Below are 72,089 nucleotides of genomic sequence, written 5' to 3'. Positions count from 1 at the left end.
GGATGGAAATCACAATTTTATCAGCGTTGGTCTTCATTAAATTTGCCGTGTTCATGAATACTCCGGGAAACGTATTAAGAGCTATATGGGTATAGAGGTGTGTGTAGTGAAGGTTTATTGCAATGTATGTAGTTAAAGAATTAGATTTGGTTGGTTGGTTTGTTGTTTTACCAGCGGTGGTCTTCATTGAATTCGCTGTGTTGTATTAGGCTTCATGAATGATCGGAGAAACATATGCTGCACTGAAGACATCCATATTCTGCTTCTTGTTTAAATACGTCTAACAAAGGTTTGTTTGTTGTTTAACGCCGCCCTCAGCAATATTCCAGCTATATGACGGCGGTCTTTAAATAATCGAGTCTGGAACAGACAATCCAGTGATTGACATCATGATCATCGATCCACGTAATTGGGATATGATGACATGCATCAACTAAGTCAGCGAGTCTTACCACCCGATCCCGTTCTTCGCCTCTAACGACAAGCATAGTCGCCTCTTACGGCAAGCATAGTCGCCTCTTACGGCAAGCATAGTCGCCTCTTACGGCAAGCATAGTCGCCTCTTACGGCAAGCATAGTCGCCTCTTACGGCAAGCATGGATTGCTGAAGACCTATTCTACCCCGGATCTTCACGGATCTGTGTGTGTTGATTGGTTTAAGGCCCCATTGAACAGTAATTGAACAGTTCAATATTACAATGACATAAGGAAGAGAATTTTTTTCATGGATATCAACTTCTTTATTATGACGAGAGACGACGTTTCGGTGTACATACTTACTCCTTCATCAGGTGAATGAATGCTATGACTGATATAGAAGATTTAACGTGCGCTTTCCGACTACAGCGTATTTCGCACACGGGCCTGGCCGGACCATTTAGTGTATTCCGAGAAGGGTGAAAGTGGTGTGTGCAACCCAAGAGGGGGCTTTTAGGGGTTGCTTATATTGATTTTTTGAAATTTTTAAATTTGGAATAAATGCCGAGGTGGGTGGAGGAGGGAACTAAGGGAGCCGGGTAAGATGGGTGTTTGTATGTTTATTGGATTTTGGATTGGTAGATTAATTAATTTTTAGATGCGCTTAATTAGGTCTGTTTTGATTAGGAATACGCCTAGGGCCTTGAAGTTTTCTAGTTTATTTTGAGGGTTTAGTATTTCATCTAGAGTAGGAATCTTATTTAGATTGAGGGTGGTTTGTAGTGTGGTTCTGTGTGTTTGATAGTGGGTGCAGTGAATGAGTGCGTGTTCTGTGGTTTCGGGTTGTTTGCAGTGGGGGCAGTTGCCTGTGGTGTGTCTTTTAAGTTGTTTTAGGTGGTTATTTAGGTTAGTGTGTCCTGTTTGGAGTTTTGTAATTAATCTGTCAATTTTTTTAGAGGGGTGTAGGATTTTAGGTTTGGCTAGTGGTTTTCTGAGCACTTTTTTGATTTGGCTATTTGAGTTTTGATATTGATTATGCCATTTTTTGGTTATTTTTTGTTTGTTTACACTTTTAATTTCTGATTTTGAGATGGGTAGGTTTAGGCTTATTTCTGGTATTTTGAGAGATAATTTAGCTGCTTTATCGGCGCTTTCGTTGCCGTAAATTCCTACGTGGGCGGGGATCCACAAGAAGGTTATTTGTTTGCCTGCTTTTGTTAGGTCGTTGGAGCTTTTAAGTATTTGGTTTATTAATTTAGGTCGTTTTTTGGTATTTTTGTTTTGGAGGGCTTGTAGTCCACTAAGGGAGTCAGTGAGAATTAGGATTTTTTTGTTGTTTTTAGATTGTTGGTTATGCAGGGCTGAGGCCATGCCCATAAGTTCGGCCGTGAATATAGATTGGTTGTTAGGGAGTCGGTAAGATTGTGTGGATATAACTGGTTGTGTGGTATGGACTCCGAAGCCTGTGTGGTTGGAGATCGGGTCTGAAGATCCGTCAGTGTATATGTGACACCAATTTGGCCAATTTTCGTGTATGTATGAAAGTGTGGTGGTTTTAGCTATGTTTGGGTCGGTTTGTTTATTTATTTGATTAGCTAGCGTTGTGTCTGTTTGGGGTATTTTGAGTTTAGGGGTGAAGATATTTGATTTTTTGCAGTTTTGTTTAAGATTTTGAGTTTGGTGTTCATTGAGGTAGTTAGTTATTCTTTGGGATATTTGGGTGAGTAAGGGGTGTTTGCGAGCTAGAGCTTGGTTTCTTGGGCTAATGTTTTGGTTAATTAGGTTTTGGATGAGAGGGTTTGTTTGGGACAAATGCTATGAGGCAGAGAGCATATATATGTACATGTAAGGACAACAAAAGTAATAAGATAACAAAAGGTGGAAACTTAACAAGAGAAGCCAACAGTAATTGTCGCTGATTGGCGATTAGAAACAGACAATAGAAGTAACACTTTACAGTAATTAGCACTGATGGTTATGGACAACTGGAAGCTGGTAAATACTTCCGGCCTCCCGTTTGCCCATTGTCAATTGCCCATTACTATTCAATGATAATTAAAGGTCTGAATTCCAGTTGTCCATAACCATCAGCGCTGATTACTGTAAAGTGTTGGCATCTATTGTCTTTAGCTAAGCACCCATCAGTGGCAATTATCTGTTGGCTTCCCTTGTTGTGTCCACATTTTGTTTTCTGTATATCACTTCTAAATGTCATTCAAAGACTTAATACAATGACGTGTCAACATGATGTGGGAGTCAAGCCCAAAGTGATGCAGTAATAAGTCGTTGACCACTTTGGTGAAAACCTAACACATCGAACCGCATTACAAACCACCCTCAATCTAAACAAGGCTCTCACTCTAGAAGCAATACTAAACCCACAAAATAAACTAGAAAACTTCAAGGCCTTAGGCGTATTCTTAATAAAAAAGGAACTAATAAAACGCATCTAAAAACACAATAACCTACCAAATCAAAATCAAATAAACAAACAAACACCCACCATACCCAGCTCCCTTAGTTCTCCTCCCCAACCCCATCGGCATCTATTCCTAATCTCAAAACTCCAAAATTCTATGTAAGCAGCCCCTAAACCCCCTCTTGGGTAGGGGGACACCAGAAATGGGCTTCACACATTGTACCCAAGTGGGGAATAGAACCTGGGTCTTCGGCGAACGCTTTAACAACTGGGCTACCCCACCGCCCCCATGGGTTAGTGAGTTAAGTGGGAGATAAACATGCTGTTTGTCATTTGTTGAATAATGCAATTGTATATTGCATGAAGGTGGCATTGCCCCATATGCAAATGAGTTACGTTACTCGCAGACTTGACGACGCTGAATTTTTTCTGGAACCGACAACTACTGGTAGTCTTGCTTGGCATCTTTATTCTTTGTTGTTTAACGCCGCACTCAGCAATATTCCAGCTATATGACGGCGGTCTTTAAATAATGGGACCAAACAATCCAGTGATCAATATCATGAGCATCGATCTGCACAATTGCCAGCGAGCCTGACCGCCAGATCCCGTTGGTCTCCTCTGACGACAAGCATAGGTTGCTAAATACCAAATTTAATCTGGATCTTCGCGGGGAAGCGCTTCATTGCAAACATTTGTATAAAACGGTTATTTCCGAATGCAGGTGGAGTGTAGAAAACGAGTGAAACAGCATTTATAGAATCCAGTGTTTTGAGAAGGTATCAAATGTGCACAGTGGAAACACTGACAATACCCTTCAAACGAAGTATTAATTTATATATATTCACATGTCGTTTTCTTCACACCAACATCCTCTCCTCTCATAAAAGAGGCTTTAAATGTTGAATTAAGCGAAACTCTGCACAGCTAATTGCGGCGCCTCCATGACTGAGCCACGTGTGCCTCCTGGTGCATCTTGGTCATTGCGTGTTTGTACTGATCCTGGAGTCGGCTTCCGTGGCCTAGTGGACAGAGCGTCAGCACGGAGAGCGGAAGGTCGGTGGTTCGATCCCCAGCCTCGGCATGCTAAACTAGGTTAAGAGATTGTGCAGTAACTTGTTTTTACCCTGCCTGGCGGAAGGGGGTTAATAAGAACTGGTCGGCTCGGAGTCTATACTGTGTCCGAGTGGAATATTCACGTGAAACTGCGGCATGGTGTCTCAAAAGGCGAGCACTATAAAACCGGCATTAGTCCGCACCAGTACAAGCAATCACACACACACGCGTGCACTTGACGTTTAAACGTTCCTAACCCCCTGGATGCCAGAGGGACATATATGTCCCTCCTCTACAACCCTCACTTTGAAGTCTAATAAAATTCAAAATACATCACCAACACAAATACACTTCACAGTTTTGAATAAGGCGGGAAATTCCCTGTTCTGTGATATCATCATCCACTGGCATTTTAGACCAAGCATAAGTACTCAAAATGACCTCTGAAAATAAATTAGGTAAATTTACTTTTATCGGTGTACGATAAAAAGCGGAGAAATTTACTCTTTTTTTCAACGCAGAATAAATTGTCGGACAACACTTAGAAGTGTATTTTTTTAAAACCGGTTTAATATTTGCAGTTACCTTTACACCTTCAAACAGGGAATTTAATATTCTCCACCTCTACTTAATTTTATAGCCAGAGGTAGATGCAGTGCCGCGTGAGCGCAATTCTCTCACGACCTTCACTTTTCCGATCTTAGCAAAATGTGCGTCAGAAAAAAACAACTCGGCATCCAGAAGGTTAAGGAATTCCACAGGACAGAATTCGTACACTTTTCCAGTCAACTTATTCAGAGACCATATGGCATTTTCCATCGTCATAGCAACACGAGAATACAATCTGAAGCAATAAAACGCCTGCATTGCATGCAATGAAGCTACCCGATTTACAAATGGGGGCCACTTGTTGCGGTCACCGTGTATATGACGCAAGCGCCTTGAACGAATGGGTCACTCATGCGCTCTGGATATTGTATTTAGGAAATACGTCAATACGATAAAGCGATTTTTTACTACAATACCCGGACTAGGTAGTCATGTAATTAAACATTACGTGAGTCAACACGCGCCGCGTTCACATGGGTTCATATTTACATATCTATATTTATAATCGGTTCGTGTATATTCCTGGCCGGGCCTGGGTCAATGACTGTTTTTTTCTGTCACTGATATCTTGTTATTAACGTGATCTTTAACATGAGTGACTCACCGGCATGCGCACGCGCTAAATACGTAGTTAACACGTGTGATGGACAATGAGAACTTGATTTTATGTCATTTTTTTTTTTGCAGCTTTAAATTACTAAAAAATATATTCGGTTTGCTTGCTGATAATAAACTGAATAAAATGTGATTTATTCCAACTTAGAAGCCGCTGTACTGATCCGGGAGACGTGAAGATCCGGGGTAGATTAGGTCTTCAGTAAAACATGTTTGTCGTAAGGGGCGATGAGTACTGTTGTGGCCAAATATATCCATCTTTGTTTAATACGACCATTGCTTCTTCAGGCGATGGTGTCAGGAGAGTTCATGGTCCTGGAAAATGTTATTGGCACTGAAATGCTTTTATTGTGATTGGACATTATAACCGTCTGTGGTACGACTTTATGAGTTCTGGCGGAGCATTGTTTTCACTGGAACCTAAATACTTTATGAAGGTTGGGTCTCTTTGTCTCAGCTCAATAGCCGTGACGTGAAAGAGCAGCATTTAATTAATGAGAGTAGGTTATATCATGGATGATAGACTTGAGGGAGAGGGTTCTACTAATTAAAGTATCACAGGAAGAGAGACCTATAGACGTGGGGTTGTGTATAAGATGCATGGCCGTTGCATAATGGCCGCCAGGAGAGGTAAACATAGAGCTTTGACTGCGTCATTTAAAATAGTGAGTGAGTGAGTATGGTTTTACGCCGCTTTTAGCAATATTCAAGCAATGTCACGGCGGGGGACACCAGAAATGGGCTTCACACACGGTACCCATGTCGGGAATCGAACCCGGGTCTTCGGCGTGTCGAGCGAACGCTTTAACCACTAGGCTACCCGATCGTCCCACTTCTGCCAAGAGCATCCCAGACGTGTTCGATGGGATTGAGTTCGGGAGACCACTAGGCTACCCGACCGCCCGTCATTTAAAATAAATAATAAGATAAAGCAGTGTTATTTTCACGGGTCCGTTGAATACACTGCTGGCGGTACTGTCAATATGTTTTTGTTGTTGACATTTTTTATTCCTTTCGAAGAGTTGTACATCAGGTTCAGAGGTTACACAGTAGGTTTAGTCAATTGTAGTGACAATACGTTACATAGATGTACATTTTTTGTGATATAAATATAGCATGCATAATTGAAACACGCACACGCACACGCACGCACACACACACACACACACACACACACATGATATGCCTCAAGAAGAGCATGAAAAGTTGTATCGATAGTCAGATATAACTAAAACAATTATGGTAGTATTGCTATTTGAGGCATAGCTTATCTATAGCCTTATTGTACAGGGCATGATTATTATATTAATTTGTGTAGGATTTTTCCCCATTTTCGTTCAAATTGTAATAGACCATTGTTTTTGGTGGCAATGAATTTTTCAATCATCGCTGTCTCTGTTAGTATTTTCCTAAAATTATCAAAAATTGGTTTCTCACCCTTAATACTTGATATATATATATATATCTTTTACTGGATATTATAATATGATTAAGTAAAAGTTTATTTTTGTCGAATCCAAAAATAACTGAGTATTTGGTAAGTGAGATCCTAGTATTTGTGTCAAGGTTTAAAAAGGTTTCCAGTTTGCTCCAAAAGTGTTTAACATATTCACATTCCCAATATACATGTACAATGTATAAGGTTTTCGCCATTTAAGTCACAAAAGGAGCAAATATCATTATCAACTAGTTTCATTCTTAATAATTCCTTTTTGGTGTAAATTATTCTGTGGATAAACTTAAACTGAAAGTCAATCAATTTAGTATCTTTAGTACATTTTCTGAAATTTGAATAAACTTCTTTCCATTGAATATCATTATCAAAAAGAGATTGCCATTTTCCATTTACTAAGGGTGGTTTTGTTATTGTAATTAGTCTATCATAAAAGTACCTAGATCCTTGAACGGGTATAAATATATCCCTCAATTGTGGACTAAAATTTAAGTCATATATTGGTATTTTGATATAATGGTTGACAGTGTCTCTCCATTCTTTAGGTATACTAAGTTTAACCTTATTATAATCTAATATTGTACCCTGTATATCATAACGTACTTTTAATATTTCGAATGGCAAAAATCCATTCTCATTACATAAGTCCTTAATTGTCACTATACCCTTTTTAAACCAATTTTTAATTATGTAGTTTTCATGTTTAAATTGGTGATTTAGCCATAGGGGCTGTGATAGAATTTCGGAGATCCTTTCTGAATTTGTTGTAAATTTTCTGCCGTAATTTCCCCAAACATTTAAAACATCTCTCCAAAAAGGGTTTTTCACACATAAATATTTATCAGCGTTGACTCCTAAATTTATCATATCAGTGAAAGAAAAAACTGAGGGATTATCACATGTACTCTTTTTTAAATACTTTCTTAAAGTAGATAATTTTAGTGATTCTATAAATATTTTAATGTCCACCATTCTAAGCCCACCATCAGCATATTTTTTTTTTCAGATTTTGCCTTTTAATTTTATCTGGTTTATTATTCCATAAAAAAACTAAACAAAATTTTATTTAAATTTGTAATAAAATCTTCTGGGGGGTTTGGCAGTGCCATAAAAATATGGACAAGAGTTGAGAGAGCCAATGACTTGATAACAGTAATTTTACCTATAAGAGTCAAGTTTCTTCTTCTACAGTTTGCCAATAACTTATTTATTGTTTCAAGTCTTTTTCGGGTATTGATAACCCATAGATCTTGCAAATGGGGGTTGAGAATAATTCCCAACACTTCAAAATTGCCTACATGCCAGTCTAACTTTAAGTCTTCACAAATATTTGTTGAGCTCCCTGCTTTCGACCCCATCCATATGGCTTTTGTTTTATCAATATTTATTTTAAGTCCAGACATTTTAAAGAAACAATCAAGTATATTTATTGCTGCATACAGGCAGTCAGCCTCTCCGGTTAAGAATAATTGTGTGTCGTCTGCATACTGACCTAATTTGTACTCTTTCTCATTCAATACAATTCCTATAATGTTTTTATTGTCTCTTATCATACATCCTAAGATTTCCACAGCAAAAAGAAAAAGATATGGTGATATTGGGTCTCCTTGTCTGCAACCTCTTTCATTAATAAAGAAAGAAGACATATGACCGTTTTGTATTACACAAGAGGATGCATTATTAGTTAGGTGTAGTAGGTGTATCCATTTTATCATATAAGGCCCAAAACCATACTTTTCTAATGCCCTGGCAATAAACTGTCTTGATATTGTGTCAAACGCTTTCTCAAAATCAATCAGCAGCAACATTCCTGGTCTATTTAGTCTTTTACATTCAAACATAATGTCATACAAAAGTCTTGTGTTTTCGCTAATACATCTTCCAGGAATAAAGCCAGTTTGATTATCATGAATTAGGTGATCTAAAGTTGTTTTCATTCTATTTGCAATACATGTACTAATTATTTTATAAAGTGCATTCAGCAATGATATTGGACGCCAGTTTTTTAGAAATCTTCTGTCTTTGTTTCCCTTGGGTATACACGTAATGACTCCCCTTTTCATTGTATATGTCATTTCCTTATTTTCAAAAGTTTCGTTTATGTATCTAAATAATGCTATTATCTAAATTATGCTACTGTCAATATTAATCAATACTGTTCTACTTGATCCTTGATACATAATTTTGGCATTTACAAAATATATTATACAGAATAGTTTACAATCACGTGTTTTAGAGTATTTGTCAATTGAGTTGACTTTACAAGCAATAATTGTAATTTATGGTGTCAGGTAAATATAAAACGTCTCATGTAAAACATGTCGTAAGTAAGATAGTTAATAATAATATTCAAATCGCATTATAATACACTCTTAAAAAAGCAACGCACAGGTGGTATGTTATTCACTGAACCTGACTACACAAAAAATCCGGTATATAAATTGGATGTATGTTATTGGAAAACGTTGATTGCCTGATATTCGACAAAGCGCGTCAGAACGCAACCATTGTCGATTTGCAATGTCTTAAACGGCATTGTTTTCACACTTGTTCAAACATGTCATGGAGGAAAACAGTTAAGCAAATGCGCAAGCCAGTTATGGCATTCGTAACTCATTGTAGTGGCTATAAAAAGGCAAGCACAAGCCAATAATTTGTCATTCAATTGCCAACATTTTTCAAGCTCGAAAATGACGAGACATCGCCATTCAATTCAACCTAGTCAGCGATCCTTACCACCCGATCCCGTTATTCGCCTCTTACGACAAGCTTTTCCGGTGTGTAAATAATCGAGTCTGGACCAGACAATGCAGTGATTGATATCATGAGCATCGATCCACGCAACTGGGATACGATGACATGTATCAACCAAGTCAGCGAGCCTGACCACCCGATCCCGTCATTCGGCTCTTACGACAAGCATAGTCACCTTTTATGCATGGGTTCTCTTGTTGGCTCAGATGACGTTAATTTTGCGTCGCCATGTGAAACCAACAACTAAGGATCAGCTGATCTCTGGGATTCAAGAGTACTGGTCATCACTTGATGCACCCGGATGTAACAGGCTCATTGATGGACTAAGTCGAGTCCTAAGTCAACGGTGCAGCTTCTGGGTTTTTCACATTTGGACAATGACACATTGGAGTGAGAGAACATGAAATGAGATCATAAATGAATATGATAATGTTAACAAGTTATTGTCCACATCATCGTACAATACTAGTTACTGTCGTGCTCCGTGAAGATTCCGGGGTAGAATAGGTCTTCAGCAACCCATGCTTGCGTAAAAGGTGACTATGCTTGTCGTAAAAGTTGACTAACGGGATCGGGTGGTCAGGCTCGCTGACTTGGTTGATACATGTCATCGATCCCAATTGAGTGGATCGATGCTAAGGATATCAATCACTGGATTGTTTGGTCCAGACTCGATTATTTACAGACCGCCGTCATATAGCTGGAATATTGCTGAGTGCGGCGTAAAAAAACCAAACCAAACCAAAACAAAAAAGTTACTGTCGCATGCATTTCATGTAAGCATGTTGGAATCATATGGAATCAATGTTAGTTGTCTATGTTGTCTGTTATAAATGATTTTGTTGCAGTAGTAGATGACCGCATTTCCGATAATACACCAAAATGTTGCAGGATTAATCTAGTTAGGATTAGATTTTAGTCAACAATTGAAATGTTCATTTATGCTCATTTCCAATTCATAAAGGACTTTAATATTCACTGATGGTTTTACTGTTGTCTGTTTTATTGATTTTGATAAAGTATGGATCCTCAGAAAGCATAACGTAAAACATTGAAATTAAAATTGCCTTGTTTTTATATTTTTCCATGCATGACACCACACAAAATATGATCACATTCAGTTAAGAACAATAGAAACATATACAGATCAACAGGCAATGTAACATATAAACAATCTCATATTTCATTCTTCACAGCCCTTTGAAGGACACCTTTTCATTGCAGAGTTTACAGTTCTAGGAACTGGATTAGCTTCAATGCCCTGCACCATAGCTGTCTATTGTAATCGCTATATTTTCCCACAAGGATCCACAAGGAGCCCTTCCACGGGTTACATGCCCTTCCACAGGTTACATGCCCTTCCACAGGTTACAGGCCCTTCCACAGGTTCCATGCCCTTCCACAGGTTACATGCCCTTCCAGAGGTTACATGCCCTTCCACAGGTTACAGGCCCTTCCATGGGTTACATGCCCTTCCATGGGTTACATGCCCTTCCACAGGTTACAGGCCCTTCCACAGGTTACATGCCCTTCCACAGGTTACATGCCCTTCCAGAGGTTACATGCCCTTCCACAGGTTACAGGCCCTTCCATGGGTTACATGCCCTTCCATGGGTTACATGCCCTTCCAGAGGTTACATGCCCCTCCCACAGGTTACATGCCCTTCCACAGGTTACATGCCCTTCCAGAGGTTACATGCACTCCCACAGGTTACATGCCCTTCCACAGGTTATATGCGATTCCACAGGTTATATGCCCTTCCACAGGTTACATGCCCTTCCACAGGTTACATGCCCTCCAACAGGTTACGTGCCTTCTGACGTTTCTTTGATACACTTAACACAGTGTGAAAATCCTTGTTAATACCCCGAGAAAGGCATTCAACTTCCACGTCCGCATATCGTCGATTCATAATGACCTCAGTTATGGTGTCATGGATAATGTTCAGAGGGATATCTACTGGCCTCAAATAACAGAACTGGCTGTTGGTATATTAAATTATTTTCTTTTGTTCTTGTTCATCATCACAGTGGGATGGAAACGAAAGTTTTTTTGGATTTCGTCTGTAAGGGACTCTGAGGTGTTAGCATTGGACAATATGCTCAGCTGATTAACAGCCCCCTCAAGTTTCTTCAACGGACGATTCTTCGGTGATGTATGGAGATGTATGACTCATATGTGATATACTTTCCCCAAGGGCTTGCAGTCTACCAAAGACGGACCTGAAAGACGACGGTGTTGTGGCGGGAGTTTCACGGGTTGATGATGTCATTGGGGGGTTGAAGCCACGAGGTGATGAAGGCAGCGGCACAGACATATCCAGTGGCGGTGGTGGCGAGGGGAAGGAATGACGTTTATAAATGGCTGTTTGTGTAACTCGATATGGAGTTTGAAATTGTGGTAACACCTCGCAGGAGGTATTACAACGATTGTAACACCTCGCAGGAGGGCTTACAATCATTGTAAACCCTTGATAGAACAAAAACTACGAACAGCCTACGAGACGCACGTGCAGATTTCGTGCCATTGCGAGACGCACGTGCAGATTTCGCACCGTTCCGAAACCCACGTGCTGAGGTCACCGGTTTCATTGAACCGAGATCACGACTGCAGGCGATATTTCATCTCCGATATAGGTTATACATTTGATTGTTTTAATTGAAAACGTTGTCTATGCGATGAGTCGGTTTATAAGTTGGAAAAATCATGTCTCCTCGAGATTACTTGAGATTGTAAACCCTCACATGAGGGAACGTCCCGAAGGGGTCTAATTTTCGGGACGTTCCCTCATGTGAGGGTTTACAATGTCGAGTAATCCCTCGGAGACATTGTTTCTCCTACACTTCGCATTCCACGGCGGATAGGAAGAGTCCATGTTCATATGCTGCAGATGGTGGTGGGAGGTCCACTGGGGAGGTGGCGGCTGATAAAAGATGTGGAGGGGACGGATGTGCAGGTAGCGATGACGACATCATTTGACGATGAGGCATGTTTCTATGATTGTTCCAAGTGTGGTGGTGACGGCTGTTGGAGCGACGACTGTGCAGGTGACGGCTGTAGGAGCGACAACGACTGTGCAGGTGACGGCTGTAGAAGCGACGGTTGCGAAACCCATATTTGCCGTTTCGCAAGCATCATGTTACTGTTAAAAACACCAGATTTAGTCATAGTATACTGGTCCGGGTATCAACGCCCTTTTGAATAACTTTCACAAATTGATTTTCGACGGGATTTTTCATTCAAAACTTGATTTGACAAATTTACAAAGCGTGCAGAACAGCGATGACATACTGATCATAACGATACAAAAAAAAAATCATGTCAAAGTATTTATTCAATATTTATCATTCAAACCAGGTATATATTTTTCACGGTTCTCCGACATCATTCCCTGTTGTGTGAAGGGAACATTGATAATTACCCATGTCTATGGTGAGGTGAGGTGAAATAGGGTTCAACGTCGCGTCCAAGATTATTGCACTTATATAGCGACGTGCATGCACGTGTATATGTGTGTGTGTGTGTGTGTGGCTGCTTGTACTATTCCGGACTGATGCCGATTTATAGTGGTAGCTCACGGAGATACCATGCCGCAGTTTAACATGAATACCCCACTCAGACACAGTATACTGACTCCGAGCCGACCAGTCCTTGTTTTAGCCCCATAATGCCGAGCGCCAGACAGGGTAACAACAAGTACCATCTTTTACCGTCTTTTGGTATGACGCGGTCGGGGATCGAACCCCGGACCTTCCGCTCTCCGGTCCAGAACTAGCTTCGCCAATGTGCCTGCTCTCCGGGCGGACGCTCTACCACTAGACCACGGAGGAGGTCCTTCTTTCGACAGAGTGTTAGTCCGAGATGTCGTTGTTGCCTAAGCAATTTCGGCGGACCTGTTCCTCTTTCGGACTCCCGTGTGTGAGAAGGTGTACACATATCTAATGTGAGTTTGGTGTTCACATAATTTCTGTTTTTGTATTGATATGATTTCTATTTTCGTATATTGATATAATTTCATTCTTATCTTTGGCTGCTCTGTTTATATACGTTAGAGAAGCTGTCCATCTCTCAGAAATAGAGTTAGTTTGACCTTCGCTATTGCATCACTTGGCTTTAGCAGATCTACGACAGATAGCGGATCTAACTGCAATTCTTGTTTTAACCGAGCTCGGGCTGGGGCGTGGTCTTGACATTACAGAAACAAGTGAGCAATGGATTCAGGTTGATTGCAAGATGGACCAACCTTGTCATAGTGTTTTTGTCATCGTCTGAGGCGTGAGATGGCAATTTCAACTTTCCTCTCATTTCAGTATGAGTTTGGCTTTTAGTGGATCTTGGGTTGAATTTTGTACAGCCATCTGCCGATATTACTTGCTTCCGACCGACTGGGCTTGCCATCTTTGGGCTATGGAGGCTTTGATTTTGCTTTTCATCTCTAGTTTACTAAACGGAATAGGCTGTATCTCTGCTTTGTCTAGAGCTAGCTTCGCCAGTGTGCCTGCTTTATCATTTCTATGAATATCTGTTGGAGAGGGGATCAAACACAGCTCCACCTGTTGCCCTTGGTCCGATAGTTTTGTATATTCGTATAGAATATTATTAACTGTGTTTGGCCTGGAGTTTGAGTTTCGGCCACCGCGTGTAAGCGGAATGAATTTTAAGGCAGTCGTTTATAAGTTTGACGTTTAGAATTTGAAACAACATACAAACAAATAAACAAGTATCACGAGACGTTCATTAAATTTCTAACAGAACTCAACCAATTTTTAGCGTTGTTAAGCCAAACTTGTGCAGCGTTTAACGCAGTGTTTTTGTGTAATAATCATTCAGTCAGTCAGGGATGACTCCGTTAATGTTGTGTTGCTTTCAGAACCACGCTTGTACACCAAGCCCGTGCCGATATGGTGATGTTTGTATCCCCGTCACGGCAACAAAAGGTTTCGTATGCTTGCGTCCTGACATTGCAACAAATACAAGTACAGCATCTCCGACAACGGACTCAACAGGGGCTGCCGCACCTACTCCTGCTGCCGCCACGACAACCACAACGACTACACCCACGTCGACCTCCACTACAACATCAACGAACGGTGCTACTACTGTTACTACCACGAACACTCCACCTACAACCACGATATCAGCTACAGCTACAGCTACAGCTACAGCTACTACTACTACTACTACTACTACTACTACCACGTCCAAGCCGACCTCGATTATAACTACGACGACCCCTACAACTACCACTCCTGCAACAACGCAAGGTAGGCAACACCATGTCATATCAATACATATCGTGTTGACATTATTTTGACAGATGCCGTTTATGTTATGTCAATCACAGGGGCATTGTGTTCAAGTCGTTTATGGCGACACATTAACTACCATCTGTGACCTCGCTCATTGAGAAGGATAAACATTATTCGTTATAAAAAGATCGTTAAGTCGGAAGGTTGCCTCTGATTTCACGAAGAAATTAATCTTTCTTTCAGATTTATCGGGATATTCTGATTCCTTCAGAAGAATTCAAGGATACGTGGTCTGGTTGCTCAACAACCAATCATACTACGATGTTAACTCGGTATCCAAGTGTGAACAATACTGCATACAGCACACGGCGTTCACGTGCAAGAGTTATGAATATTATTATGCCCAAGAATGGTGTTTCCTGCAATCCTTCGTGAAGGACGATGCTCTCAGTGCGTGGACAGCGGACTCGAGGGGAGATTATTTTCAACGTTTATTTAAATGGGAAGTCTAGCTGGTTGTATCATCTTTGCCACCTTGAAAAGTATCTCAGCTTGATCTTGGCACGGCGAACTCTGGCGCCTTAGACCGTTGAACAAGACTACTAGCATCCCCAAGACGACTGTGGTGCCCTAGACTGTTGAACAAAGCTACTAACATCCCCAAGACGATTTGGCGCCTTAGTCCGTTGAACAAGACTACTAGCATCCCCAAGACGATTGTGGTGCCTTAGACTGTTGAACAAGACAACTAGCATCCCTTCTTTGAGTGGCATTTAGAAGTTGGAGTGATGAAGTAAGACGAGTTCTATGGATGAACAACTTCTTTATTACAATTAGTGCGACGTTTCGGTGTAGATCCTAACACCTTTATCAAGCAAGTGATGGATAGGGCTTACTTACTTACTTACTTTGGAGATTTAACGTGCGCTTTCCGACTGATGCGTATTTCGCACACGGGCCCGGCCAGGCCATTTAATGTGTTTCCGAAAGGGGCGAAGGTGGTCTGTGCAACCCCTAGAGGGGGCTTTAGGGGTTGCTTATATATAATTTGGGAATTTTGAGATTTGGAATAGATGCCGATGGGGTTGCAATTGGGGAGGAGAACTAAGGGAGCTGGGTATGGTGGATGTTTGTTTGTTTATGTGATTTTGATTTGGTAGGTTATTATATGTTTTTAGATGCGTTTTATTAGTTCCGTTTTGATTAAGAATACGCCTAAGGCCTTGAAGTTTTCTAGTTTATTTTGTGGGTGTAGTATTGCTTCTAGAGTGAGAGCCTTGTTTAGATTGAGGGTGGTTTGTAATGCGGTTCGATGTGTGAGGTAGTGTGTGCAGTGGATGAGTGCGTGTTCTGGGGTTTCTGCGACGTTTCGGTGTAGATCCTAACACCTTTATCAAGCAAGTGATGGATAGGGCTAAACAACATAGGTATATATACACTTATTGACATCTAAGTTGTTACAGTGACTAGTTGATGGACACAGAGAGGTGATTAAGCTAATTGGAAGCCAGTGGATGACTAATGAACACAGAGTATACAAGCAGAGTAAACAAGCAGACTGATGGAGATGATGGAAGCCACTCTATTAATTGGATGGACAAAGGGATTTAGCAATTAGGTGATGGTAAGCAGGCGGGATGTAATAGCCTTGGTCTCTGTTCATTGCTGGCTGGATCCTTTTGATGTAGATGGCTTCTAGGAGTTTCCTGATTTTACTAGCATCCCCATGACGATTGTGGCGCCCTAGAACGTCGAACAAGACAACTAGTATCCCCATGACGATTGTGGCGCCCTAGAACGTTGAACAAGACTATTAGCATCCCCAAGACGATTGTGGCGCCATAGACTGTTGAACAAGACTATTAGCATCCCCAAGACTGCTCAACTAGAATTTCGATAGTCATGAAGACGATTGAAGACAATGATTGTACAAGAACTATGAATGTCCTGAAAACGATTGTGTGCATGAATAACATACCTGTGTAATTAACGTGAAAGCATCCACAAGTTTCAATCTTTTCCCAAGATTCTGAGGACTCGTGCTATTCGATTAAGTGTACTTACTGTCAATTCCAGAACTCAGAATGCCTGAATGATAGACAGTCGACCTGTTGGCTTGGACGACATTATATTCTCACATAAATGACGTAAAATATAATTGTGCAGTGACTAGGCTATGTTGCAACCCGTTTTTTAATAATATTACTGCGAGGTCACGTAGAGGAACACTGGAAAGTGGCTTTTGTCCCCGTGCTGAGAGCCGAACCGGGTCTCAGGCGTGACGAGCGAACGCTTTAACCAAAGGGCTACTGCATATGAATGTATGTACACGTTTTTCTTTTCTGTTTCAATTTGTTTATTTATCGATCAAATATTATCATTAACTTATAATGTATTGTTGTGTTCATAACTTGAGTGGAAATAATATACCATACCGTGCGTACGAACGAACGGACGATATTAAACGCATTTTCGCCATACTTGTGTAGTTAGAGCACATCTTATGTACTTAGAGCACATCCTATGTACTTAGAGCACATCTTATGTACTTAGAACACATCTTATGCACTTAGAGCACATCTTCATAGCCTGTTTTCAACACCATCAATTGAAACCAAATTTTCATATTCTCGCCTCTCACTCTAAACGAATACGAAGCTTTCCTGTGGCCAATTCACGAGTTTAATCTGCAGAGATGTCAATAAGTCATGCAGTGGACAGTGCCCTACACTCCAAATGCTATTAAAGTACAATTAATTGTAACGTGGTATAATTGGTAACTTCTATTGTATCCGTTTCAGATGGATTTCCTATCTGGTTATCATATTGTTACTTTATTGCTGTTACTTTATTGCTGTTACTTTATCGCTATTACTTTATTGCTGTTACTTTATCGCTATTACTTTATTGCTATTACTTTATTGCTGTTACTTTATTGCTGTTACTTTATCGCTATTACTTTATCGCTATTACTCTATTGCTAATACTTTATTGCTGTTACTTTATTGCTGTTACTTTATCGCTATTACTTTATCGCTATTACTCTATTGCTAATACTTTATTGCTATTACTTTATTGCTGTTACTTTATTGCTATTACTTTATTGCTGTTACTTTATCGCTATTACTTTATTGCTATTACTTTATTGCTGTTACTTTATTGCTGTTACTTTATCGCTATTACTTTATTGCTGTTACTTTATTGCTAATACTTTATTGCTATTACTTTATTGCTGTTACTTTATTGCTATTACTCTATTGCTATTACTTTATTGCTATTACTTTATTGCTGTTACTTTATCGCTATTACTTTATTGCTGTTACTTTATCGCTATTACTTTATTGCTGTTACTTTATTGCTGTTACTTTATCGCTATTACTCTATTGCTATTACTTTATCGCTATTACTTTATTGCTGTTACTTTATTGCTATTACTTTATTGCTATTACTTTATCGCTATTACTTTATTGCTATTACTTTATTGCTGTTACTTTATTGCTGTTACTTTATCGCTATTACTTTATCGCTATTACTCTATTGCTAATACTTTATTGCTATTACTTTATTGCTGTTACTTTATTGCTGTTACTGTATCGCTATTACTTTATTGCTATTACTCTATTGCTATTACTTTATTGCTGTTACTTTATTGCTGTTACTTTATCGCTATTACTTTATCGCTATTACTCTATTGCTAATACTTTATTGCTATTACTTTATTGCTGTTACTTTATCGCTATTACTTTATCGCTATTACTTTATTGCTATTACTTTATTGCTGTTACTTTATTGCTGTTACTTTATCGCTATTACTTTATCGCTATTACTCTATTGCTAATACTTTATTGCTATTACTTTATTGCTGTTACTTTATTGCTGTTACTTTATCGCTATTACTTTATTGCTATTACTCTATTGCTAATACTTTATTGCTAATACTTTATTGCTGTTACTTTATTGCTGTTACTTTATCGCTATTACTTTATCGCTATTACTTTATTGCTATTACTTTATTGCTATTTATCGCTATTACTTTATTGCTATTACTTCATTGTTATTATTTTATTGCTATTCATCGCTGTTACTTTATTGCTATTACTTTATTGCTATTACTTTATTGCTATTTATCGCTATTACTTTATTGCTATTACTTCATTGTTATTATTTTATTGCTATTCATCGCTATTACTTTATTGCTATTTATCGCTATTACTTTATCGCTATTACTTTATTGCTATTACTATATTGCTATTACTTTATCGCTATTACTTTATTGCTATTACTTTATTGCTATTTATTGCGGTTCCCTACGCCTGATTACACTTAATCCAAGTTAGTATGTGGACGATGACATTGATTGACAAAGCCATTCTTCGCGGACAGTATAACTTCGTTCACGTAGTATCAGCGAATAAACTTCAGCTGTTAAACCCAGGAGTGTTTTTTCGTTCATATACAACAAACTACGTTTATAACGAACACGCTTATAACGATCTGACCGATATAACGAACTTATATTTTAGTCCCGGCCATTTGTTGTATACATGCTGTATATATACTTTACACTCTTTGAGTTCATTATAACCTTTGTTTACTTTATCTATACACGTGTTCGATATTTGGATATTTGGCACATTGGCAATAGTTGCTTTGTTGTCATAACAATGAACGGTTACTTTAAAAGAACCATCATGAGGTTGCTTTAATCATTTTCGTACCGTGAAATAATGATATGTTCACAGAGAAAGACAAATTCAATACTGTATAATCTGGTGGTAGAGAATGTGTTCAATAAATGCGGTCAATACATCGTAATATCAATAATGTACATGTATGTCAATACACATTGTAACATCTATCTATGACTTGCATATTTTGTTCTTTCTCCTCCTTCCCTCCTCCGCATCTTTTTCTCCCGCCTTCTCTTTAGAAAATCCTCCCTCATTGTGTCTCCTTTTTATAAAGAGGAGGGATGCATTCAACATACGACATGCTTAGTGAATTGTGATAAACAGACGGGCGAAAGAATCGATACTAAAGATATTAACAAAGCATTTTCTGTAAAAGACCACAAAGCAATTATTCAAAACAAAATGATTTAATTTTTTTTATGGTACATCACCTTGCCGTGTGTGTTCAGAGTTTAAAAAATAATTATCGGAGATAACGATGTTACGGGCCCAGTTATGAATCACACAGATCAGTCAATATCGCGTATGTGAAATGGGGTCTAACGTCGCGTCCAAGATTATTGCACTTATATAGCAACGTGCATAAACTGTGTGTGTGTGTTTGTGTGTGTGTGTGTGTGTGTTTGTGTGTTTGTACTAGTCCGAACTGATGCCGATTTATAGTGCTAGCATACTGATATGTCATATGAAACATCCCGATCCAGCTCTCAGCAGAAAAGAGTAATATTTGCCAGTTCCTGTCTTGCCACTGACGTACGGCGCATGCCCATTTCAGTCTGTGACGTCGATGTTGGCGCCTCAGGGATACTCAACGGAACGGTCTATATGCCTTACTACCACGCAGTATCAATCTCCAAGACGCTGTCCTTCTGCTGACCTGACGACCAAGAGTGGGTGAAGCTGAAACGAAGGTCGCTGTTCTCGTTGGCACTGGTCACGGGTGGTCTGTTGCGCTTCGACCTGACCCTACTGTAAGGCTGTTGCCACATGGCTGTAGGGAGTAGGTTGGGGGTTGAGGCTGTGTGTGTGTGTATAGGTATTCGTAGGACACCAACCTGTCAACCAAAATTATTCGCACGAAGTCCCAGGAGGTATCCTTTGATGCTTAATCGGCTTAGCTGTTGTTGTTTTGACGTATCTATTAAGCGATTTTATTGGTTATTGTATTCATATTATTTGGGGTCAAATTGTCATATAGACCGGTTCAACTTTACAACTACATATATTACAATTATCACTACTGCTTCTACCTTTACCACAGCGACTACAAATTAAAAGGTTATTGTGGTGAAGACATTCGGGGATCATATTACCAATCTGACTGCAAAAATGGATGTGAGAGCAAAGTCTTTTTGAAGAGTTTTGTACAAGGCCCCAGTAAACAATATTTTGTCAAGTGGTTGCATTGGCCGCAGAAATGTAATTCATGGACAAATGCATCTGATGTACATGATACATAATCAAAGATTTATGTTGTAAAGGTAGACGTAGGATGGGTCCCCGACATGTGCTTACTTGAAAGTACGGGGATAATAAAATGTATATATTAATTCAATTCTTTTGTTATGCTTGTCTTTTAGAATTTATTTGACCAACCAATCATTTCACAGTACGATGAGGGGCGGTCGGGTAGCCTAGTGGTTAAAGCGTTCGCTTGTCACGCCGAACACCCGGTTTCGATTCCCGACATGGGTACAATGTGTGAAGCCCATTTCTGGTGTCCTACGCCGTGATATTGCTGGAATATTGCTAAAAGCGGCGTAAAACCATACTCACTCACTCACTCACTCACAGTACGATGATGTCAGTTTCTATACACAGCTGCCCACGATTCTATACATAAAGATTAGAAGGTCATCGACTTCCATTCCCCTGTCTAAATATAGCAATGATGTCATATACCTAAAGATAGATTGTGACGTCATCCGCCTTGGGGATGACGGTGGGAGGATGACATGGGAGTTAACATTTGGGGTGGTACGCGTAAGCTGTCCTTTTACACTACAACGCAAAAGTTTCTTATCGTGTTCTGCAGTAAAATTTCGAATAATCCGCGGATATTCCGCGGATGCGTTGCAAATAATTCGCAAATAATTTTGCGAATAATTTGCAAATAATTCGCGAATGATCCGCGGATTTCTGCGAAAACAATTGTAGTTTTATGGCACTAAATAGGAGTTTTATGTGACTATAACGCCACCAACGCGTTGCAGGCCATGGCAGTACTCTCCATACATACTATGGTGCAACGCTGTGAACGGATTGCAGGTACATTTGATAAATACATGTGAACACCATTTTGTAAAATATCCCTATAATAATGTTGTCATTAAATATTCTTTTTTTGACATGATATTTGATTATGATCAATTTGCATTGTGTCTCTTGTCTTGTACAAATCCACATGAGTGAGTGAGTGAGTTGGGTTTAACGCCTTTTTTAACAGTATTCCAGTCATATCAGCTTAATGTGGGAGAAAAGCCCGAAGTGATGCAGGTCTCAGACGTTTACCATTTCGGTGAAACTCACGAGCACGGGTATGGTGCTGACAAACCTAGAAACATAATCGGGGCGAACCGGGATTCGAACCAACAATTACAGGTTTCTGGCTTCCCTAAGGGACGCAACTCTGCACAGCGAATCGCTGCGCCTTAGACGACTGGGCCACCCGTGCCCCCACAAATCTACATGAATACATATATGTACTAGCATAATATACTTATGTGGTGGTTTGATAAATGCCACTCTGACACTGGTTTGAGAACAGTTGATGTGTGTACATTTGCTTGGTTAAAACACCTACAATGCACAGGTATGGAGGGACGCCCCGATTAGGGTGGTCATCACCTCCCTTATATGAACATTTGAACTTTTACATGCATTCCCATTTTGGAATGGTGTCCGTCTCTGCCTCATGACTCTCCTTCATCATGTACATATACATATATATGCTCTCCGTCTCTGCCTCATGGCACTCCTTCATCATGTACATGTACATATATATGCTGTCCATCTCTGTCTCATGGCACTCCTTCATCATGTACATGTACATATATATGCTGTCCGTCTCTGCCTCATGGCACTCCTTCATCATGTACATGTACATATATATGCTCTCCGTCACATGGCACTCCTTCATCATGTAAATGTACCTATATATGCTCTCCGTCTGTCTCATGGCACTCCTTCATCAGGTACATGTACATATATATGCTGTCCGACTCTGTCTCATGGCACTCCTTCATCATGTACATGTACCTATATATGCTGTCCGTCTCTGTCTCATGGCACTCCTTCATCATGTACATGTACATATATATGCTGTCCGTCTCTGCCTCATGGCACTCCTTCATCATGTACATGTACATATGTATGCTCTCCGTCACATGGCACTCCTTCATCATGTACATGTACATATATATGCTCTCCGTCTCTGTCTCATGGCTCTCCTTCATCATGTACATGTACCTATACATACTGTCCGTCTCTGCCTCATGGCCCTCCTTCGTCAGGTACATGTACATATATATGCTCTCCGTCTCTGTCTCATGGCACTCCTTCATCATGTACATGTACCTATACATGCTGTCCGTCTCTGCCTCATGGCACTCCTTCATCATGTACATATACATATATATGCTCTCCGTCTCTGCCTCATGGCACTCCTTCATCATGTACATGTACATATATATGCTCTCCGTCACATGGCACTCATTCATCATGTACATGTACATATATATGCTCTCTGTCTCATGGCACTCCTTCATCATGTACATGTACCTATATATGCTCTCCGTCTCTGTCTCATGGCACTCCTTCATCATGTACATGTACATATATATGCTCTCCGTCTCTGCCTCATGGCACTCCTTCATCATGAACATGTACATATATATGCTCTCCGTCTCTGCCTCATGGCACTCCTTCATCATGTACATGTACATATATATGCTCTCCGTCTCTGCCTCATGGCACTCCTTCATCATGTACATGTACATATATATTCTCTCCGTCTCTGCCTCATGGCACTCCATCATCATGTACATGTACATATATATGCTCTCCGTCACATGGCACTCCTTCATCATGTAAATGTACCTATATATGCTCTCCGTCTCTGTCTCATGGCACTCCTTCATCAGGTACATGTACATATATATGCTGTCCGACTCTGTCTCATGGCACTCCTTCATCATGTACATGTACCTATATATGCTGTCCGTCTCTGTCTCATGGCACTCCTTCATCATGTACATGTACATATATATTCTCTCCGTCTCTGTCTCATGGCACTCCTTCATCATGTACATGTACATATATATTCTCTCCGTCTCTGTCTCATGGCACTCCTTCATCATGTACATGTACATATATATTCTCTCCGTCTCTGTCTCATGGCACTCCTTCATCATGTACATATACATATATATGCTCTCCGTCTCTGCCTCATGGCACTCCTTCATCATGTACACGTACATATATATTCTCTCCGTCTCTGCCTCATGGCACTCCATCATCATGTACATGTACATATATATGCTCTCCGTCACATGGCACTCCTTCATCATGTAAATGTACCTATATATGCTCTCCGTCTCTGTCTCATGGCACTCCTTCATCAGGTACATGTACATATATATGCTGTCCGACTCTGTCTCATGGCACTCCTTCATCATGTACATGTACCTATATATGCTGTCCGTCTCTGTCTCATGGCACTCCTTCATCATGTACATGTACATATATATTCTCTCCGTCTCTGTCTCATGGCACTCCTTCATCATGTACATGTACATATATATTCTCTCCGTCTCTGTCTCATGGCACTCCTTCATCATGTACATGTACATATATATTCTCTCCGTCTCTGTCTCATGGCACTCCTTCATCATGTACATATACATATATATGCTCTCCGTCTCTGCCTCATGGCACTCCTTCATCATGTACACGTACATATATATGCCCTCCGTCTCTGTCTCATGGCACTCCTTCATCATGTACATGTACATATATATGCTCTCCGTCTCTGTCTCATGGCACTCCTTCATCATGTACATGTACCTATATATGCTGTCCGTCTCTGCCTCATGGCACTCCTTCATCTTGTACATGTACATATGTATGCTCTCCGTCTCTGTCTCATGGCGCTCCTTCATCATGTACATGATTGTACATATATATGCTCTCTGTCTCATGGCACTCCTTCATCATGTACATGTACCTATATATGCTCTCTGTCTCTGTCTCATGGCACTCCTTCATCATGTACATGTACATATATATGCTCTCCGTCTCTGCCTCATGGCACTCCTTCATCAGGTGAATAAGCATATACCTGAAAACATTGTGTTCCCCCTAATAAAGAAGTTGACATGATATATTCTCTTCCTTACGTATATGCCCTGTTGCTGTTAGAACACATAGAAACATGCTAATTAAGTGAGATCCTTAAGAGTAGATATTGTAAATAGGTTTTTAAATTTTGTTAACGATTATTTAATTTGTTCATGAATACACGCACACGATGTTAGTAATCGCAATTCATTGTAGCTGTTTCTCTTTTTATGCTGATTGACTAATATCATCAGTAGAATCTCTTTTTATAATTTGATCAGTTTACTCTTTTATACACAATAAAACTTGCCTAAGTGAAAGTTGTATTTTATTACAAAGTCGGACTAGTTACAGGTGAATCTACAATCCTTTTTCTCGTTACGGATGCACGAGTGTAAAAATTGGCGATGTGAACGACCTACATGTACATTTATGTATCTGTTTTCTAACCCTCCTGTATGCTGTGATGACACTGTCCTATTCATTGATTCTGCAACTGAACTCCGGAATACATTAGATTTGTTTAAACGTCATTACAATATCTAGAAATTATACGTAAACCTGAAAAAATTAAAGTTTTGATCTTTGGAAGCGGGCCGTCCAAAAACAGTTATCTTTTTATTTGAAGAATACGGAACTTGATATGTAAACAATCATACGTACTTAGGTGATATGTTTAGTAGAAAAATAAATTTCAAGCCAGCAATAAAATGTTTATCGGAGAGGGCATCTAAAGCAATGCTCTGTCTTCAAAAAAAAACATCGAGAAATTTTAACATTCCCTTGGATTGTTTACTTAAGGCTTTTGATGTAATGACCATACCAATATTTTATTTATCATATGCCTGTTAAAAATGGGCATATGAAAATATGAACATAATTGAAAAGACCCATCTTAAATTCCTTAAACTAGCATGGGGTCTTAGAAATGGGACCCCAAAGTTTATGGTTTATGGAGAACTAGGTAGAATACCTTTATCGATTTATGCAGCTGAACGGGTAGTTAACTTTTGGCAGAAGCTGTGTAAACCCGGACCTGCACCGAAACTATCGCAAATTATTTATAATTTTGCTCATTTGCACGTTTTATCTATTAATGAAAAAAATTCCTGGACAAGAAATGTGAGGCAAAAACTTAATAAGTGTGGTCTGTCCTATGTATTTTATGACCCACAAAGCGTTTCCAGCCAGTGGGAACTGCTCAGATAGAAAAAAACTTAAAAAATCAGTTTTATCAAAATTGGAGATCTGACGTCGAGAGAAGTTCAAAAGGGTATTATTATAAATATTTAAAATATATCTCGTCATTTGAAAACTTTCTTCTCCTATCTAAACAAATTTATTATCCTATTCTAAAACATAGAACCTGTAACCATAATCTACCTGTCGAAGTTGGCCGTTGGCTGGGTATAGATAGAGAATTGAGGACCTGTAAACTGTGTATGTCGCCAGCTATAGCCGATGAATTCCACTATCTGTATAAATGTGAAGCGTTCCGTGAATCTAGATCTTAACTTATCTCAAATAAATATACGCAATTCTCGAATGTAATAAAATACAAGAAAATGTTGAGTACCAGAAATGTGAAAGAAATAAAGAACCTTGCAAATTTCATTATTATGTATAATAGATAAGTACCTGGGTGTAACTGGGTATATGTCTGTTTGTTTATATAAGTGTTTCTGTTTAAATATTCGTACAGATCTTCAAGCAGAATGTTTATCGCCAAATATTTGTACGGTATAACCGACATCTTGTTAAATATTAATAAGGTTTACGTATAGGTTGACTGTTGTTATTGATAAACCGATGCGGAGTCGGAGGTATCTCGATCAAATGAAACTGAGTGCAAGTGAAGGACACTAATCAATAATACCACACATACCCAGTAGAGATGATACATACCTATAAAATGACAATTTATATATAACACTATGTGGTTTCATAATATTTATATATGTATTGTTGTTATTTTTTGTAATATATAAATGATATTATATGTATCTCCGAAAGTAGAGCGGAGAACATCTATCTATCTATCTATCTATCTATCTATCTATCTATCTTATATATATATATATATATATATATATATATATATATATACTGTTACTAAAATCTGGCAGTTGTTTTCATCTGGTATGGATAGTTGATCCGTCTCGTCATACATTTTACGATTATTACCCCATCGAATAACTGGCATCATATATTCCAGAAGAGAGTTTAGTTTCTTTACTTTATTATCTACATGTACTGTTAAGTGTGATAGATACTTACATCGCTGTATCACAGAAAGCAGAGCCGAGAACATCTAAAAATGTAATTAGTACACAGAGAATTGTTACATATTCCTGCTTGAACAAAGGTCCTACATGTTTGCTGTAACTGATTGTCCACATGCACAGTCTCGGCTGACTAAGCTCCCATCTCCCATCAAGCCAGATCTACTTCTCAAGCATAATTTAATGTCCGAAGACATTTGGAATGACATGAATTAAAAATAAATTCGTTTTATAATCATATTTAACAAACCTACGTGTATTTTTACAGAATTAAAAAATACACCCGTTCTAGATTTCGTTCGAATAGACCAGGATCATGCAACTCGGTCGCGATGATCGAGGGTCGTATACGACTATAAAGTGAATACAATTACAATGTACATGTATATGTATTAATTTGAACTGCATTATATATATTCATGATAATCAATTATTCTCGATCCTTTTTCGAATGAACACATTGTGAGTCTAAATCTGCAAGATGACAGACACAATCCTTCTTTCTACAATGCAAACAATAAAAGAGACAACAATTGAATAATCTATGTGTAGTACATCATTTTGATATCGTTCAATCTATTGTACTTAACATTTAAAGTCATTTCAAAGTTTCAAGGAGTACTTTAATGGTCTTGTATTTTTAATGAAATTAGAATATGAATAGTGAAAAACAGTCCCCATATGGGATGTGCATGTATAACTTGTCTTCATACACCACGCTTGTACCGACGCCCTGGGGTCATAAAACTAATTGGTCGCATAAAAGGGGCAGTTAGTTTCGCAGATACTCCGATGACATTTTACAGAAGAAGAAGAATAAGAAGAAGAAGAAGAAGAAGAGGAAGAAGAAGAAGAGGAAGAAGAAGAAGAAGAGGAAGAAGATTCTATTATAGTGTCACCCGCTGTACATAAAATGACAAGGTAAGAATATAAAAATTCAGCGGCCGGCCAAAATGGCCCACGGGACACTAAACAACTCATATAAAACAATATTTTATATATGTACACACAACATTTAATAGTAATTATGAAAATAACATCCATAATAGCCCCCGTACAAGCATCCTTTATACACACAACCACATCCCGCCCTTCACTCACAGCAGCTTACTCAAACCACTCAAACACACCCGCTCACTCAAACACACCCGCTCATTCAAACACATCCAAACCCTCTGCGTATTCACCGGCGAAGCTTTCCAAAAGTTTTACAAACATTCTGCGTAGTACCCGCAGAAGAAATTTTGAGAAATAAAGTAAAAAGCTTTTGCGTTGTTATGTACCACTATCACCAATACCACTACTACCACTGCCGCCACTAGAAACACAGACAGGGTGCCATTGTACAAAACAACCTTAGCGCTACGACTGTCGTAAGTCTATGTTAAGGTGTGGGAGTTACAATCCCCTAAGCGATAAGACCGCTTTATACAGCGACATCCAGGTCTGTAAGGCCCTTTGTCATAAATAAATAAGCTGTTGGTCTCAAGAGGTAGGGAAACATGATTGAACACATTGTGAGACTAAATCTGCAAGATGACAGACACAATCCTTCTTTGTACAATGCAAACAATAAAAGAGACAACAATTAAATAATCTATGTGTAGTTAGAAATTAGAATATGAATAGTGAAAAACAGTCACCATATGGGGTGTGCATATATAACTTGTCTTCATACACCACGCTTGTACCGAAGCATACCAAGATCCTCTAATTCTCAAGGGTCTCAGGAGGTAGGTACAAACTGTCCGACTGGGGAACATTTGACCGTAGCTCTGGTAAAATGTGTTTTTACACAATTTACAAACCCGTCCCAGCCCTAATGTCAAAGATTGAGAATTCACAAGAATTGCAATAGACTCTCCTTTGTCCACATAAATGATACACTGGTGCCGTTGTGGGGACACGAATCGACTTAAAAAACAAATCAGCTTACAATACCTTCCGCGTTTCAAAAGGTACCGTTTTAATTATTGAATAACAATTTGCTTATCATGTCTTTCAGTTACACTTGAAAGGATTCGTCTCAAATAAGTAAACCCATTCAAATTCGCTCTTAAAGTCCCACCTCCCATGACGGACACATTGGATGCACACACCATGCCGGTTTGACTGCAGATTTGGGTATGGATATTGTAAGAAAAAGTAAAGAAAATTAACTGTGATGTGCTCCAATGTGTGCGCTCATGTAAGCTATATAATACAGGGAAGGGGGCCTAGTGGTTAAAGCGTTCGCTCGTCACGCCGAAGACCCGGGTTCGATTCCCACATGGGTACAATGCGTGAAGCCCATTTCTGGTGTCCTCCGCCGTGATATTGCTGGAATATTGCTAATAACGGCGTAAAACCATACTCAACCACTCACATCTAATTGGGTGAACTATTTCTTGAATCATTTACTATTTGCTTTGGAGACGACCCCCCTCTTATTCAGGAACAACATGACACCAGCATCACCAGCATCACTGATTTCGAGAACAATGGAGAACGTGAATTACATTTCTTATCGAATCAACAGTTTCACACACGGCCATGTTAGCTGCGTTGGTTGAAACATCACACTATAATTATATATCATGGCGCGTTCTATTGAAAGTTTGGCATGTAAATGTGGGTAGTGTTTGTTTTTCTCCACTAGTTTAGTTCGTGAAACGTTTGACAGTCCTGTTAATTTTGTTGAGGGTTGGTGGGGAATGGGTCTATTTATATCGACAGCTGATTATTTTAATCATAATACTGGGAACACAATTTTTTCTCAGTGATGAACTTGATTGTTAATCTACGTTTTCACGATGCACATTATTCCTTATGTATTCACAATGTATCCACAATGGATTGACAATGGATTGACATGTCATCGATACCAATAAGCTCGTGGGTTCTCGTGTTAATTACTTTCCCCATGATGATCAATAGACGACAAGTCGTATATTCAATACACGGCACATGCAAGTGGTTCGTTTCATTGTAAAAGGAAATGCCTTTTTCAAAAACTCGATACTTGTGTTTATGAACCAAAACAAAAGACAATATCGACCCAGGTCGACGTCGGTTTTGTTGGATTCGGAAAAACATGCCCTAATTTTGTGCTACCTATAATTATTTTGATTATCAATTGCGGTTCAGGGATAAGGAGAAATAAATATGACAGTCATGAAAGTAATTACATAAAATAAGTACATTAAACTAATTTTACACACATATTTAATGCAATCTTTAAATATAACTATGAGCAGAATTGGATTAAACCTTCTCCTTGTCAATTTCGTACGTGTAGCAGAACTTTCTCGTAACAACATGTTCCCAGCTCTATCATTAAAAAACGCGGACGGCAATGTGTATTATTTTATTAGAATATCAGAAACATCAGAAGCTGCCATCTTCACGTCGAGTCCCTGTTTAAATATCAGAAATATCAGAAGCTGCCATCTTCACTTTGAGTCCCTCTTTAAAATATCAGGAAAATCAGAAGCTAACATCTTTACTGTGAGTCCCACTTTAAATATCAGAAACATCAGAAGCTGCCATCTTTACTTTGACTCCCCCTTTAAAATATCAGAAACATCAGAAGCTGTTGACTTTGACTCCCCCTTTAAAATATCAGAAACATCATACGTAGACATCTTTACTTTGAGTTCCCCTTTAAAATATCAGAAACATCATAATCCGACATCTTTACTTTGAGACTTTCACTTACTGAGTTATAACTGCTGTGATCGAGCTATAACTCCACTGTAAGCAACCTGATTGGCACAGCTTTAATTATAGGGTTCTGACACTGAAGGAAGATGATCACTCATCCTTGGAACCGATCCCCCAATCATGAAATGTTTGTTTAGAATCTGTGATGGTGAACAGAGATGTATTTCTGGACCATGCGACCTCTCACATCGCTTTTACATCAAATAAAGAGAGGTCTTAAATATTTCATGTGTTATTCCGTGCCTGTACATATCAGTTCTTTTGAGAAATGATCAGAGACCTTGAAATGTCCATTGGGAGCGTCGCAAATGTTTGTCCGTTCACGCGCGTAACCTAAATGACGAAGCGTTTGGCCACTTTGAGACGATCATTGTTTCGAAGTCGACAAAAGAGAGTAAGTGAACGTGTATTTGGAAGGTTCCGACGCCTGAGTTGGCTGTCCGCCATGGAGCTGACAACATCCCGCGTGATTCTGTTCCTGTGTATCGTCGTCATCTGTAACGGCATCAACCCCACCACTATCCTGAATGCGGGTGGTTCATATAACAACATTCTACCGGGACATGGCTATGACTTGTTAAAAGTGCAAACACTCGAACATTGTCACAGAGTTTGTCTGTACTCGCCGAAATGTTTGTCTGTAAATTGGAACATGAAAACAAGGTTTTGTCAGCTGAACTCGGAAGACGTCGGTCCTGGAGCCCCTCTGATGCCGTCCACGGGAGACGTGTACGTCCCTGCACTGAACCCCAACACCCAGGTATGCCATTTGATGAGTATATTTCACTCCATCATTATTTTCATATTGTCCCGAATGGTCCCGCCCTGGTTGGTTGGGTTGGTTGGCTGGATGGTTGTTTGGTTGGTTGGCTAGTTAGTTGGTTGGTTAGTTCCAACATTCAGGTATGTTAGATGTATGAAGATATTTAATCAATTACCTAAAATTCATCCCAGAATATACCAAATTCGGATATACCGAACTCAAAGGACACTTGAAAATATGTTCGTAATATCCGAAAATAGATATTCACAAGAACAAGAGCATTTGTAACCATTGCTCGGGACCCCTGAAGATCCGGGGTAGACTTAGTTGAAGCATGTCATCGATCCCAAATGCCTGGATCGATACTCATGATGTCAATCACTGGATTGTCTGGTCGACACAAGATTATTTAAAGACCGCCGTTATATAACTGGATTATTGCTGAGTGCGGCGTTAAACAACAGACCAACCAAATAATCATTGCTCGGAATACAAATTAGTTCGATTTATCCATCTTACGATAACCGTAGTTAACATCCATTCCCTCCCATCAGACGTCGACGCTTCAAATGCCCCAGTTGTCAAAAAAAGATATGACAAATGGCGTGTGTAATTAATGGAAGGGTACCCTAACATCACTCTGTTGAACTGGGCCCTGGTTTTTGCTGGTATGTCGCTTTATCCGACTTCGTAAAACCCGGTGTTCACCAAAGGGGTATTAAGCTCAACGATCGCCGAACAATACTGATTGGTGTGAGAGTACCTGGTCGGCCCTTGAGACATACACTACCGAGCAAAAGAAAGTATCCACCCATGCTTCATCGTGGCTAAAATGAAACAAGCATGAAATGATTATTCGATGGTGATGTAAATTATTTGATATGGGTATCACCGTCGCGTTTTGGACCTTCAGTTTACCGTGTTTCGGCGACTGTTTTCAACCTAGTAACGTCTTGATAATGTTTGGCAAATATTTGTTCAGTCAAATCCAATCTTCAAGTCAAAATATCTTTTGCCGTCAGTTAATATCAAGTGACGCTGATTCCGTTATCTAACGTCGCAGTTGGGATCCTTAATTGTTTTCGCTGATCATCAAATTTAAGTTTTATAAAACATTTTAACAATAAATACGTGAGTGTTTCGTGGTTTCAATAACAGGTTTAGAGAACGGATGGTCAAGTGGTCAAACAGTATACTCGTAGTTAGTTACCCTTATCTAGTACAAGGAGACACACACACACACACACACACACACACACACACACACACACACGTTATATAAGTGCAATAATCTTGGACGCGACGTTATACCCAATTTCACCTCACGCGCGTAATTAAGCTGCAAGCAGTAATGCCGACATAGCGGCGTTGAATCCAAGTCAGTCACTCTGTGACATGTAACAATGAACCTCACGCGCGCATGTCGATACTTGGTAACCTTATCATGTTACAATCTCCGGGGTAGAATAGGTCTTCAGCAACCTTACATATTGAACACAGAAACGTTTAATATTTATATTGCTTTCTTTAGTTTTCATGTTTTTCAATTTATACAACTTAACCGAAATTGATCTTGTCGCTATGCTACGTTGGTGTAGGAACAGGCAATGTGAAAAACACAAGAAAACAAAAGTCTTTACGGCCATTTGTCATGCCACGCCTTTCAAATGTGCAACGCGAACGTGCCATCGGCATGTTGCAGACGGGAACGTCCGTAGCTGAAGTCGCAAGGACGATGGGTTGTAGTCGACGGACTGTTGATGATTTACAGACGCTGTCTACAGCAAACGGGTACCACCGTTGATCGCCCTCGGCCAGGTCGACCACGTGTGACGTCACATGCAGAGGATCGTCATATTGTCTTACGTCACCTCCGTAACCGATTTTTGACGGCTACATCAACCAGAAATGAACTGTTTAGGCGTAGACTGAGTGCGCAAACTGTTCGAAACCGTCTGAGAGTTGCTCACCTTCAAGCACGACGGCCATACTGCGGGCCGATTCTGACTCAATTACACAGACGTCAACGTCAATTGTGGGCACAGCGACATTTAGAGGAAATGGACTCAGAGAAATTGGAATCAAGTCGTCTTCAGTGATGAATCCCGATTTAATCTTCGATCTGCTGATGGTAGGGCGAGGGTGTGGAGGCGCCGTCATGAACGTTACGCCCAGTGCGTGTACAGGAAGTTGACAGATTTCGAGGCGGAAGTGTCATTGTGTGGGGTGCTTTCTGTGGCAATGTACGTTCCAGGCTTCTTGTCATCCGTGGCAACCTCAATGCTGCTGCTTACCGCTACCAGGTACTGGCACCAGAACTTCCGCCTTTTATGGCAGCACAGGGACCCGGTTTTATCTTCCAACACGACAATGCCAGACCCCACACAGCAATTTTGACAAGCAATTTCCTTCAGAATGCGGGAGTCAACGTCATGGACTGGCCGTCAAGGTCTCCCGACCTCAATCCCATCGATCACGTCTGGGATGCTCTTGGCAGAAGTCTGCGCACTCTCCAGAACCAACCACAGAATTTGCAAGATCTTGGCACCATTTTGCAGCAACAATGGCGTCGTCTTCCCAATCATGCGTTCACAAGCATCACAAGGTCCATGCGGAGGCGTTGTGTGGCAGTTGTCAACGCACATGGTGGCCATACACGCTACTGAACTTGCGTGCCATCAGATTCTCGTCCTTGGGACTTATGATTTAAACTGTTGATGTTATTACCGAATACCGTTGGTGCTTGGAACAAATTATGGTTACCACCGTTAATTAAAATCCTTCTTTGGACATTAATGATTAAAAATTACCTTCTCTGATACATTTGTCCGTTGTATATCATATATGGGATTACTTTTTAAAATGTGAAGTTTTTAATTTGAGTCAGTTTATTTCATTGCTGAGGCAAAAGCTATTCCAACAGGGTCTAAAAGTAAACAATTCATCATTTTTTTCCGATTCAAACATTTAACAATGCATCCCTTAATCACCCATATATACTTGACATTTTCTATATTAATGATCGTTCTACTGGCCATTACTACGTCGTCTTTTATTGGTTACCCAGCCATATCAGCATTGTGGGCAATACAAAAGCTGAGGCTGCCCTTGATAAGTCTGTCTGTGAAATTCTGATTCCATACTCTGATGATAAATCTTGTATCACTGGACATTTAATGCAGACCAACCCTAGGTTACACTCTAGTGGAGCCGGTCCAGACATGACGAAATTGTTTTGTGACGATGTTGTATTGGCCACAGTCGTTATACCCACGAATATTTATTGAAAGGCGAAGATTCTGCGTCCTTTGTGATGTGATGATCAGTCAGGCATATTTTGCTTGACTGTGTAGACCTTTCTCTCACAAGGGATAATTCAACGTCTTTTAATTGATCTATTTAATAATAATAATAATAATAATAATAATAATAATAATAATCCTTTAAGCTTTTTGCTTAGCAAAGAGGAAGGTTATCATCCTGGACCTCCTCAGCACAGATCCCCAACACCCCTTACTCACCTCCTTTACATGGATGACCTTGAACTTATTACCAATGGAGGATCCACACTCAAAAAACAGATTCTCCTTGTCGAGTCCTTTTCTAATGATATCGGCATGTCCTTTGGACTCGACAAATGCAACATTCTTCATCTGAAACGTGACAGGGTAGAAGAGGGAGGATCAGTCAGTTTAACTGGAGAAGGAGTTATTGACCATCTCGTGGAAGGTCAGGCCTATACATACTTAGGGATGCAGATTAGGGACAAACTCCAGAATGCCCCTATCAAGGAAAGACTTCGAGCAGTGTACAAATGTAGGCTTAAGAAAATGTGGAGTTCAGAGCTGAACCCTCGCGACAAAGTAAAAGCTATAAATACGTATGCTGTACCCGTCCTTTCTTATTCCTTCGGTGTTGTTGATTGGACGAAACAAGAAATTCAGGGTATTGACACCCTCACACGAAGAATCATGTCAGACAATTGATAGATCCCACCACCCTCGCTCATCCCTCAATCGCTTATATTTACCAATCATTATGGGAGGACATGGTTTGATTAACGTTTGGGCCCTTAATGATAGAATTGTTTTGTGCACTTTTGCACACATTTATTTGTCTGACGATTCTCTTGATGAAAACACGGCATTCCACAGTTCTCTAAAACGAGCCAAGGATGTGGGACATAATCTCAATGTCGGTGTTGATTTTGTTGATGGTTCTGTACTGCTGGACAGTACAGAAATGAGTGTCAACCAAGCGAGGTACCATATCAAGTCGTCCCAGACCACTGCATCGAGTTTATGTGCAGTGTGTTGAGAAGATCAGCAATCCTGCAGAGTCCTTCGCCTGAAAAGTGAAACTGAAAGCTTTCTGTTCGCTGCTCAGGATCAGTCACTTCCCACTCGAAACCGTCAATGTGTGATTTTTCATCAAAATGTAAACATGAAATGTAGATTATGTAATGAATTTAATGAGACTGTCCAACACATTGTCAGTGGATGCCCAGCTTTGGCACAAACCCAGAATTTTAAACGACATGATGGTGTAGCCCGATCGTTATTTTTTTATTAAGTCGTCGACATGCTTGTGGTTTTGACACAGAGGTCCACCCATAGTACGACCCGGAATATGTAGAGGGCGTCATGGAAAATGATAAATACAAAATTCTTTGGAATAGGTCCGTTTATAGCCTTAGACGTATCCAGGTCAACAAACCGGATCTTGTCCTAAATCTAATGAAATCATTTATATAATTGAATTTTTTCTGTCCCCTTTGACACTAATGTGATTGACAAGATTGAGGAAAAACATGGCAAATATACGGACCTCGATTTCGCTTTGCATCCCAAGTACCAAGTTGTCCGACTCCCCATTGTTCTCGATGCCTTTGGTTTGGTACCTCCCAAAACGTTCCGGTTGGGTTTGACTAGGCAGCGCTTCGTGGGAGAAGTCCCATTCGCGGTCTGGGCTGCGTGTAGAGGGGGCAAGGGCCCTGAGCTGATGATGAGCCTAACAAGCCTGACTGTGGCAGGATCACCAAAACGCTCTTTGCTGCATTTAAAAAAAATAAATCTGTAAATAATAATAATAATAATAATAATAATAATAATAATAATAATAATAATAATAATCCTGTTTTTGTAAAGAAATAGAAATATTTGAAAAAACCCCGAATATTTGAAATGTGTTTTAAATAAATATTATGTTATTACCAACTGAGATTATGGGATGGGGGGCGGGGGTGGATGCTAGATGCTGAGGTTTTAGTTGTGTAAAACAATGTTTCCCCTCTGGTGGCATGCGAGTCCGATCTAAATAAAAGAATGTAATATCAACGAGTGTTGTTTTATCCTCTTGTTATTTAGTTTCTAATATCGGCTAGCACTACAAACAACCACTGGTGACCAGAGTGTGGCATAAATCATGCAGGAACCAGACATACTGTTTGGCCCAATGATCCCCAGGGTGAGTGAGTGAGTTTTGCGCCGCTTTTAGCCATATTCCAGCAATATCAAAGCAGGGGGACACCAGAAATGGGCTTCACACATTGTACCCATGTCGGGAATCGAACCCGGGTCTTCGGCGTGACGTGCAAACGCTTTAACCACTAGGCTAGCCGAACGCCCCCGTGATCCCCAGATAGGTGGTCTCACTTTGGTGACTGATGGTCTAGAACCTGTTTTCTAATTGGACGTAATCTATTGTATATTGACGTGTTATTATTTTTTTACCTTTTTATATTTTAAATCTGTTATGTATCTTACTGTTGTACTGTCCTTTGTCGACATATATGTTATAATGCGTACCCTTTTCTCGACGTTATATGGCTGCAATATTAGAAAGTAGAGACAATTTATGGACAACTTCTTTAATTACTGTAAAGGCGACGTTTCGGTATAGATTCTCATGTCGTTGTCAAGCAAGACTGACTAAGTGGGTAAGAGGTCGCCTTCTGCCTCAGCAATTTCGGCTGACCTGTCCCTCTTTGGGACTTAAGTGTGTGATCAGGGTACACATGTTTTGCGAGTTTTGGTTTTCATAGAATGTCTGTTTTTGTATTGATTTGATTTCTATTTTTTAGTATATTGATATCATTTTATTTTTATCTTTTGCTGCTATGTTTATATTCGTTCGAGTAGCTGTCCATCTCTCAGAAATAGAGTTAGTTTGGCCTTCGCTATTGCATCTCTTGGTTTTAGGAGATCTATGACAGAGAGCGGATCTAACTGCAATTCTTGTTTTAGTCATAATTTACAAAGAAGACGCAATTTCTGGATAAAAAACTTCTTTAATTACTGTAAAGCCGACATTTCGGTATAAATCCTTATACCGTTGTCAAGCAAGAGTGAATGAAGAACATGGAACAGTATATACATAGTAGGTGGAGGATTAACAGTAGAGGACTCACAGTAACAATAGTTGTACACGAGTGGGATAGGTAGAGTACTGATAACAGAAGGATAATACTGTAACAACATGATCATGATGGACAGAGAGCGCATGAAATAGAATTCATTAGCTTCCACCTCCTGTGTTCTCGTTAACTGATGTGAAGCCCATTTCTGGTGTCCCCCGCCGTGATATTATTGGAATATTGCTAAAAGCGGCGTAAAACCATACTCATTCGTTCATTCATTCTCGTTAACTGATTTAGTCATATCACTGAACATTGATAAACAAAGATCTGTATCGCTATGAATGAACACACGCTGTGCTGATCACAGCTGGTGACATTCTTATCAATGATGAAATAACGCAGTTGCTAGGTCTATGAACGAACCAGCACTTGTCTGTCATTATGGCCGTCAAAGCTATCTGACATGTTTTTTTATCAACTGGTAATGAAGCTACACTTTGTCCAAAATGTTTTTTATGCACAAAAAAGCGCTGTCCATTTGAATGACTTTTTGCGTATGATGTTTGTGAATATATGTGGTTTTCCCCCTCCCTGTTCTGAAACATCTTTGTAAATGTAACTGATAATGCATTCTTAAGTAAGGACACATTAATATACTTCCAGTCATGTGAGGAAGTCTACATGAAAATAACATGCTAATGCTAACGTTTTATACCACTGATTCAAGTTTGCACTCGTGCACACGCTACATGTATAACCTCATGATAACATTAGGGCAAATATGTCAAAAACGGGTACCGTTCAGTATCAGAAAACAACGGTAACGGAAAACTAACAAGTATAACCAAGAACACATTAAGAATGTTGTTTTGCATACCAAGTGACTGAACATTATTATGATTCCTGATGTGAATTTGTGTTCTATTATTTGTTTGGTGTTGCTAATGCAATTTCAATTCTTTATGCTCAAAGTGTTGACAAATTATGACATATAGAACCTTGAGGCAATGTGGCAAGATTTGTTGGTTTGTTTGTTTGTTGTTTAACGCCGCACTCAACAATAGTCAAGCTATATGACGGTGGTCTGTAAATAATCGAGTCTGGACCAGACAAACCAGTGATTGACATCATGAGTATCGATCCAGGCAATTGTGATACGATGACATGCATCAACCAAGTCAGCGAGCGTAACCACCCGCCCCCGTTAGTCGCCTCTAACGACAAGCATAGTCGGCTCTTACGGCAAACATGGGTTGCTGAAGATCTATTCTACCGCGGATCTTCACTGGTCCATGAAACTTGCCAAACACAAGGGTATAGTTTTATGTAGGCATATATTAACTACTGCCAGTTAGCTCAAGTTGGACAAATACTGTTTTGAGGTTTGAGACTGAAACAGTCAACATTTTATCAGATGTGAAAGTTCTCTCACATTGCCTGTTCCTACACCAACGTAGCATAGCGACAAGATCAATGGTCAACTATAACATTCAGAGTAAGAAGCATGGAAAAACTTAACGGTCGTGTCATTTATGTGACTTGAATCAGGTGAATAATGTGCCATTAATATTTCATGATATTTTCCGGTGTTGTGTTCATGCTCAATCAAAGTTCCAAATCGATATTATGTCTTTGTAAACAGTATAAACGCTGTAACAGACGCCAAAGAACCTTGAGACTTTCGTTGCCACAACAAAACAATCCTTTTACGGGAAATATGTACAATTCTATTGTTTGCCGATTGCACACAGCGTTCAAGTTGACGCCATGATCTATTTATCTGTGTGTATTCTTAAAGCCAAACCACAGTGGTACAGTGTCAACAAGAAGTGTTTTAATTACGCCACACTTAAGTGTATTTAAGTGGAAACCTTCAACCCAATAAGTAAGTAAGTGAGTATGGTTTTACGCCGCTTTTAGCAACATTCCAGCAATATCACGGCGGGGGACACCAGTAATGGGCTTCACACATTGTACCCAAGGGCCTTCGGCGTGGCGTGCAACGGCTTTAAGCACAAGGCCATCCGACCGCCCCTTTAACCCAATAAATAACGTGAAACTTACACCGAGAAATGGTCATTGCTGATGGGCTCTCTGCTGTATAGTTGTCATTTCCGTTTTGGTTTTCTCAAACAAAACATCTTTGGAATCAGTGGCTTCCCGTGAAGATCCGGGATAGAATAGGTCTTCAGCAACCCATGCTTGCCGTAAAAGGTGACTATACTTGTCGTAAAAGGCGACTAACGGGATCGGGTGATCAGCCTCGCTGACTTGGTTGATACATGTCATCGATCCCAATTGCATTGATCGATGCTCATGATATCAATCACTGGATTGTCTGGTCCAGACTCGATTATTTACAGACCACCGCCATATAGCTGGAATATTGCTGAGTGCGGCGTTAAACAACAAACCAACCAACTAACAGGAATCAGTGGCGCTGCTTTTCAGGGTTGTAATCAGGCGAGGGTGGCCTTGCAGTAAAAGTGTTCGCTAAGCTCGCCGCAGACTCGAGTTCGATTCCGCATGTCGATCTCATTCCAGAGACGTAATCACATTTCTCGGTACATTGCGGATATTCTCAGGAAGACCGTATTTAACCAATTAAAGTAAACTAGGCCTTGTCCTATTGATAATGTGCGATATATCGACAGTTTCAGACACACATGATATCGTCACTATAAGTGCAATTGACTATATTTTTTTTGGTTCATTTTGGTCTGAACAAAAAAAAACGATGTGCATACTGGTCTTACAAAATTTCAATGCTTATAATAAATTCGACAACGAAAACATACAATAGTTTAACCAAAAACATTTGTTTATATCAAAGTAGGCAAAAATGACGAGATTGATAAACATTCCAGGTGTAGGAATACATACTGTGGCGTGACATAAAATCAGGTGATTGTTTAATTTATGCACATATCTTGACACGCTCACAAAGCCAGTAGCCAATTAACGGAGAGTAGAATCAAAACAAAGTTCATAATACCTGTCAGTCAAGGCAAGAGGCGAAAAGAACTGCAAAGGTCAGACTGTCACGAGCCAGAACAAATATGTCCGTGAGAAGGCGGCTGTTTCAAATGACATGGTCAGTTGCCGCCATATTCAAACATTAGTTCCCTGAGAACGGGAAGACGCAGTTGGAAAAATGCTAGTTACAAATAAACCCGAAGACATGAAAGTTGTGGATCTGAGGCACGTTTGCTGTTTCATTCCCTCTCGGCCTTCGGTCTCAAAGGGTTGTTCGGACAATGAATATGCATGAATTTCGCTAAATGACCTGTGCATGACGATACACGTGGGCAGAAAGGGAATTTCCTCGACTGTAAACATTGGGATTCCCCGACATTACGTAGTAATACAAGTAGTCCACTTCGGTGGACGTGGCTTAATTTTTTACATTCATTGGGAAATGAATTCAATAACACGTGATCAATTCAGCTAATCAGAATACAGGAATTTCAATGAACACAAGGAAAATTTGATTATTCAGAAATGAAACAGGAATATTACAAGCTTTTGTAGATGCGTAACTTGTATGAGGTACGTTCAATACTGTATTAGAGTAGTATCCACTCTTCATTCACAAAATAAATGTTTCTAACTTAAATCACAAATTAAAACACATACAGGTCGGTATGACGAGAGGGTAGAGTATTAAAAGTAACATTAAAAAAATAATTTTAAGGAAAAGTGACAAGTAAAAGCGAGAAATAGATTTTCTCATGACATACTCGTACAGGAACAATGTACCTATGTAGCCATGCTGCATTCCAGAAACATGTCTTCTATGAATAATAAACTAATAGTGAACGGTTTAGTAGAACTATCAACAGTGCAACTAGCTACATGTATAACAACCAGACTTTCACGAATTTCCTGGCCGGACCGGTTACAGCGACACAAGAGTGAATATACCAAATGCATTGACGATATTTCAGTAAGGGGTTTCTTTGTGCGTGGCGAGGATAGGTGAAATGGGATTTAACGTCGCGTAATCGGTTTACTCGTCAGAACTAATGCCGGTTTTAAAATGCTACCTAATGAGATACCATGACAGCAAGTGCCATCTTGAACGTCCTTTGGTATGGTGGAACCACCGACCTTCTGCTCTCCAAGAAGACCCTCTTTCCACTAGACCACAGAGGCGGTCCTTCATTGTACGAAGTTTTAAGGGTAGTTTATCAGATATGATGTCATGAATTTAATATTATTATTATATTTATAACAATAGTCATAGTTTTAGTCCTTGATTTCCTCGTTGTAAATGGAAATGATTTTATTATATATATGACCTTTCCAAGTGTGTGTTTGTGTGTGTATGAGTGTGTGTGTGTGTGTGTGTGTGAGTGTGTGTGTGTGTGTGTATGTATGTATGTATGTGTGTGTCTGTTTGTGTGTGTGTTTGTGTGTGTATGAGTGTGTGTGTGTCTGTTTGTGTTTGTTTGTGTGTGTGTGTGTGTGTTTGTATGTGTGTGTGTGTGTGTCTGTTTGTGTGTGTGTGTGTGTGTGTGTGTGTGTGTCTGTTTGTGTTTGTTTGTGTGTGTGTGTATCTGTTTTTGTGTGTGTGTCTGTTTGTGTGTGTGTGTGTGTGTCTGTTTGTGTGTGTGTCTGTTTGTGTGTGTGTTTAGTTGATAATATAGGGGAACGGTACATGGTCCCTGGAGCATTATTCTCTGTTATTGTGTTCTGTATGTACACACATGAACAGAATCTAGCACTTGAAAATAAGACCATTAAGATTCAAATTAGCTGTATAATGATCCCTATCACTATCAAATCTAGTTTATGATACGTACACACTACAATGACTTTGTTCTGCCATCTGCTGCAATATAGAGTTGTTAAATGCCGTGTACATAAGATATTACGGTGTGAAGGTATACAACAGGTGCTAGATATATTTAGCTCTAAACGTGCTTAGAGAAACGTAATGACATATAACACATGCCAGGATCTCCCGTTAAAAGATGGTACTTGTTGTTACCCTGTCTGGCGCTCGGCATTAAGGGGCTAAACAAGGACTTGTCGGCTCGGAGTCAGTATACTGTGTCTGAGTGGGGTATTCATGTTAAACTGCGGCATGATATCTCAGTGCGCTAGCACTATAAATCGGCATCAGTCCTGACTAGTACATGCAGCCACACACACACACACACACACACACACACACACACACACACACACACACACACACGTGCATGCTCGTCGCTATATAAGTGCAATAATCTTGGACGCGACGTTAAAACCAATTTCACCTCCCCTCACCAAGGATCTCCACATCCCAACATATAATCATGTTTTGAACAAAGCATGTTAAAAAAAAATGTGGAATATTGTTAGTGGTCTCATTCTATAGCTACCCCATCCCTTTCGCGCGTCAATACGAGGCACGCACGTTTACAGCAGATCTACTGTCGTAACAATCGTTATATCAAACTCACGCAGTGTCTTGGGGGAAATTAATCACAGTGCAATAAAATCAAGCTGAAGTCAGAAAAGAAATGTCGATGGTTGTGTGATACCATTAAAGTCTGTTAGTGATCAATCACATTTTCTTATTTGATAATATCGTTCAATTCAAACACATTTAGGTTTGGTTTGTTTGTTTGTTGTTTAACGCCGCACTCAGCAATATTCCAGCTATATGACGGCGGTATGTACATAATCGAGTCTAGACCAGATAATCCAGTGATTGACATCATGGGCATCGATCAACGCAATTGGGATCGATGACATGCATCAACCAAGTCAGCGAGCCTGACCACCCGATCCTGTTAGTCGCCTTTTACGACAAGCATAGTCGCCTTTTACGGCAAGCATGGGTTGCTGAAGACATTTTCTACCCCGGATCTTCAAACACATTTAGACATTACATTCTTGAATATTGTATAAGTTTTCTTTGATAACCTAAAACATTTACATACTAAACATTTCCCAAAAAGTTTTGGGTTTTGGGTTTTGGGTTTGGGTAGTGTGTGTGTGAGCGTGTGTGTGTCTCTGTGTGTGTGGTGGTGGGGGGTAGTGGGTGTAGGTGTGTGTGTGTGTGTGTGTGTGTGTGTGTGTGCGTGGTGGTTGTGGGGGGTAGTGTGTGTGTGTGTGTGTGTGTGTGTGTGTGTGTGTGTGTGTGTGTGCGTGTGTGTCTGTGTTTGTGGTGGTGGTGGTGGGTAGTGGGTGTGTGTGTGTGTGTGTGTGTGTGTGTGTGGGGGGGGGGGGGTAGTGTGGGGCTGGGGGGTATGCTTAGGGTGGGGACATCAAAACGCGTTTTAATGGATAAAACACTTTTTACAACGTAGTTACCAGTTAATCAACATGATTATAATTAGGCTCTGATGCTGAAATAATTTCATTTTACTTGAAAGAAGTTTAACCTCAAAGAACAAGCCTTACTGGGAAAATAAGGCCTCCCTACGTACATTCTACTTGATTGAGTCCAAGTACTCGTTTAACGGAGAAAGCGCCGCACATGAGATGGCGTCATCCAAGGTTCATGAACCTTACAATGCTCACGTGAACGCTCGATTTGAGGAACCAGTTATTCCCGAGATTGAGTATTGTTTTACGCCGCTTTTAGCAATATTCCAGCAATATCACGGCGGAGGACACCATATATCGGCTTTACACATTGTACCCATGTTGAAAATCGAAAACGGATCTTTGACCACTATGCTACACACCGCCCCTAGTCGTGTTTGGAAGGGTACAGGCACCAGATTGCTTTACTTCTAAAGTAGTTCGGGTGTGGACTTGGACAATATGTGTTCGATTCATCGAGTTATAACCACAAAGGTGCTTTCCTCGAAAGTCTAACAAATTGCAGGGAATCACATAGAATTTAGGTATATAGGATTATATTCGCTGTGCAGAGTTGCGTGCCTTGGGCACGCAAGAAGCCAATGATCGTGGGTTCGAATCCCGTTTCGCCCCGATTATGTTTCTTGGTTTGTCAGCACCACACCCGTGCTCGTGGGTTTCACCGACGTTGTAAACGTCTGAGACCTGCATCACTTTGAGCTTTCCTCCCACATTAAGCTGACACGCCGCGATATAACTGGAACACTGTTAAAAGCGGCGTTAAACCTAACTCACTCACTCCATATCTATTAATCATATTAATCAATCGGCCAGTCAAGTGTAAATCGATTTATGCCTTTCAGAATCACGCTTGCATACCAAGCCCGTGTGCATTTGGAGAGGTTTGTATCCCCGTGACGTCAACCACAAACTTCGTTTGCTTGCTTCCCGATGATCAAGTATCAACATTAACAACGGCTGTAACTGTTCCTACAACGACATCGGCTACGACTCCAACGTCAACGACGACACCCACAACGACTTCTACAACGACTTCGACAACGACTCCAACAACGACTCCGACAACGACGACAACAACGACTCCCACAACGACTCCCACAACGACTCCGACTCCAACAACGACTCCAACAACGACACCGACAACGACTCCGACAACGACTCCAACAACGACTCCGACTCCAACAACGACTCCAACAACGACACCGACAACGACTCCGACAACGACTCCAACAACGACTCCGACAACGACTCCGACCACGACAACAACAACGACAACAACAACGACTCCAACAACGACTACGACAACAACGACATCAACAACGACAACAACATCGACTCCAACAACGACTACGACAACAACAACATCAACGACAACAACAACAACGACAACAACAACTACGACGCCAGGTAGGGAAAATACACACAATAGATTTGATGTTAATATCTGTACTTTTGAACACCTACATATTATATACTCACACGCAAAAGAAACGCAAGTGGTTTTAAGCAAATGGGTAACAAACATGGAACCATAAATTGATACGAGTTTTAGCATGTAGTGAAGCCTGATGGTGTTATCAATATTTTTGGAAGCCCCGAGTAAAAACGCAACATAAAAAACGAATCGCCAAAACGCACCATTTCAATGAAAATGTGGGTATCATGCACCCATTTCTCGCGAAACCGAAAATGCACTAACTGTCACGAACTGTAGTGGGTATAAAACTGTGGCCGATTCTTGGACCTGCCACTCCTTGGTCAACAATGCCATGCCTAACTCAAATTCAGAGAAACCAGGCTATCGGACATTTGGAAGCTGGAGAGTCTGTCCAAGATGTTGCCCGTCATTTCAACGTTAATATAACCACAATTTACCGTCTCCTGCATCGATACAATGCTACACAGACCACAGATGACCTTCCTCGGAGCGGTCGTCCTAGGGTCACCACACCTCGACAAGATCGGCAGATTACCCGTCAACACCAGCGACATCCGTTCCTAACTGCAAGTGAAAGTGCTCGATAGACCATAGGAACACATAATCGACACATTAGCCGGGACACTGTGATCTGACGTCTCCGTTCCAACAACCTCAGATGTCGCCGACCAGCACGTCGTCCTGTTCTCCAACCACGGCATCGACAAGCACGACTTCAGTGGGCACAGGGTCATCACAATTGACGTCATCGTGAGTGGAGGCGTGTCATCTTCTCTGATGAAAGTCGCTTTTGTGTCTCCCTTGCAGACGGAAGAGTCAGCATTTGGTGGCGTTGAGATGATCGTTGAGACAGAAACGTTGTGGAAAGGGATCCATGGGGTGAACCTAGCGTCATGATATGGGCAGGGATTGGACTCAATGCGATCAGACCCCACGTTGGGATTGGACTCAATGCAATCAGACCCCACGTTGTTCCATTTTTTGGCACAACATCAGCAACACATTTTCCAGCAGGACAACGCTCGTCCCCATGTTGCCAGGGCTACCATGGCCTTTCTGCAAAAACACAACATCCGTGTTCTACCGTGGCCAGCCCTCAGCCCTGATCTGAACCCCATCGGTTCAAAGGCGTCTGCATAATGTGCGCCAAGTCCCTAAACTGCCGATGAACTACGCACGGCTGCTCTGGATATGTGCAGGAGGATCCCTAGGGCCTTCACAAATCGTCTGATCCACTCAATATACAGGAGATGTGTGGCAGTGATCAATGCTAATGGTGTTCACACCAGGTATTGACTGACATTTTGGGTATTGACCTGAAACTGTGTAAGCGCTTAACATTTGAAAAAAAAACAATTATGTCATCTGCCTTTTAATCCATTAAACTGTCTTCAGTCAATTTTTTGTCAATCTTGCCCTATTAGTATTTCTTGATTTTACTGTTGAAAATAAATAACATGTATACTGCATACTCGACTTGCGTTTCTTTTGCGTGTGAGTATATATATGTTTCGTTCAACAAAGGCCATTTCATGTCAGAAATTCAGTTTATTATTCGGTGAGAAAACGATATTCGAGACATGCTATTTCTTTGCCAATCCTATAAATAAATAAATAAATAAATATTGCGCCATATTAACCCACAAGCCCATTCTCCAAGCGCTACGATTTTCAATCTTAACTTACCTCTGTTGCAGATTGCTCGACGTATTCTAATTCCTTCAGCAGAATTCAGGGCTACGTGGTCTGGCTGCTTAACAACGTCAGCTACACCGGCGTCACCTCCGTATCTACGTGTGAAAGGTTCTGCGTAGAATACTCGTCTTTCACGTGCAAGAGTTATGAATATTATTATAGCAAAACATGGTGTTTCCTGCAATCCTTCGTGAAGGATGACGCTCCCAGCAGTGTATGGACAGAGGACCCGAGAGGAGATTATTTCGAACGTTTGCGCAATTGTGATATCCTTCCCACAAGCGCTTAGGTGGGCCCGTTTAAAGGAAGCCATCGACCGAAACCCAAAGGCTGGAAAGCCTAATGTAACACGTGACATAAATACGTCACGATGGAATAATACTTTTTCTGCGTGCTGTTTTAACTAAAAGTTTTCTTCTATTGTTATAACTACCTATTAGGCTCGTTTTAGTCCTGCACCATGACTGTGGAATATATATGTTTCATGAAAAAAATTCTAGCCAGCGCTATCTGGCTCTATGAAATCGGCATATATGGGGAATTTATATTTTATTTTCAGAGTCAAGAAGGATATTGTGTAATAAAAGAATTTCAGAGGATAAATGTAAGTCTAGGTCCGTTTAAAAATAGCAAGATAATGTAAGCCTCGTTTTGGGATTAAATAATCACCACATATTGTGAGTTTTAACGCTTCTTTCAATTATATTACAGTGTGTCAGTATTAATATGGGAGGAAGTGAAGTGATGTTGGCCTTTGACATATGACGTGTGATGTATGATAAGATATTGCTATGAACCTGCTTTGGGGAACATTGTGGTTAAGGCGTTCGAACGTCACACAGAAAACCCGGGTTCGATCCCCCACATGGGGACAATGTGTGAAGCCCATTTCTGGTGTCCCCCGCCGTGATACTGCTGCAATATTGCTAAAAACGGCATGAAACCATAGTCATTCACTTTGGGCGACAGAAGAACATATTTACATTATAGTCCGTTTGCTGCAATATCGTACCGATGAAATGCAAAGTGGATATAAATTCAAAAGCAGCAATTCGTCTAAAATGGCATGAAAAAGTTGTTTATTTTTCCAACTCATCACTATAATTTAAGATACTGTTATGAAGTAGAGAAAAAATAGTTTAACAAACTGACATGTAATGGTTGGTGATTTATCCAAAAGTGAGGATCTGAGCTTCAGCGAGGGACAGAGAGTTAAGTATCCAACTATCCGTTAACAACGATCCGTTAACAATTATCCGTTAACAACGATCCGTTAACAACGATCCGTTAACAATTATCCGTTAACAACGATCCGTTAACAACGATGATTTAACAACGAGATCAGGGTTCGATTCCCGACATGGGTACAATGTATGAAGCCCATTTCTGGTGTCCCCCTAAAAGCGGCGTAACACCATACTCACTCACTATAATGAGAGCAAAGTGCGTATGAACACAAAGTGTATGAAATGTAAACAAAGAAAATCTTACTTCAATGAAACAACACGTTTTACGTTGAAATGACGAATCGCTGTAGAGGAGTCAAACTCATAGTGAAATATCCACCCAGCTGCTTATCTATTCAACCTAAAACCACACAAAGTACTTAGCTCACACTCTGTGAAGATCCGGGGTAGAAAATGTCTTCAGCTACCCAGGCTTGCCGTAAAAGTCGACCATGCTTGACGTAAAAGGCGACTAACGGGATCGGGTGGTCAGGCTCGCTGACTTTGTTGATACATTTCATCGATCCCAATTGCGTATATCGATGCACATGATGAATCACTGGATTGTCTGGTCCAGACTCGATTATGTACAGACCGCCGTTATTTTGCTGGAATATTGCTGATTGTGGCGTTATACAACAAACCAACCAACTGAAGCGCACCATTCATTTATTTCATTTTGTATGCATGGATTATCAAAGGCCTTATTCATTCCCTTCGTTTGGCCTGTCTTGGCCGTTTCTTCTACACAGAGAGCATTAAAACAAACATGAAACGTCTTTGTCATTTATGGTATATTTATTTATCGATGCAAATGCACCATGTACTGTACACTGTTTTGTTTCAATGAATAAACGTACATTGTATGGCTTCCATTCACTTTTATGATCTCATGAAGGAGTTTATAAATGAATCAAAAGTAGTACCAGAAAGACAAAGTTCGAGAACCAGCCAATCAAATTCCGCGCAAGCGTTAGGACTTGTTTACATTTTGACCAGTTTGTTTGTGATATTGCTGGAATATTGCTAAAAGCGGCGTAAAACCATTCTCACTCACTCTTGTTACTTCGTACATAGTCGACTCCGTGGTCTAGTGGATAGAGCGTCTACCCTGGGAGTGGAAGATCTATGGTTCGAGCCCCGGGTGCGCCATACCGAAAGACGTTACAAAATGGTACTTGATGCTACCCTTCCTGGCGTTCGACAGTTAAGGGTTAAAAAAGGCTCGGATATTGTGACTAAGTGGGATATCCGCGGTAAACTGCAGCATGGTATCTCAGTGGGATTCCACTCTTTAACCGGCGCGCATTAGCCGGAATAGTAAAAACAGCCACACACACACACACGCACGCACGCATGCACGCACGCATGTGCAATAATCTTGAACGCGATGTTGAACGCCAGTTCACCTCACCTTACGAAGTATAACATTGGTGATAATAGACTGTGTTACTTCTGTGATCGGGCGGTTGGGTAACACAGTGGTTAAAACGGTTCCTCGTCAAGCCGAAGATCAGGCTTTGATTCCATACATGGATACAATGTAAGAAGCCCTATCTTGGCTTCCCCGCTTTGATATGGCTTGAAAATTGCGTCACACTCCACTCACTCACTCACTAACAAAGTGGGCTTCACACATTGCAACAATTGTGATTATTATTGCCGTTGCAATTTTATTATCGTCGTCATTAATAATGCATTATCCTCATTATAATAATGGCAAACGTCTTGTTTGTGTGTATGTACGTGTTATAGACCCTCTCCTGCACAATTAAATATTGAAGAAACAAAAAAGAATTGTTTATCGGGTGGTAAATTTTGAGTATTAAATGTCATGGCAACTTGTTTTGTTGTATTTGCATTCTGTCATGCAGAGAGTGAGTGAGTTGTGTTTTACGCCGTGTCAGCTATATGTGGAAGACAAGCTGTGGCACATTTTTCGAACCATAACGACACATGAGTTGCATACGTTTACAATTAATATACCCGACCACATACAACTCTACCATGGGGCGGTCGGGTAGCCTAGTGGTTAAAGCGTTCGCTCGTCACGCCGAAAACCCGGGTTCGATTCCCGACATGGGTACAATGTGTGAAGCCAGTTTCTGGTCTTCTCCGCTGTGATATTGCTGGAATATTGCTAAAAGCGGCGTAAAACCATACTCACTCACCCTTCCATGTGTAAGCATGTTAAGTATGCTTCGAATTCGAACCAAAGGTTGTTGGGACCTCTCGAATACAAGCCGGAGCCAAACGTTCCCCTCTGCGTCGATAAACTCCATCCCTGCCGTCATTTCGAAACAAGTTAAACCGACTTTCATCGACGCCAATTTCTCACTTGCCAGCGTCGAACCCGCCTCACCCATCGCAGTCTCAGGCGTCGATGTTGAACAGTCAGTACCATTCCTCGGAAAGGAAAGGACGATACGCTCGGATTCCAGCAGCACGAAGCACGGGTATGGTGCTGACAAATCTAGGACCGGCATTCGCACCGACATTCATAGGTTTCTGGCATGTCCAAGGTACGCAACACTTCACAGCGAATTGCGGCGCCTCAGACGACTGGGCCACCCGTGCCCCCTTGTCAATGAAGAGGTGAAATTGCACTTATGTAGCGTACTGCATGCACGGTTATGTGCGAGCGTGCGTGTGTGCGTACGTATGTGTGTATGCGTGCGCGCGTGCGTGTGTGTGTGGTTGCTTGTACTAGTCCGGACTAATGCCGATTTGATAGTGCTAGCCCACTGAAATACCATGATACAGTTTAACATGAATATCCCACTGAGACACAGTAAAATGACCCCGAACCGACCAGTCCCAGTTTAACCCCTAAATGCCAAGCGCCAGGCAGGGTAACAACAAGTTCCATTTTTTAACGTCTTTTGGTATGGAGCGGCCGGGGATCGAATCGGCGAACGCTCTACCACAAGGTCACGGAGGCGGTGACCATTGTCCACGCTTCAACGATTTGCATACACTCAATTCCTCCCTCTATAGAAGAACGCTGTGTATACAAACTCTTGAAATATTGATGAGGCAAAGTCTCAAATATGGGGACGGGGAGAGGGTGGGTGGTGGGGGTTGGGGGTTGGGGGTTGGGGGTTGGGGGCGGTCGGGTAACTTAGCGGTTAAAGCGTTCGCTCGTCACGCCGAAGACCCGGGTTCGATTCCCGACATGGGTACAATGTGTGAAGCCCATTTCTGGTGTCCCCCGCCGTGATATTGTTGGAATTTTGCTAAAAGCGGCGTAAAACCAAACTCACTCACTCACTCACTAATCTACATGGGTGAACGAGTAGGAGTTTAACAGCACTTTTAGTTTTAGAAATATATTACACTCATATTAGGCCGGAGGAGTCCAGGAATTAGCTTGACACATTGTACCCAGAGTTTGTGTTTATTTGTTTGTTGTTTAACGCCGCGCCCAGCAATATTCCAGCTATATGGCGGCGGTCTGTAAATAATCGAGTCTGGACCAGACAATCCAGTGATTGATATCATGAGCTTCAATCCACGCATTTGGGATACGATGACATGCATCAACCAAGTCAGCGAGCCAGACCACCGTTAGTCGCTTCGTACCTAAAGACATAGTCGCCTTTTTTGGCAAGCATGGGTTGCCGAAGACCTTTCTAACCCGGATCTTAACGGGTCTGTACTCAGGTTGTTAATCGGCGTGGCGAACGAACGGTTGGACTGGACTGCTTCATCGCCTGAACTGACATCTTCACACATGATGAAGATGAAGCAATTACTGCCGTCACTCCATGGGGATACCACGTAAAATATTCATCCCCAGCGACCAATGCTGGTTGAAAGAGGCAAACGGATCGCTGGAATGCCTGATGCCTTTAAACAACAAACTAACACTACCAGAGAATTTCAGAGCTGGTTTTAGGTGAGTGTGCTGACAATAGATGTAGAGAAGGATAAACAGTGATGTTTTACAGTATCTCATAGCTACATATTCATCACAACCTTTGTCGTAATTAACAATTCATTCAGTTGGTTTAACTTCTATAGACAATCCGATTTTTAGGAGTGTCAAACATTGCATTGACTGACCCTGGCCTTCCCATCCCTTCAATTATTTAGAAACCGCCGTCATGTAGCTGGAATATTGCTGAGTGCGGCGTTAAAGGACAAATAAACAAACAAAGAAACAAAATCAGGTGAACAAAGGACTTTCCTTTGTTTGTGTTGGTGACGGATGCCAGCAGTGGGGGGTGACGGGTGTCACCTGTGGAGGATGATGGATGCCAGCGGTGGGGGTTGGGGGTAGGGGTTGGGGTGGTTGTGTGTGTGTGTGTGTGGGGGGGACTGACGTATGCCAGCGGATGGGGGTGATAGGTGACAGGTGCCAGCGGTGGGGGGTGACGGGTGCCAGCGGTGGTGTGTGTGTGTGTGTGTGTTTGTGTGGTGTGTGTGTGGGTATGTGGTGTGTGTGTGGTGTGTGTGTGTGTTAGGTGTGTGCGTGTGTGCGTCTGTGATGTGAGAGAGAGAGAGAGAGAGAGAGAGAGAGAGAGAGAGAGAGAGAGAGAGTATATGTGTAGCTTGTACTAGTCCGAACTGATGCAAGTTGTATGGTGCTAGCCCACTGAGATGCCATGCCACAGCCCCAGCTTAACCCTAGGTAGACACAGTATACTGACTCCTAGCCGTCAAGTCCGTGTTTTATACCCTTAATGTCACTTAATGTCATATTAACAAATACCATCATTTTGGTATGGCGCGGCCAGGTATCGAACCACTGACCTTCACAACATCGTGATTGTATTTGAATCACTGTCTAGTAGCGTTAAACTCAACCCACTCAACTACTGCACCCAAACACATCGAATAACGCATACGCACATGCAGCCGTCACAAGAAGGCAAAGAAGGAAGGACCTTGTATTCCCCAAGACGGCGATTCGCAATAAAGGAAGCATCCGTAAAATATGTGTCGGCCTTCCGTATTTAAAAATAAGTCAATCTGTGACGGCGGAATTGTTTTGGGACTGAAGAGTGAGTGAGTATAGATTTACGCCGTGTTTAGCAATAGTCAAGCATTATCACGACGGGGGACACCAGAAATGGGCTTCACAAATAGTGAAGAGTGAGTGAGTATAGTTTTACGCCCTGTTTAGAAATAGTCAAGCAATATCACGACGGGGGACACCAGAAATGGGCTTCACAAATAGTACCCAGGTGGGGAGTCGACACCATGATTTCGTCGGTACGAGCGAACGCTTTAACCACCAGGCTACCATACCGCCCCTTTCCAAACGAAGACTATACCGTTTGATGTGTTGCATCAACACGGCAGCAAACTGAACAAGTAATCACACATCAATACATTGAGAACTAGTACACCAAATATGACATGTTACAAACAATTGTTTAAAAAGAAACAAATGCACGTAATTTCTTTTCAGTTACCCGTCAGTCCCATTGCGTCTCAGAAGAATGCCTCCCTGTCATTGCTGCGGTAAATTGTCTTACAAATAGCATCCAATTCAGGGTTTAACTAAAACTAAAACTGAATAACTAAAAGTCCAGAATTTTAAGAACCACCAGACCAAATGTGACTTTATGGTATAAGTGAAAAAATGACGAGTATAATAGAAATGCGCTTTGATGGTAACTCTCATCTTATGACAGCCATAGCGCTAAGATCTCTTTGTGACACGGCGCCCGGGACGAAAGAGCCCAGCCAGATATCGTACCCGTGCTCGCTGTTGTCGGGAAGTGGTAAATGTTCAAGATCTGCATCATTTCGGACTTTCCTCCCCATAATTTACTGACATAGCTTCTTAGACTCACTGACTGATTCAATGTATAGGGTGTAAGTGGGAAGCGCTGAAACGCGGTTTCACCTTGCGTTCGATGCATGCACGTGTGTGTGTGAGGCTGTGTCCCTAGTCCGAACTGATGCCTGTTTCATAATGCTAGCCACGCTACAGTTTAACATTACATGCACTCAGACACAGTACACTGACACCGAGCCCGCGAGTCCAGGTTTTATCCCCTTAATGCCGAGCACTGGGGTAGGTTAATAACAAGTACAACTTTTAAGTCTTTTTCTATGACAGGGTCAGTGGATCGAAGCTCCAACCTTACACTCCGCGGACGGATGCGTCTACTACATGACGGATGCTGTGGTATAGGGCGTAAAAGACCCGAGTTCCATGAAACCTTGACATAATATTAAATGCCTGGGGGGTTGGCCTATACCGTATTTGACGTAATAAGCGCCCTGCTCTGATAAGCGCCCACGGCGATATTTGCTAATATATTGGCTAGTGAACAATCCCAATAGCACCCCTTCCGATTGATCAACGTACACGAGACTTATATATTCCCGTATAATACGCACTCGTGTGTTATATGCACCCTTAATTATGGGCAAATAAATTCTGAAAAAATATATCTGTCGTATATAAACATTTCAGGCTGTCAGCATAAACCACGAAATTTATCTTTTAACTCTGTTTTTTTCACCAAAATAATATTCTAATAAGAACCCCCTATTTCTAATTTTGAGAGCGCCCTGGACGCTTATAACGTCGAACACGGTATTCAAATTTCGCTTGTAGATATTTATATAAACGGCCGGGAATGAGAAAGTATACACTTATGAAAACGGTACAAATCAAGTTCAAATGCTATGATGCCCGTATCAAATAAATCACCATAGAATAACCATTTCTTGTTTGTTTCATGTTTAGCCACCAGCAAACAAACATGAGTGTATACTTTCTTTTGCCTAGCACTATATAATATATAGTGCTAGGCAAAAGAAAGTATACACTTTTTTTTTTCGATCAACATATGTGACCAAGTATGCGATAATTGACCTTATGAGTTAAAAATCAAATATTGACTTTTCATTATATTTTAAAACTACTGTATCATTGAAACACAAAAATAAATACATACACAAGGTTTATTTCATTTTATTACAGATATATATGACACATCAAATTTTGTGAGCTTTTGTAACGCCGCTTTTAACAGTATTCCAGTTATATCGCGGCGTGTCAGCTTAATGTGAGAGGAAGGTGAGGTAAGGTGAAATGGGGTTTAACGTCAAGATTATTGCACTTATATAACGACGTGCATGTACGTGTGTGTGTGTGTTTGTGTGGCTGCTTGTACTAGTCCGGACGGATGCCGATTTATAGTGCTAGCTCACAGAGATACCATGCCGCAGTTTAACATGAATACCCCACTCAGACACAGTATACTGACCCCGAGCCGAACAGTCCTTGTTTTAGCCCATTAATGCCGAGCGCCAGACAGGGTAACAACAAGTACCATCTTTTAACGTCTTTTGGTATGACGAGGTCGGGGATCGAACCCCGGACCTTCCGCTCTCTGTGCGGACGCTCTACCACTAGACCTCTAGGTCTAATGTGGGAGGAAAGCCCGAAGTGATGCAGGTCTCAGAAGTTTACCACTTCGGTGAAACCCTTGAGCACGGGTATGGTGCTGACAAACCTAGAAACATAATCGGGGCGAACCGGGATTCGAACCCACAATCATAGGTTTCTGGCGTGCCCAAGGGACGCAACTCTGCACAGCGAATCGCGGCGCCTTAGACGGCTGGGCCACCCCTGCCCCCGAACTGTTTATGTAATAATTGCAGAATGTTTGATGAATTGAAAGTAGACATGTATGCTGAAAGGTTTTGAAATGATGTTTTTATTACATATAAAAATCAGATATATTTGTAAAGTCTACACACATGGCGATCGTCACTGAAGTAAGTTGACGTGGAACGTCTTTATGACGTCATAGCACAATTGTATCCTGCCTCCCATGAGATCCCCTTTCTCCTGGTGGGTCACCTGGGTCACCAAATTAAATTGAACTTTGAGTGAGTGAGCTATTTGGGTTTAACGCCTATATTTGAAACGATCGACATATGTAGCACTATTGACTGTAGTCTGTGCAAAATGAAATCTAGCCCCAATCAGGCATGTAAGAATCGTGGGTTCGAATCGCAGATTACACAGGGCAACAACAAGTACCATCTTTTAACGTCTTTTGAGATGTAGTGAGTTGTGATTTACGCCGCTTTTAGCAATATTCCAGCAATATCACGGCGGGGGACACTAGACATGGGCTTCACACATTGTACCCATGTCGGGAAGCGAACCCGGGTCTTCGGCGTGACGAACGAACGCTTTAAACACTAGGCTACTCCCCCGCCCCCGCGTGTGTGCGTGTGCGTGTGCGTGCGTGCGTGCGTGCGTGCGTGCGTGCGTACGTATTCGTTTTCCTCGAACGAGGCGATGCTGAGGCTGCACGACGGAACTCAGAAAACTAATTTAAATGTTTTGTAGAATTACATTAATCATCATTAATATTTCAGTATCATTAATTTACATATTGGATTATAACAACTCGCACTATCGAGCATATCAAAGTAGTTAGTAACTTCAGTAAAAGTCTGAAACACGATTTTTTATTAACTTTGTAATGAGGCTCTTCAGTCTTAATATAGAATGTAACTTTCAGTCTTGTCTTAAACACACACAGCATCATATCCACGTATCAAATAATAGACGTGTCAAAATTCAATTGAATTATAACGAGATTAATTTTACAAACAAAATGCTACACAACAATAATGGGCGTTGGAAATAATCGTTCCGACATTTTACCGCCGAACGCCCAGTAGAAAACATGAACACTCTGACGTCATGTATACACATTGTCTACCTCGGGATTACCATCAGTCTCTGGCTCAGTGCCAGTGTGACAGACATACGTTCGAGAGGATGTAGTTACGACAGACGTCAGACATCTGGAACTATCATTTACGATATTTCCGGAAAAGGGATATGGATGTTACTTCGTAACTATTCGTGTGAATGGCAATTCGTTTCTTTCGACCATTTTTCGACTGGTGACCGTCTTTGCACAATCGTACATAGTGAAGATAGTTAGTTGGGTCGTTGAACCACTTTCAGCATAGTTGCCTAACATTTACACATGAAATCGGTTCGTACGGAAATATATTGTGAAGTCACTAACTGTCCCCACAAAATCAATGAATAACCAATAATTAAGAAATCATTACATATTGTGTTGGTTTACTGGGGATGAACCTTGCACGTTAAAATCGTGCAAACATCGGAGCTTGCTTTTATTAATTTAACATCACAAATGGCTTACTTTTTACACCCGACCTTTGCCTCAAATAAATTACCAAATATGTATAACAATGTTGACGTATGGCATCACAACCGGTGATCGGCTTTTTCGAAATGGCGTGTCCACTTACAGGTGAGGTTAAATTGGGTTTAACGTCGCGTCCAAGATTATTGCACTTATATAGCGACGTGCATGCATGTGTGTGTGTGTGGCTGCTTGTACTAGTCCGGACTCATGCCTATTTATAGTGCCAGCCCACAGAGATACCATGCCGCAGTTTAACATGAATACCCCGCTCAAACACAGCATACTGACTCCTAGCCGACCAGTCCTTGTTTTAGCCCATTAATGCCGAGCGCCAAACAGGGCAACAACAAGTACCATCTTTTAACGTCTTTTGAAATGACGCGGCCGGGGATCGAACCCCGGACCTTCCGCTCTCAGGGCGGACGCTCTACATCTAGACCACGGAGGCGGTCGGTTCCACTGACAACAGTAAGCATGATATTACGAGGGGACGTTCGTTGATTCAGGCATTTACATACACAAATGTGCCATGTAAATTATCAGAAACATTCTGACAATCTATATTGTTATTTGTTTGTATATATTTTTCATTGTAACCAAGAGAAATAGTCAGAAATACCGATATATACCGCTGTCGTTTTGCCTTTTTATTAAAAAAAATATTATGCTTTCGTATCATACGACTCCAGCTAAACAGTTTACAACTTTCAACATTCAGCAAAACATTCAAAAACATTTATGGCAGACATGCAGAGGACATTTCCAAATTTGACACCATACGTTCCCGAGTTTTGTCAGGTGAAGAATTGACTTGCCTCTGCGTGTGTTTGTGATCGACGGGTGCTTCCGGTGGGGCAGGATACACTCACCTTTTCGCGAGCACCTGTTATGATCACTATTTGATAGTGATTCATGAACACATGCTCATCAAACATTGTATTGTCAGAAACGTACGTCACGATATGGCTGAAATATTGCCGATGTGACGTTAAATATTAACTCACTCACTCACTCAGAATCGTACAACCAACCCTGCTGATGAGGAAGGAAAGAGTTTTTTGGTACCAAGATGCCCAAAAGAGACCATTCCTTACGTTATGTTTTTAAACACTTTTGAATATAGGTGTATTGGTGTGTTGGACAGGTAATCACTTCACAGGTCAGAAACAAAACTTGATCTCCGTCAGCAGCGGATAATTGTGACCTAATTTGCAACCATGTAAACGTATGGACTAGAACAGGCTAGAAACAGTCAGATGAATCATCGTCGGAAAACGACTTGGCTGAAGGGGAAGGAGGTGTCACGCAGTCATGCAGGCTAACGGTGGACATACACGGCACGACTGTCGTGCCTGAGATAGGGACCTAACCAGCACATGCAAGACGTCTCCGTTAACGTTTGGTGAACTCTGTTGTAATCAACTAAACACTTGGTAGAAGTTAGATATACGTCCTTTCAGGAGTAAATTGGTATAAATCTGTATCCCTCATTCCATCTCTACTCCTCTCCCAATTTCTCCTTTTCTTCATCTTCCTTTTTCGCCCCCCCCCCCCCCACTCTCCCCTCTCTCCCCCTCGCTCTCTCGCCCCCCCCCCCCCCTCTCTCTCTGTGTTGTATCAACACATACTCTCCCTCATATAAGCGAAATTACGAGATTATCTGATTGAGACTGAAATATTACGCCCTCTCTTCATCTAACGTCAGTGCTACTTGAAAAATCGTTAATAGAAAAGAATTAGTTACTATTTTAATTTCAGATTTCAGTGACAACAACCACAACTCAAACTAGTTGCGAATCATCAACAAAAAACTTTAACATGGAATTCGAATACTTACTCTAATAATAGTTATCCTATTGAATTTGTAATTGTTATTTGTGTCTTCACAAGTAGGAAGACGTTCTAAATCTGGAACCAGTACAGAAATACACCATCGCACAGATTAACGTTCTCTCAGTGCATGACCTTATTGTGTGAAATGAAAGCATGGATCGCATTTTGGGTTTCAACCAATAGTTTGTGAGGACCTCACGCGATTAGGTACACAGCACGAAAAGTCAGATTTCCGTTTTCCGAAAACCTTTTGGATAGTGGGGAACGTGGGGAACGTGGGGAACATGGGTTGGAGCCCTCTATGTGAGTGTGTGTCCCCGAGCCAGACGAGGGTGACATGGGTTGGAGCCCTCTATGTGAGTGTGTGTTCCCTGAGCCAGACGAGGGTGACATAGGTTGGAGCCCTCTATGTGAGTGTGTGTTCCCTGAACCCGACGTGGGTGATATGGGTTGGAGCCCTCTATGTTAGTGTGTGTCCCCTGAGCCCGACGAGGGTAACATGGGATGGAGCCCTCTACGTTAATGTGTGTTCCCTGAGCCCGACATGGGGAACATGGGTTGGAGCCCTCTATGTGAGTGTGTGTCCCCTGAACCCGACATGGGGAACATGGGTTGAAGCCCTCTATGTTAGTGTGTGTCCCCTGAGCCCGACGTGGGGAACACGGGTTGGAGCCCTCTATGTGAGTGTGTGTTCCCTGAACCCGACGTGGGTGACATGGGTTGGAGCCCTCTATGTTAGTGTGTGTTCCCTGAGCCCGACGAGGGTGACATGGGTTGGAGCCCTCTATGTGAGTGTTTGTCCCCTGAGCCCGACGTGGGGAACAAAAACTAACATAGTGGGTACATCAACCCATTAAAAATGTTTGAAAAATAAATATCCTTTAGACTTTTGAAAACAAAAGAAAAGTTGTCTGCACAAAAAATGACAGTGTTGGAGATGTTTTCCAAACAATATTTAGGCTCATAGTTTTAATTCTGGTAAATGTAGCTAAAAAACTATCTAGTCGTCATACAAAAACTCGGCGCACCCTCTCACCCGACCCCCGACCCCAGAATATCGAATGGTCGGTCTCTAAGGTAATCATACTCAGATAGATAATAAGATATATGCGTCTTGAGTTTGAGTACAGAAATATACATGGTAAATACTTCATTTGACATACAAGAAGTTCTATCGGCTAATGTGCATCGAAATAAACTATACATCTCTAAGTTTATATTAAGACATACACATTTTAAATACATCAAAACAACGTCACATATGGCTTCACCGTGACAACATTAGCTACGTATACTCTCTATGAATAGATTTATTTATTTCTTATGTTCGAGATTAGAGATTCATTAATGTCCAGAAGCCGATTAGGTATACATTCCCCTAACCGTTGGGCTGTAAACATGTTGGTGATATGGACAAGGAAATGGATTAGCTTTATCATGTGATACACAACTGACGAGTTAGGCAGTGGGCTGTCTGCCTATGCAATAAACAGTGCCAAGGGCGGGACACCTGAGCGGTGAAATCGACATCGGAGCTGTCAAGGCTGTCACATTGTAATCGATGGCTGTAGGTGATATCAACAAGTTTAACGCGAACCAGAGACAAAACAGGTGATTAGATCTGAAATCGATTACCCCCGGCGTTGACGTAAGGTTATATACTGATGACTGTTTTCACAAGGGTAATTAATTATGGGTAATAGGAGTACGGTGATCAACAGAATAGGCTGGCGTCAGGTAAAGTTTTTGTGAAGTTTAACAGAGATCACTGATGGTACTGCCCCAACATAGGATATCCGTGAATACCAACAGCTCCGTGATCGCGATCCGATGTCGGTCGGACAAACATTTGATTGCGATGGGATCGCGAATGGATCGCGATACGATCGCGATATGGACTCCGTAGGCTTGCAATTGTATCTCGATAGGATCGCGATTGGATCGCGATTTGAGCGCGAAAGAATTGCTATAGAAATGCGATAGGGTCACGATGGAATCCCGATTAGAAACCTGACTACGATCGGATCGTGATGAACCGTCAAGATTCAATTGCAATCGAGAGGACCCTACAGGTAGTTCTGGCAAACATTTTCAAACCAATTATGGACCTTACCATGAATTCTAAGTAAATTTCTTTGTAAATTTCTGCAGTGACTTGATCGGTCCTTTTATTGTGAAACCTGGATTAAAAAGATAAATAGTAAGCAAAATGCGATCGACATTGTATACATATACATTTACCTTGCTACTCCCACGGGTCTCAATATATGGCTCACTTCGATATCGTTGTTCGAGATATTCTAAAATTGCTTTCTCACAAGGCATCTTTATTACTGCATTCTTCCATTGCAATCACGCCCGCTAGAAACCTGCACAACTCGACACTTACCAATTCGTCCTGTTTCCGCTGGAGGCAAATACAGATTTATTGCGGGAAAATTAATTTGCCGCCAGAGACGGGTTCTCACGTCATGTTGCTTGAGTTTATGAGGTGAAGGAAGCTGACTGCCGTATACAATAACTGCTGTTATAACCGTCATACCGTGTTCACTGTAGTGTTTCATACCAGAGACAGTTCCCTTATCCACGACAGAAGCCGCTGAAAGCCTCAACCAGAGCGGGATTGGCACTTAAAAAGCAGCTTTCGACTTATTTTGTGAGAACATGAGAGCATAAAACAAATTTAATGCATTCACTGTAATCATGAGCCATAAAATCCCCACGCTACATGATGGCCCTGCATCTGGATCTGAAGCGGCTGGAGATGAGGATGCCGAATGCTGATGGCAAACGGTACCAATACTGGATTTAGGTTTAATGGTCTGGCAGTAAAGGTTTAACCATCGGTAAGACATTTAATCATGATGAATATTTCTCTGTTTGGAATATATGTGCACAAGTTCATACAAAGTGGCTTAATGTGAATCAAGAACATTGTCAAATATACACTTCTTTATGGGATAAAATTGGAAAGATGGAGACTTCATGGTAATATTTGTAATATTTACGACGTCAATGAACTCAGCAAGTAATCAAGTTTTGTTATGTTGCAAATGCAGTCGTTAATATTAGATATATATGAAAATGAAATAAAAAATACGTTTCATTTATTTTTGAAGCTACTTTTTATGTCCGTTTTGTATTTAAGATAATGAATGTTTCAATCCTTCATGATAACAATTTTTTATTCCTTGAAGAATGACGACCTTTATCACCTTTATGATGAATAGTAATGAAAAATGATAGCTTTTTAAAATTACATAATAATTTATTGTTTTGTAAAATACTTATGAATAGATCCTTACAGATTATATTCCTGATCAATAATAGTTGATAGTAATATTTATTGATAACAAAGAGAGAAGATTATAATTGTGATAATATGGATTCTGTATCGTTACAGTTTCACTATCTTATAGTGACTGAGTGTAGTTTTATGCCGCTTTTAGCATTACCCCAGCAATAACACGGCGGGGCACAGAAGAAATGGGCTTGGTACATATGATCAGCTTACACCAGTGTACATACATGTACGTCATGACGGTTTCATTTAAATTTAAAATCAAATATATGTTGGAAAACAGATCGGGTCTATTTTCACCCTAACGAATAACCAGCATAATAGATAACTTCAAAGTGAAGGAAAAGAACTGGCGTTATGCATTACTTAAAGTCACGTATCACAGTATTAATTGAATCAGATCGCAAATCTATATTAGGGTTGCTTATAGCCAAGCCGCCGCATTTCGCTCCTTGGAGTTAGCCCTCTGGCGCGCCACAAACCTGTGATCGGGGGTTCGGACACCAGATTCCCCTGATTATGTTTCTAGATCTGTCAGCACCATGTCCGTTCTCGTGGGTTTCACCGGAGTGAAAACGTCTAAGACCGACAGCGCTTTCCTCCCACATCAAACATAATTGACTTACTATTCAAAACGGCATCAAACTTCCCTCCCTCACATATATGTTTGTTTGTTTTTTGTTGTTGCTTAACGCCGCACTCAGCAGTAATCCAGAGATAGGACGGAGATATGTAAATAAATCAAGTCCGTGATTGACATCATGAGCATCGATCTATACAATCGGAATACGATGACATGCATCAACCAAGTCAATGAGCCTGACAACTCGAATCCGTTAAGTCGCCTCTTACGACAAGCTTAATCGCCTCTATTGACAAACATGGGTTGCTGAAGATAAGTTTTAACCCGGATGTTCACGAGTCCCCTCACATATATGTAAACAAAGTACCACACACACACACACACTCTCTCTCTCTCTCTCTCTCTCTCTCTCTCTATCACTCTCTCTCACACAGACACACACACACACTCTCTCTCTCTTCACTCTTCACACACACACACACACACACACACACACACACACACACACACACACATACCTAATTACTGTTTCTTTAAGCATATAATCATTATTGTTTCGCCAATAGTGTTGCCTGCCACCATGTTCATCATATTCTATGGCTAGGTTAACAATTCCCCAAAGAAATTACTGAGATAAAATGTCCTGAATTGTCCTAGACCAACTTACTCGAGGAGTCATATTCTGCCACCTTTGTGTGGATGACCAGTTGATATCCGTCCCTGGGGTCTTTATCTTCTGGCTTTCAATTAATTGCTTCTAATGGCATCACTGGTCTATTTCGAGGGACAATGGGTAGGCCAGGAATGATGTATTCAGAACGAAAATGTATTGTTATCAAACAGATTGCAAAACAGTTTCTATGGTAACTAGTTCCTACAATTTCCAGATTTAAATTTTCCTATTTTGAAACAAAAGTAAGGGGTCAAGTTTTATGAACAAAATATCCCTATTTTTGTCTCTGATGTAGCGAGTAGCGTTTCGCGGATGTCTTCAAGCTTCTTAATGGGCAATAATCGTGAATCAACGATGCCCTGGAAGTACAGTTTAAAGGAGAACAGTTATTCACCTTTACAACTTGTCTAGACCAGGGCTTGTGTCAAATGGATGATTAAAGACAAAGCGTTCTTTATGAGACATGTATCAATTGCCCGAGGCTTGCCTCTTTTGCCTTGTCTTTATCCAAGTGCAGAAATTGTTGTGATTCGTGGATTTGGGAAGATAATATGCTCCTGCAGACGCCATCAACTCTGTCATTTGGTAGTTACAGTAGTGAATGAGTGAGTGGGGTTCAGACCGCTGCTAGCAAAGTTCCAATTTTACACGGAGGTGGTCATCAGAAATTTGCTTTCCCTACTGACCGAGTGGATCTCGGGACTTCGGCTTCACTTAAGCCACTAGTTTTAGAAATATATACATGTGGTAGTATAAATGTAAATCGACAACATATTCGAATGCAAGGCGCTGCGAGGCGAGGTTTTGATTTGTTGTTTTACGCCGCACTCAGCATTATTCCAGCTATATGACGGCGGTCATCAACCAAGTCAGCGAGCCTGACCACCCGATCCCGTTAGTCGCCTCTTACGACAAGCATAGTCGCCTTTTACGGCAAGCATGGGAAGACTTATTCTACCCCGGATCTTCACGGCGAGGCGAGGTGAGGTTAGGTGATGGTTGGTTGGTTTGTTGTTTAACGCCGCACTCAGCAATATTCCAGCTATATGACGGCGGTCTGTAAATAATCGAGTCTGGACCAGACAATCCAGTGATTTACATAATGAACATCAATCCACGCAATTGGGATCGATGACATGCATCAATCAAGTCAGCGAGCCTGACCACCCGATCCCGTTAGCCGCCTTTTACGACAAGCATAGTCGCCTTTTACGGCAAGCATGGGTTGCTGAAGACCTATTCTATCCCGGACCTTCGAGGCGAGGTGAGGCGAGGCGAGGCGAGGCGAGGTGAGGTGAGGTGAGGTGAGGTGAGGTGAGGTGAGGTGAGGTGAGGTGAGGAGCGTCAAACACATGTGTGTATGAATCAAGGCATCTTCGAATGTGTATATTGTGCTAGTCTACTAAGATCCTATGCCGCAGTTTACCAAGGATACCCCACACAGAATACTCACTCTATATGTTTAAGGAGCAAGGTCGTCTAATGCACCAGAGCTACATCTCTCGTAACGGCAAGAAACCGATGATGTGGGTTCGAATCCAGATTCATAGTTTGCCAGCACCATATCCGGGTTTCACTAAATTTGTAGACGTATGAGACCTTGCATCACTTCAGGCTTTCCTCCCACATAAAGTTGACGCATCGTCATATAACTGGAATACTTTTCAAAGTGGGTTTGCCAAACTCACTTGCAGATCCTCTCTGTATGTTCATATACCAGTCGGGGACACGGGTGGCCCAGTCGTCTAGGGCGCCGTGATTCGCTGTGCAGAGTTGCGTCCCTTGGGTACACAAGAAACCTAGGATTGTGGGTTCGAATCCCGGTTCGCCCCGATTATGTTTCTAGGTTTGTCAGCACCATACCAATGCTCGTGGGTTTCACCGAAGTGGTAAAAGTCTGATCCTGCATCACTTCGGGCTTTCCCCCCTATTAAGCTGACACGCCGTGATATAACTGTAATACTGTTAAAAGCGGCGTAAACCCAACTCACTCACTCATATACCAGTCATACAAAATTAATGATGAATGAAATAACTGAAGTAGCTTGTATCATTCAGAAGATGGGCGGTGGGAAGCCAAGTGGTTAAAGCGCTGTCCCGTCACGCCGGGTTCGATTCCCCCCATGGGTACAATGTGTGAATCCCATTTACCTGTGTCCCCCGCTGTGATATTGCTAAAATATTGCTAAAAGCGGCGTAAAACCATACTCACTCACTCATTTAGAGATGAACACATGCCACGTGATTCGATGTTTTTGTTGACTACCGTTGTTTTCCTCTATATTTAGACCCGTAAAGATCCGGGGCAGAATAGGTCTTCAGCAACCCATGCTTGCCGTAAAAGGCGACTATGCTTATCGTAAAAGGCGACTAATGGGATCGGTTGGTCAGGCTCGCTGACTTGGGGTTGATGCATGTCATCGATCCCAATTGCGTGAATCGATGCTCATGATATTAATCACTGGATTGTCCGTTCCAGACTCGATTATGTACAGACCGCCGTCTTATAGCTGGAATATTGCTGAGTGCGGCGTTAAACAATAAACCAACCAACCAACCAACCTCTATATTTAGAACACGGTCATTTTGATAATAGCGATATATATAGATAAGTGTATTTCATGAACGTTGATGTACCTAAATACTGATGAATGAATCATTAAACTCCCAATATATCTAAACGTGCGAAATGTATTATCACATTTCAGTACTAAGTAGCCCATGATAGTTTTTCATCAGTAATATTACTTTCACTCAATCGTGACTACTTTGTGTCAATCGTATTTCACCTTAATCCCATCAGATAAATGCTCTTATACCTTCTGTCTGGTTTCGTGGACAACTGTGTCAGTGGTCCAGTCAATACTGTCAACCGCATTTTGCTCCAGGAAGTTAATAGGATTTACCAAGTGACTTAAATGTCTGCCCGAGCGTAAAATTGGCCACGGGAATGTATTAACTCACATCGTTCTCAGCTGATGGTCAATTAATACAGAACTCGTAGGCGAATACATAGACGGAGTAGTGCCATTGTAGGCTGGATAACACTAGCAGTGAAACCCCGTTTATCCATCCGTACGTTACCGTTAACTGGAAACTGCCCTGATAAACATTTTCATGGGACGGAGGGATATCAGTTTGAATTTGAACATAAACGTTTCTTACAAGGGGGTTTCGGGACTTGTGGCTTGTAAAATGTGTGAAGAAATTCGAAACGTTAACGGTAGAGCATAATCAGACCTCAATTATCTTTGCCGAAACAGATTACATTGGACCTTAAAGACAAAATAGTGATAATATTAGCGTTAATTGACCACTGAAACCACTAAGCAATATTTCAGCTATAAGTCGCAATTGGGATCGATGATATGCATCAACCAAGTCAGCGAGCCTGACCAACCGATCCCGTTTGTCGCCTCTTACGACAAGCATAGTCGCCTTTTACGGCAAGCATGGGTTGCTGAGGACCTATTCTACCCCGGATGTTCACGGGTCTAGAGATAACACCGGGTGTTCGTGAAAAGGGTAAGCATGTCATGCTCTACCGGTAGCACTCACCACTCACACGAGTTTCATAAAAAAGTACGTGTTTGTTGCCTAACGCCGCACCAAGCACTAATCCTTTCACACTATGGCGGCCTTTAAACTCATAAGAAATCGGCAAGGATGATTTGGTGAGTTAACGATGTACATAGACATGAGGTAAAGATGTAAAGATCGACAATATTTCATTCAAATGACGTGAAAATTAGATGACTATATACAAATTATTTCAAAGAAGGGCAGGTAAATAACTACCAATATATCACATTTTGTTCGTTTGTTGTTTGACGCCGTATGAACCAATATTCCTGCTGTATAATGGCGGACTGTAAATAATCGAGTCTGGCCCTGACAATCCATTGATAGATATATAGATCTACAGACCACGCCTTTGGAGTACGATGATATCAGAACTGACCACCAAGTCACGCTATTATCAACTGACATTATTGAAGGCTCTGTCCAGGAGTGAGTGAGTGAGTACGGTTTTACGCCGCTTTTAGCAATATTCCAGCAATATCACGGCGGGGGACACCAGATGGGCTTCACACATTTTAGCCATGTCGGGAATCGACCCTGGGTCTTCGGCGCTCTGTCCAGGAGGTTAACGTAGCGTAACATTATTGTCCCACTGTGTGACACGTAATCCTTTCATAATCGATGTTACTATCATCAACCAGTGTTTTTAAGCCAACTCATTGCTGACATTTTTTTAATATTGGCTAGTATTGTTCACAACCACCATTGGCTAAAGTGATGACGTAAATCCTGCTGGGGTATCATGCAGGAAGAAGAGGTACTGTAAGTCCCAAAGATCCCCGGCGAGGTGGCATAACTTTGGTTACTGGTGGCCTATAGCCCGTGTTTTAAAACTGAAATGTTATGCTCAAATATGTTTCATAAATTGTTTTTAAATATCGTATGCATGATTGATTTTAAATATTCCTTTGCTTAAATGACTCAATTGTTAACATATTAAACTTGGTCTCGTCGCTATATGGCTGAAATAATGCCGATGCGACGTTAGATTTTAACTCACTCACCCAGTCACCGCATAGGACCACCTAATCCCGACGGGGAAGTATATCACTGCCTAAAGATAAATACTAAACAGATGAAAAACTAGTTGTTTAACTGATAATGTCTGTCAATATATACATTTTGTTCTTTTAAAAAATGGGTCATTTTCAACAAACAAGTTTGTTGTTTTACATAATCGAGTCTGGACCAGACAATTCAGTGATTGATATCGTGAGCATCGGTCCACGCAATTGGGATCGATGACATGCTTCAACCAAGTCAGCGAGCCTGACCAACCGATACCGTTAGTCGCCTCTTACGACAAGCATAGTCGCCTTTTACGGCAAGCATGGGTTGATGAAGACCTATTCTGACCCGGATCTTCACGTGTTTGGAATGTTGTTGAGTGCCGTGCTGAACAACAAAGACAGAAAACAGCATTTGACTCAAGAGGACAGTGCCAGATCGAATTTTCCCCGAGTTGATGCAAACTTAATGCTCATTCAGCAAATGCACAAAACTAATCGCCTAAGACGTCACAATTCGGTTCGTCTTGCATATTTCGCTAGGTTTATGAACACCATACCCATGCTAAAATGGAAAATGTCAACAGCGTGCTTCACTTCAGGTCTTTCTCCCACATTAAGCGGACATGCCCTTGTGTAATTGAAATATTGTTCAAAGTGCCGTTAAACCCGTTAAGTCGTTCAATCACACATATAACAGGCTAAGGTTCTGACACATCTATGCAGGGAGGGTCTTAGTGCTTTAAATGCTTTGAGCGTTTTGGCTAAGGATTGGTGGCATGCTTCCCGACTTTCACAGTACATAGGGAGCGACATGTTGATAGTCTGACCCGACAATCCAGTGATTGACATCATGAGCATCGATCCACGCAATTGGAATCGATGACATGTATCAACCAAGTCAGCGAGCCTTACCACCCGATCCCGGTAGTCGCCTTTTACGACAAGCATATTCGCCATTTACGGCAAGCATGGGTTGCTGAAGACCTATTCTACACCGGAATCTTCAAGTGAATAAATTCTCATGTAGTCTATGTTGCCTATGCAGTCTATTAATTGAACATTTGTCCCAGCATTGGCATTACAACTTCGAATTCCCATGTTGTAGGTCAAGTGTAAATGTGTGATGGTTGTTTGTTGTGTAACGCCGCACTCAGCAATATTCCAGCTATATGACGGCGGTCTAATAATCGACAATCCAGTGATTGATTTCATGCACATCGACGACATTAATCAACCAAGTCAGCGAGCCTGACCACCCGATCCCGTTAGTCGCCTCTTACAAGCATAGTCGCCTTTTACGGCAACATAATTTGTCATACATATGGGCTAAAATTAAATAGACCAGTTTTAGTGTAGCCCCATGATATAATCAAATGTCAGCATCAAAGTCACCAAGTTGTGCGCGAGGCTCTGGGCATGTGACGCCGGATGACACACTGTGATGGATCTTTTTGTGGTATAATAGGAAGGATGTAATTATTCCGTTACCCAAAATAGTGGATTCATTTTCAATGTCAGTAAAAGGTTTCTCTGAAATTGATTGTCATAGTCTTCTGGCAGGCCAAACATATTACGAGATATGCAAATGCACAAGGTCAAATGCGAATATATACATTCCTCCTTGTGGTTGGTTGGTTTGTTGTTTAACGCCGCACTCAGCAATATTCAAGCTATATGACGGCGGTCTGTAAATAATCGAGTCTGGACCATACAATCCAGTGATTGACATCATGAACATCGATCCACGCACATTGGGATCGATGACATGCATCAACCAAGTTCGCTAGCCTGACCACCCGATCTCGTTAGTCGCCTTTTACGTCAAGCATGGGTTGCTGAAGACCTATTCTACCTCGGATCTTCATCTTTCTTGTGAATAAGAAAGCCTAATTGTTACAAGACAAGCAAGACATATTGAAAGATGGATCAACCCATTTTCCGTATGTTTAGCTAAACAAACACCACAATTAGAAAATAGAGATAATTTATTTTATTATGAATAGCTGAATACAATTGTACAAGCAGTAGTTCACAAGCATAAGACATATACATGTGAACCAATACAGCGAAGAGCACAAAGGTTGGTTGGTTGGTTGTTTAACGCCGCACTAAGCAATATTCCAGCTATATGACGGCGGTCTGGACCAGACAATCGAGTGATGAATATCATGAGCATCGATCCACGCAACTGGGATCGATGACATGCATCAACCAAGTCAGCGAGCCTGACCACCCGATCCCGTTAGTCGCCTTTTACGACAAGCATAGTCGCCTTTTACGGCAAGCATGGGTTGCTGTAGATCTATTCTACCCCGGATCTTCACGGGTCTGAGAGTGAACAAAAAACATTGCAGTGCGGTACAGCAGCTGTATAGGTTGGTTTGTTGTTTTACGCCGCACTCAGCAATAATCCAGCTATATGACGGCGGTCTGTAAATAATCGAGTCTGGACCCCGACAATCAAGTGATTAATATCATGAGCATCGATCCACGCATTTGGCATCGATGACATGCATCAACCAAGTCAGCTAGCCTGACCACCCGATCCCGTTAGTCGCCTTTTACGACAAGCATAGTCGCCTTTTACGGCAAGCATGGGTTGCTCAAGACCTATTCTACCCCGGATCTGACACAACAATACATAATTGGTTAAATATACTAGCCAGATACTTTGTCATACTAAAAGACTGGAGGTCCTAAAGTAACACGTGGCCTTAATACGTTACAATGGAATTCCCATTCTGCAGAATAATATTTTCATACTAAAACATTCTTCTCGAAAGACAGAAAATAAATTCCAACAGTATGCTGTTATGTGTTTTCGTAACACAAAAGCCTACACCCAAGCCGTTATGAAATGGACTCATTCCAGTGGTTGAGCAGTTTTGACTGATTCCACAAGGTTCTGCCAAAACGCATCTCTTCCATACACATCTGTATTGTATTCCAGATAGGAGTTGTTGGACAGAAGCACAGCCATTTCTTTAGGCACGTCTTTTACGGGAACATGTTCATACATCAGAATCAACAAATTGTCCTGTCTACGGTTCACTCTTGACTGTAAGGCAATGTGATACTCAAAGACACACCAGTCACTTTTCAGGAAGGCTGGAGAAAGAACAATCAAGGTCTTCCTACTATTGTCAATGGCGTTGACTATGTTGGAAGCAATGGCCTCCCCTGGTAGAAAGTCACGGTGGTGGATACACATTCGTAGTCCTGCCTTGGTTTCAAGTTCAGGAATCATTTCCTGAATGACAATGTGTCTGTCAGATTCAGCATAGGAGACAAAGACATCATATTGATACTGGAGCACTTCCTCCACTGGATGTTGTCTCCAGAACCTTCTTCTACCAATGTAGTACATGTACCTAATACTCCAGCGATGACGATAACCTAGGGCAATGCAAATGATCAAGACAATACATACACAAGAGGATGCCGTGACAATTCCCAAAGCAGCATTAGCACGATTGCATTCAGATGTAAGTTCCTCCACAATCTGATGAAGTTTTGTCATGGAGATGCTTGAACCATTGTTATACTCGCAG

The 72,089-nt window shown here is 41.2% G+C and overlaps 3 protein-coding genes across 3 annotated transcripts in view; 2 read left to right on the top strand and 1 right to left on the bottom strand.

The window, feature by feature from the left end:
• Nucleotides 1–16,405, top strand: part of LOC139470193 (uncharacterized) — a 16,920-nt gene extending 515 nt beyond the window's left edge. The window contains exons 2-3 of the mRNA XM_071252506.1: nucleotides 14,195–14,588; nucleotides 14,817–16,405. Coding sequence (XP_071108607.1) covers nucleotides 14,195–14,588; nucleotides 14,817–15,085 — 663 coding nt within the window. The 3' untranslated portion in view covers nucleotides 15,086–16,405. The remainder of the gene's footprint in view (nucleotides 1–14,194; nucleotides 14,589–14,816) is intronic.
• A 14,625-nt stretch (nucleotides 16,406–31,030) lies between these two features.
• On the top strand, nucleotides 31,031–48,042 carry LOC139470205 (integumentary mucin A.1-like). The gene is made up of 3 exons (XM_071252520.1): nucleotides 31,031–31,345; nucleotides 44,870–45,434; nucleotides 47,163–48,042. The coding sequence occupies exons 1-3, from the start codon at nucleotides 31,031–31,033 to the stop codon at nucleotides 47,447–47,449; spliced, it is 1,167 nt and encodes a 388-aa protein (XP_071108621.1). The 3' UTR covers nucleotides 47,450–48,042.
• A 23,359-nt stretch (nucleotides 48,043–71,401) lies between these two features.
• Nucleotides 71,402–72,089, bottom strand: part of LOC139470494 (toll-like receptor 4) — a 4,063-nt gene continuing 3,375 nt past the window's right edge. The window contains exon 4 of the mRNA XM_071252900.1: nucleotides 71,402–72,089. This exon is cut by the window's right edge and continues 48 nt beyond it. Within this exon, the coding sequence (XP_071109001.1) occupies nucleotides 71,402–72,089 (688 nt within the window).

The sequence above is a fragment of the Haliotis cracherodii genome, unplaced genomic scaffold (genome assembly GCF_022045235.1).
Source record: "Haliotis cracherodii isolate W230 unplaced genomic scaffold, xgHalCrac1.p SCAF_20, whole genome shotgun sequence".
Lineage (NCBI taxonomy): Eukaryota > Metazoa > Mollusca > Gastropoda > Lepetellida > Haliotidae > Haliotis > Haliotis cracherodii.
The sequence above is the reverse complement of the archived record's forward strand: the minus strand, read 5'-3'. Positions and strand labels throughout refer to the sequence as shown.

What these genes read in the sequence shown, in the direction of transcription:
- LOC139470205 (XM_071252520.1), top strand. Translation starts at nt 31,031, where the DNA reads ATGGAGCTGACAACATCCCGCGTGATTCTGTTCCTGTGTATCGTCGTC. An exon ending in CACTGAACCCCAACACCCAG is followed by an intron (nt 31,346 to 44,869) that starts GTATGCCATTTG and finishes TATGCCTTTCAG; the next exon opens with AATCACGCTTGCATACCAAG. An exon ending in AACAACAACTACGACGCCAG is followed by an intron (nt 45,435 to 47,162) that starts GTAGGGAAAATA and finishes CCTCTGTTGCAG; the next exon opens with ATTGCTCGACGTATTCTAAT.